Source organism: Ipomoea nil, unplaced genomic scaffold, assembly GCF_001879475.1.
Source record: "Ipomoea nil cultivar Tokyo-kokei standard unplaced genomic scaffold, Asagao_1.1 scaffold1303, whole genome shotgun sequence".
Lineage (NCBI taxonomy): Eukaryota > Viridiplantae > Streptophyta > Magnoliopsida > Solanales > Convolvulaceae > Ipomoea > Ipomoea nil.
Window position 1 is genome coordinate 573,538 of NW_017617731.1, and position 72,089 is coordinate 645,626.

Sequence of the window (72,089 nt, forward strand, 5' to 3'; positions counted from 1 at the left end):
AAAGAAGGAGGTTGGCTCAAGTCTTATTGGGCTAGGAAGACAAGCACGCATGGTGAGCCGGGGTGAAGAGCATAGACTGGAAGGGGGGAGGTAGGTTTGGCGTGGAGGGTGGGGAGGTAGGTACGGCGTAGGTGCAGGAAGTAGGTACGATGTGAGGGGGGAGGTAGGTACGACGTGAAGGGCGGAGGTAAGTGCGGTGTGCATGGTGGAGGATGTTAGTCAGCGTGCGCAGTGTGGAAGCGGGAGTCGCAGGGATAGCGACGACGTGACGTTCATGGCGACAAACAAGCGGAGTGGGGGAGTAACAACGTGGGACACGTAGACGCCAGAGGACGAGGGGGGCTTGCTATAAATAGGGCCCTTGGATCTTTGGCTAAGGCCAACTTAGACACGACAGGCACTACGGTCTAGTGGTCTTGATCTCATACTCAAAATTCAGTCACCTGGGTTCGATTCCTACCAGTAGCATAGTTAGCTATTGCCCATCCTTTGGGCCCTGTTTTTTATATTTGGGCCGCCATTCAGGGAATGTACCGCAGGCTTTTGTACGCATTGTTCTGGGCCTAGCGCCCTACCCCCGTCCTATGTTCCTATACCCGATTTATGGTGGACCCGGTCCCAATAAAACCATCATTGGCACCGTCTGTAGGGATCGGGATCACTACGATCAGCCCGTGTTTGTAGTCTCTACCGCCCAAGCAATATTCCGAGGTACGCCGAAATGGCTGGCTCGCAAGGAGAACATTTACCCGTTCAACCACGCATTGGGGGTGGACGAAACAACGGCCGCGGTGTGACGGAGGCTGGCTCGCAAGGAGAGCATTTACTCGTTCAACCACGCATTGGGGTTAGACGAAACACCGGCCGCGGTGTGACGGAGGCACCCGCCCCGCTTCGTGCCGGAGGAGGAAGACAGGAGGACGAACGAGCCAACGTTATCCACGCTGGGCAGCCCTCGATTGGCCCAAGGTCTGAACCCCTGGGAAACGGGAGGAGGGAACTCGTGATGCCACGTGGTCAAGGGTCGCGGAATGGTGACGCCCCAGATGGAAATCTGGAAGAAGCAAAAGGTGAGAGTGCATATCGCCCCCCGGTAGTGACAGTCCGGGTTAAGCCCCCGGCGGATTGGTTGGACGCGATGAAGGCCAATATAGATGAGTTGGTGCAGTGGAAAGAGTATGGCGCTAACGCCGTGGTACCCAATATTTCCCTCACCCCGCCTTTCACCCCCAATGTCATGAACGAACCCCTCCCCCTAACTTTAAAGCCCCCAACATTAGGAGATATGACGGGACGGATGATCTCCAAGGGCACAACTTGACATACCAGGCGGCCTTGATGCTCATGGGGTCGTCGGACGCCCTGACGTGTCGCGCATTTTTCTCCACGCTGTCGGGAGGGGCGCTGCGATGGTTCACAAGCTTGAAGGGCAGCTCGTTCAATTCATTCCAGGACCTGGCCACTAGGTTTATCAACCATTTCATGAGGGGAAAAAGGCGCAGGAAGCACTTCACGCACCTTGCCAGCGTCAAGAAGGGAAGAGATGAAACTCTTACTGAATTCGTCTTGCGGTGGAGGAAAGAAGGGGCCGAGGTCGAAGATATGGATGGCGGATCGGCGACGGCCAAGTTCGTTGCGGTGCTCAGCGTCGGAGACTTATACAAGAGCCTGCGGCGCAAAACCCCGAGGTCGTACTCGGCATTGATGATGAAAGCAGATCGGTATGCCGAGGTGGAGGAAGCTAATCGCCTAAAGTATCGAGAGGAGGGTGAGGGTGGTAAGAGGCCACGACTCGAAGGGCTGCCAAAAACCTAGGAAAGGGGCCAACCGCCCATCCGGAACCATAGATGGAAGAATAAGGTAGCTTGCATAACTTCACCACTTTACGTTAAATCATGCGAATAATAATATCAATACTCTTTTCACAAACATGTGCTCCTATGTGTTATACATGCGTGGCCTATGGTCACCTGAACTATGTGCTCATATGTGCTACGCATGCATGACCAACGTCCACCTCACTTATGTGCTCCTATTTGCTATGCATGCTGGCCCTACGGCCATTGCGGACGGGGCATGTTGGTTATCGCAACCCACATTCGCGGACTTGCCCTGGCAAGTCGCATAGTGTTGGCAGATGGGGCGTGTGGGTTATCGCAACCCACATGCGCGAACTTGGCCCTGGCAAGTCGCATGGTGTTGGCGAATGGGGCGTGTGGGTTATCGCTTCCCACATGCGCGGACTTGCCCTCGGCAAGCCGCATGGTGTTGGCGGATGGGGCGTGTGGGTTATCGCAACCCACATGCGCGGATTTGCCCCTAGCAAGCCGCATGGTTTTTGGGCGGATGGGGCGTGTGGGTTACTGCAACCTGCACTACCCCATCCTTCAACCATTAGTTATATTCAAATGCAGGTGCAGTATGGAGAAATTAACAAACGCAGACTAAATAAATGCAACAAAGGAGATGTCCGGTACACGAAGCATCCAAGAAGCGACAATAGAGGAGGCACCTTGGCCTCTCGATACTAAGTGATGAAGCAGGTCCTGCGACGTGCGGTGTACAATAGAGGCACGCGGTAATGATGTGGCGAGGCGGCGTGTGGCATGTGGCAGTAGCGCACGATGGTGGCAGGAACCGACAAATACCTTGAAAAGTTGGAACTGGAATTTGAGTTTGGGAAAAAGAGGAGATGGTGGTACCGAATTCTACTTCCTTTAGGCATCAAGATACCTAAAAGAAGTGGGGGACTTGTGATGGGGATATGGGACCATAGGGGGTCCATTTTATTGGGAAAGTATTGGCCCAAGTGGGGGTGGTGAAAGAAGGAGGTTGGCAAAAGTCTTGTTAGGCTAGGAAGACAAACACGCGTGGTGGACTGGGGTGAAGAACATGAACCAGAAGGTGGGAGGTAGGTATGGTGTGAAGGGGGTGGGGGGAGGTAGGTGCGGTAGGTAGGTACGGCGTGAGGGGGGAGGTAGGTGCGGGAGGTAGGTACGGCGTGAGGGGGGAGGTAGTTGCGGCGTGAGGGGGGTGGTAGGTGCGGCGTGAGGGGGTAGGTTGGCACGGCGTCCGCGGGGGAGGTAGGTACGACGTGAGGGGGGGAGGTAGGTGCGGCGTGCATGGTGGAGGATCTTAGTCAGCGTGCGCAGTGTGGAAGCGGGAGTCGTGGGGATAGCGGCGACGTGACGTGCATGGCAACAAACAAGCGGAGTGGGTGAGTAACAACATGGGACACGTGGACGCTAGAGGAGGAGGGGGGCTTGCTATAAATAGGGGCCCTAGATCTTTAGCCAAGGGCAACTTAAACACGACAGGCACTAAAGTCTAGTGGTCTTGATCTCATACTCTCAATTCAGTCACCTGGGTTCGATTCCTTCCAGTAGTATAGTTAGCTATAGCCCATCTTGTGGGCCATGTTCTTTGTATTTGGGCCGCCATTTTGGGCCTGTACCTTGGGCTTTTGTACGCATTGTTCTGGGCCTTGCGCCCTACCCCCGTCCTATGTTCCTATACCCGGTTTATGGTTGACCCGGTTCCAATAAAACCTTCATTGGCACCGTCTGTAGGGATCGCTACGATTAGGCCGTGTTTGTAGTCTCTACTGCCCAAGCAATAGTCTGAGGTACGCCGAAATGGCTGGCTCACAAGGAGAGCATTTACCCGTTCAACCACGCAGTGGGGGTGGACGAAACATCGGCCGCGGTGTGACGGAGTCACCCACCCCGCTTCATGCCGGAGGAGGGAGACAGGAGGACGAACGAGCCAACGTTATCCACGCTGGGTAGTCCCCGCTAGGCCCAAGGTCTGAACTCCTAGGAAACGGGAGGAGGGCACTCGTGATGCCACGTGGTCAAGGGTCGCAGAGGGGTGACACCCGCGAGGGAAGTCTGGAAGAAGCCGAAGGGGAGAGTGCATATTTCCCCTCGGTAGTGACAGCACGGGTCAAGCCATCGGCGGATTGGTTGGACGCGATGAAGGCCAAGATAGATGAGTTGGTGCGGTGGAAGGAGTATGGCGCTAACGCCGTGGTACCCAATATTTCCCGCATCCCGCCTTTCACCCCCAATATCATGAACGAACCCCTCCCCCGAACTTTAAAGCCCCCAACATTAGGAGAAATGACGGGACGGACGATCCCCAAGAGCACATCTTGACATACCAAGCGGCCATGATGCTCATGGGGTCGTCGGACGCCCTGATGTGTCACGCATTTTTCTCCACGCTGTCGGGAGGGGCGCTGCGATGGTTCACAAGCTTGAAGGGCAGCTCGTTAAATTCATTCCAGGACCTTGCCACTAAGTTTATCACCCATTTCATGAGGGGAAAAAGGCGCAGGAAGCACTTCACGCACCTTGCCAGCGTCAAGAAGGAAAGAGATGAAACTCTTACTGAATTCATCTCGCGGTGGAGGAAAGAAGAGACCGAGGTCGAAGATATAGATGGCGGATCGGCGATAGCCATGTTCGTTGCGGCGCTCTGCCCCGGAGACTTATACAAGAGCCTGCAGCGCAAAACCCCGAGGTCGTACTCGGCATTGATGATGAAAGCAGATCGGTATGCCAAGGCGGAGGAAGCTAATCGCCTAAAGTATCTAGAGGAGGGTGAGAGTGGCAAGAGGCCATGGCTCGAAGGGCCGCCTAAAACCTAGGAAAGGGGCTAACTGCCCGTCCGGAAGCTTAGATAGAAGAATAAGGTAGCTTGCATAGCTTTACCACTTTATGTTACATCATGCAAATAATAATATCAGTACTGTTTTCCCAAATATGTGCTCCTATGTGCTATGCATGAGTGGCCTATGGTCACCTCAAGTATGTGCTCCTATGTTGTACGCATGCATGGCCTACGGCCACCTCACTTATGTGCTCCTATGTGCAATGCATGATGGCCCTACGGCCATGGCGGATGGGGCGTGTGGGTTATCGCAACCCACATGCGCGGACTTGCCCCTGACAAGCCGCATAGTGTTGGCGGATGGGGCATGTGGGTTATCGCAACCCACATGTGCGGACTTGCCCCCGGCAAGCCGCATGGTGTTGGCGGATGGGGCATGTGGGTTATCGCAACCCACATGTGCGGACTTGCCCCCGGCAAGCCGCATGGTGTTGGCGGATGGGGCGTGTGGCTTATCGCAACCCACATGCGCGGACTTGCCCCCGGCAAGCCGCATGGTGTTGGTGGATGGGGCGTGTGGGTTATCACAACCCACATGCGCGGGCTTGCCCCCGGCAAGCCGCATGGTGTTGGCGGATGGGGCGTGTGGGTTATTGCAACCCACATGCGCGGACTTGCCCCCGGGGCCGCATGGTGTTGGCGGATGGGGCGTGTGGGTTATCGCAACCCACATCCGCGGACTTGCCCCCTGCAAGCCGCATGGTTTTGGGGCGGATGAGGCGTGTGGGTTATCGCAACCTGCACTATCCCACCCTACAACCATTAGTTATATTCAAATGCAGGTGCAGTATGGAGAAATCAACAAATACAGATTAAATAAATGCAATAAAGGAGATGTCCGATATACGAAGCATCCAAGAAGCGACAATAGAGGAGTCACCTTGGCCTCTCGACACTAGGTGATGAAGCAGGTCATGCGACGTGCGGTGTGCGGCAGAGGCACGGAGTAATGACGTGGCGCGTCGGCGTGTGGCATGTGGCAGTAGCGCACAATGGTGGCAGGAACCGACAAATATCTGGAAAAGTTGGAACTAGAATTTGAGTTTGGGAAAGAAAGGAGGTGGTGGTACCAAATTCTACTTCCTTTAGGCATCAAGATTCCTTAAAGAAGTGGGGGACTTCTGATAGGGATATGGGACCCTAGGTCGTCCATTTTATTAGGAAAGTATTGGCCCAAGTGGGTGTGGTGAAAGAAGGAGGTTGGCCCAAGTCTTGCTGGGCTAGGAAGAAAAGCACGCATGGTGGGCCGGGGTAAAGAGCATGGACCGGAAGGGGGGAGGTAGGTATGGTGTGAAAGTGAGGGGGGGGGGAGGTAGGTGCGGGAGGTATGTATGTCGTGAGGGGGTGAGGTAGGTGCGGGAGGTATGTACGTCGTGAGGGGGGGAGGTAGGTACGGTGTGAGGGGGGAGGTAGGTACAGCGTTAGGGGGGGTAGGTACAGCGTGTGGGGGGGGGGGGGGAGGTAGGTGCGGCGTGCATGGTGGAGGATGTTAGTCAGCGTGCGCGGTGTGGAAGCAGGAGTTGTGCGGATAGCGGCGACGTGACATGCATGGCGACAAACAAGCGGAGTGGGGGAGTAACAACATGGGACACGTGGACCCCAAAGGAGGAGGGGGACTTGCTATAAATAGGGGCGCTGGATCTTTGGCTAAGGGCAACTTAGACACGACAGGCACTAAGGTCTAGTGGTTTTGATCTCATACTCTCAATTCAGTCACCTGGGTTTGATTCCTACCAGTAGCATAGTTAGTTATAGCCCATCATGTGGGCTCTGTTCTTTGTATTTGGGCCTGTACCTCGGGCTTTTGTACGCGATGTTCTGGGCCTAGCGCCCTACCCCCGTCCTATGTTTCTATACCCGGTTTATGGTGGACCTGGTCCCAATAAAACCTTCAGGTATCAATACCACATTAGCATTGTTCAGGTCCGTGGGGAAACTCCTTTGACTGGGATCTTAGTTCTACTATGAACTTCTTATCTTGCAAGCGCTTGTTGATATTTGGCAATAGTGGTAGTTTATTCCCCTACATCTTTCATGTGTTGTGAGATGTGTGTCGTAGATTATCATGTAAAAGTATTGAACAAAATATTAATACTTATTATATTTTTATAAAATACTTGGTAAATAAATATATAACATATTTTGTATTATAATTTTGATATTTAATACACAAGATAGTGTAAAAAGAATACAATGGACAATGTAGTGATCAATATAATTAATTAATGAATTTGAAGGTAAGAAATCTTTCAATTGTAGAATATAAAGATAATATAACTAATAAAATTATATCTCTTTTCAATTTATTTTTATAGTGAATAATTTTTTTTAATAAAGGCATTATAGAGATCTAATTCTAAATTAATTAAATGCATATGTATTATTTGTTGTTGTAGTTACTAATTTATTTAATTAATTTAATAAGAGTAATAAAGTGGGGTACTTACTTTTCATCCACAACAATGAAGTCATTGATTTTTATTACATTCGTTGTCGAGACAAATTATTTTGGGAGTTTGTCAATGACAATTGCTACAATTGCTGTCAATAGAGAATGATAATAAATAATTCGAAATATATGGTTACAATAGATATTGTTATAATGATATAGTAAAAACTAACTTACAAATTTCTTTAGAAGTTTCATGCATTGATAAAATTCTGAGAATGATGTATAAACTTGTTCAATTGTAGTCAGTGGGATGTTAACATTGTCAATTCATTGGAAAATGCTCCTACCGTTTTAGAGTCCAAATGTAGTTGTATTTTTTTATCAACAACTTTGTAGTTTAGTCACTCAGGTCTGACAATGATGTAAAAATAATTTTGTACGATAAAAAAAAAATATTACAATATTTGTAAAGTAATGTACAATTGTACCATTATAGAAATACATATAAAAAAATATTAATACCATAATAACCTAATTCATTCAAATAATGCAAAAGCATAATTGAAATATTGAGTCTTGTTCTAAATAATCAAAAGAATATTAATTAAACGAAATAAAAAAGAAAAAAAAATTAACCTAAATTAGTTTTTAAAAAAATGCAAGAAAATGATTTTCAAGGTTCTTGATTTGTAATCTTTGATACTCAACTTTGAATGTCATATATTTAGTCAAGCTAATTATTTGACCAAAGTTTATGTTAAATTTTATATTGTATTTTTTAATACATTTTAACATATTCGTAGTATATGTTTAACAATTATGTCAGCTCTGCTGGGGTGGGGTTCAAACCTAAAACGTTTCTTATAGAAATTAATGAGTAAATTAAGAATAATAAATAGTTAACGGTATATTCCGTTACTAAAGTTTATACTAACAGAATGCAAGACTATTTAAGCGAAGAAAATAATATAATAGAGGGTAAATAAGAAAAATTATGAAAAAAAATACTAAAATTAAAATAATATGAACCATTCATTTCAACAAACAATTACACCAACTTTTTTTTTTTCCCATTAAGGCCTAACTTTATTGGCTCTTATTAAATCTTATTACGTGAAATATGATGATCTATATTTATCATATTTCACATTCCATATTCTATCGTTTGGAGAAATATAATTATAGATAAAATGTAAGATAAATGCTATGTACCCAAGATTATCAGAACATATGATTTTTACATACTGTGCTTAATTAGTGTTTAGTGAACATACATGGTTCCATGGTTTTCATGTGTTGCTTGAACTAGAAACTTGATTTCTTCCTCCATATTTTTAGCATTCCCTTAATCTAAGAACTCCAATGGAGAGAGAGTTTTAGTTTTCATTTTTAGAAGATCGGGGAGAGGACATAGTCTCGGAAGAAAAAAATTAGTCTTAGATTTCATTAACATGAGAAGTTCCCTGATGAACAGTTGAAACTGCTATCTAAATATCTTATCTCTCAATTGACCAATAATAAACTAGATCATTATTAAAGTTAAATAGATCCTTTCAAAAAAAAAAAAAAAGCAAAATAGATATTTATCATAATTGGGGAACATAAAATTATTAATTAATTAACCACATCAATAATAATTATTATTTTTAACAGAAAAGACCAATGGCCCGTTTGGTTCACGGAATAGGCCGGGAATGGCATAGCATTCCCAGTAATAGGCCTATTCCTTTGTTTGGTAACCATTTCCATTACCAGGAATTACCTCAAATAAGGTAATAGCTATTACTAGGGCCCCCCCTGGTATTAGCCTATTACTGAACGCTCAGGAATAGATTTTAGAATCTATTTTCTTTTTTACCCTTTTCTTTAACCTAATTTTTTTTATCCTATATATAAATTTATCCTATTTCACCACCGTCGTGGCCGCCACCACCACCATCGCCGCCGCCGCCACCACCACCACCATCGTCGCCCCCACCACCACCGCCGCCGCCCCAACCACTGCCACCACCACCGCCGCCCCAACCACTGCCACCACCGCCACCACCACCATTACCACCCAACAACACCACCGTCACCACCAAGCCGCCACCACCACCACTACCACCCCAGCACCACCACCGTCATCACCAGGCCACCATCACTACCACCGCCACCACCATCGCCGTCGCCGCCGCCACCACCGCCACAACCGTCGCCGCCCCACCACCACTGCCACAACTGTCACCGTCAACCTGCCACCGCCACCACCACCACCACCGCCACCACCACTATCACCACCACCGCCACCACCATCACCACCACCGCCACCACTACCACCACCACCATCGCCACCATCACATATTTTTATAAGGGTATTTATGTCTTTTAAAACATATTTCATTTGTATTCCTTAAATCAACCAAACACTGTAATATAATTCCTAAAGTCTATTCCTTCCGAACCAAACAATAGAATACAATTCCTATTCTGTTCCTTGCCTATTCCATTCCTTATGGAATAGCATTCCTATTACCTCAAAATTCATTCCGTGAACCAAACGTGCTGCAAAGGTATAATGAATTGATCGTTCTCCATCCATCATCAAAAATACGAGTTTTAAGTATACTTCTGATTAGGCCAAATTGCAAAAGGTACAATCATTATTGTGTGGCATCATAATCCACACTGCTATGTGAAATACGGTTCAAAAATACATAAAATATATTATTCTAATTCATAAAATAAATTAATTTAACATATAAAATACATTATTTAACTCATAAAATACATTATATATCTTACTCAAAAATTTTATTATTATGGATCAAAGTCATTTGTCTAAAGCCTCTGCTATGGTGTCTAGTTGTGCTTTCTGTGGGCAAGGTTCCTTCAACGTATTATGAACACATAAAATATATTATATATTATTCTAACTCATAAAATACATTATTCTAACAAATAAAATACATTATTCTAATTCATAAAATACATTATCTTACCTAAAAAATTTCATTATTCTAACTCATAATTTTTTTAAATATCAAACAATTTCCTTTGAACGGTGGTCCACATAGTTGTGTGGATCGCAATAATTGGCCCCAAGGTAATAGCAGTGTTGCACGGGGGCAATTTATATCGTGCACCATGGTGCGCATTGCATTGTGCGCCCTAGTGCAAAATGACGTCGTTTCGAATTGGTTTTTTTTTTTTTTTTGGAAATTTTCACTATCCTGTGTCGGCTGTTAATTTTCTTTTAAAAAAATCTCGTGTTAAAAAATTTACATACTTGAATACTAGAATGTAAATAATTGTATAAAAAAAATGTAATATAATTGTATAACAAAATACACATACTTTTTTTTGAAAAGATAATACACATAATCTAACAAAATACATAATACACATAAACTCTTAACATAATACACATAAATTTCCTGTTTTGGATGTACATAATTGTATTAAAAAAAATGTACATAATTGTATAAACAATGTACATAATTGTATAAAAAATTGTACATAATTGTATACCATAATATACATAATCGCGTCAACTCTTTACATAACTTACCAAAACGACGTCGTTTTGGGAGGCTGGTCCAATACCATAGTGCTATGTGCGTCGTGGTGCAGGGTATAACGATTGGCAAATTATATCGTGAACCAGGGTCCACAGTGCACTGGACCCTGGTCCAATACACAGAACTTGACTTCATAATGCACATAATTCATGTTGATAATATACATACATATAACACACGATATAATGAACATGAATTCTGTGTATTATGCCAAGTATTTATGTGTCCTCAGTTATATAATACACAGAATTCATGTTCATAATGCATAGAATTCATGTTCATTATATCATATTTATGTGTATGTATTATGAACATAAATTCTGTATATTATAAACATTAATTTTGTGCATTATGAAAATGAATTGTGTATTGGACCAGGATCTACCTGTAGACCCAGGTCCATAATATAACAATTGTGTTGCACGGTGTCTTTGGGCAAATTATTGTATGGACCATGGTCCACACAATGTTATGTGGACCATAATATAAAATACATTTTTAATATATTAAATGTACATTATTTTTGTACTGAATGTACATTATACAATATAATGTACACTCAGTACAAAAATAATGTACATCCCCTGAATATAATGTACATTATTTTTGTGCTGAATGTACATTATTTTTGTACTGAATGTACATTATTTTATAGTATACAAAATATGGTCCACACAACTTGTATGGACCATGGTCCACACAATAATGATTGGTGTCTTTGCTGTTGGGCCATTAAATTTTAGGGCTTTTAGGCCCTACTTTGGTTTCTACATCTTGGGGGGGTTTAAGTCCAGTTTTTAGGCTTTTTAAAGGCTAATTATTTGTTAATAAACTATTACTTTGGGCATCAAATTTTTGGTCTGTTTTGGATAAATTCAATCGTTATGCAGGGTGGATACGGATTCAAAAACGACGTCGTTTTGACATCTAACTTAAAAAAAAAAAAAAATCAGAATTGCATAACTATACACCTATAATTTCATTACATCCATATATAATTTCATAACTATACATTCAGAATTACATAACTACACATCCATAATTTCATAACTATAAATCCAGAATTGCATAACTACACATCCATAACTTCATAACTACACATCCAGAATTGCATAACTACACATCTAGAATTGCATAACTATACATCCAGAATTTCATAACTAAAAATCCAGAATGAATGAACTAAAAAATGAATAACATAATGTTGTTGCTGGGAATCGAAATTGATTTTTTTTAAGTAGGACGCGCGTTTTGATGCAAAACGACGTCGTTTTTGCATCTGTATGCACCATACATGGTGCATACGAATGCACAGCATAATTTGCCGGATAAATTCAATCCTTATACCATGAATCAGGATTTAAAGTGTATTGTGGACTCTAGTATATATGTATGCATTTTATGTTATGAGTTTTTGTATTTTGTGTTATGGAATTTTGTAACTTAAAAGTATGAATTCTTTACGTAAAACAAATTAGTAATTGTATATTATGTTATGAATTTCTGTGTCATGTATTGTGAAATTCTGTGTCTATGAAAACAAATTATATACCTAAATAAGATTTGAAAAATAAATATATGCATATATATATATATATATATATATATATATATATATATATATATATATATATATATATATATATATATATATATATATATATATATATATATATATATATATGGAAGGGTTCAGGTGCGGGTGATGCTTCCCGTGTGGGTGTGCGGTTGGACGCACCTTAAACATTAACATGGCGCACCTTAAGTATACAAATTACCACGCACCTTAAGCACACAAAAAAGCACCTTAAGAACACAAATCACTCACATTAAGTACATAAACCACGCACCTTAAGCACAGAACAAAGCGCATTAAGCATAAAACCCACGAACTTAATATTTTAAAATGGCTCACATTAAGCACAAATTAACGCACATTAACCATAAAACCCACGCACATTAAGCATTAAAATGACGCACTTTAAGTATTAACTCACACACAAAGTTTCAACAACTACTGACATTAATCACTAACATCACGCACCTTAAGCACAAACTCCACGCACATTAAGAACGAACCCCACGCACCTTAAGCACAAACCTCACGCACCTTAAGTTTCAACAACTACTGACATTAATCACTAACATCATGCACCTTATGCACAACCCTCACGCACCTCACTCTCTCTCTCTCTCAGAGAGAGAGAGAGAGAGAGAGAGAGAATTCAACAGAGATGTTGAGATACACTTTTCAAGATATTCAAGAAGCTCTCTCTATACATTCTAAAAGAAAATACTTAGAGATATCATATTCTCAAGACACTATTGATGATCTGAGTTTAAAAAGACTCTTGAGAAGAAGTTCTACAAAGCTTTACCATTGGACCGTATTCCATACAACTGTGATGTAGTGGTGGGTGAATTAGCAAGACGGACAGCGATAGCGTGAATCTCCAAGAAGTGATTTCTTTGACTGTTGATTGCACGGATCTCTGGCCTTGACAATCCTCTATAGCTTCATCAGATTGAATTGGGTCTTTACCTGTGAGGTATATCACACATTGGGTTGAGAATGCGTTTTCCTACCTTCTGTTTGATTTGCTATTGAGATAGTACAGTGGATTTGACTCACTGATGGTGGTCCCCCATACGTAGATACGATTGTATCAAAATGGGTAAACAATACTTTATGTACTTTACTTTCTATTTGATTTACATTTGGCACAAAAGTCGTAGCACTATTGCACTAACTGGTTAAACAAACACGATTAGGGTTAGCGATAAGACAAGATCTCAAACAGTTAAGTCTGAAAGATAACCAAGAATCCTTAATAATGAGAATACAGAAAATCACACTTGGTATTAGAGCTTTTAAGTATACATAGTGACCTGATCCATGAGGAAATTAAATTTTCTGTATTTTGTGATATCATTGGTTGAATTTAGGGTATTGTGGCAGTTTATTAAAAATCTGGAAATATAGGTTGCTACAGTATTCTACATATACTGTCGCGTTGGATTCTAATCTTGTTGGAAATAATGAGCCAAAAGTCGATTTAATATCCCAAAATAGTATTTATGTATACACACCAAAATATATAAAATACTATTCGATATATATCCGAAATATATATATACACACAAATATATATAAAACGGACTCAAAGGTTATATATACATATATATCTACGAAAAAGATATACCAATATTTATCAACCAAAAATTGGAACTTATAATCCTCAGATTATAATTCCAATCCCACGACAAAACCAAATATAGAGAAAGGATTTTTGCTTAGAAGCATAATCCAAACTGAAAAAAGAAGAAAAGATGGCTCGTGTTTGGGTATAGGGTTTTTAGCACGAGTCAAGAGATCACTCTTTCCTTACAAGATTATTTGCCACCTCCCAAAAGTGCTAGGAGCGTTGTGGCCTAGGCTTCCCAAGATAAAAAGTACTACGGTTCGACGTTTGTGCACCCAAACGAGCGGACCTGGCGAACTAGAGCAAAGCCTTGAACACAGTTAGGCAAAGAAAGGAGTAGAAGCAGAGTATTTTTGGAGCTAAAACCGTGCAAGTGTGTATGCTTGTTCTTCTTCTTGTGACAAAAAATCTGCTGTGCTACTCCCTTCTTATATAGGGATGATAGAATTGATAGCATTCAATTTGGCATTACCTCCACGTTGTGTAACATCTGAAACAACAACACCCATTACTAGAGAGTTAAATTCAAATTTAAAATTAGAATTAATTAACAATTAATTCCTTAACGGATGAATTTAATCTCACAGTAATCTATTGGCTTACAGCCTAGTTTCGGCCTCAAGGCCGAAACATATGTTGTTGTGTTCAGTTCGGCTTTGGCTAAGGCCGAGAGCAGAACTCTCGTACAGCTCTCTCTCGGCCAAGGCTGAAACCGAGAGCAAACTCTCGTGCTGCTTGACAGCGAGAGCAACTCTCGTGCAGTTGGATACTCTCGGCCAAGGCCTAGACCTGCTCTCTCGGTCAGGTCGAACCCAGCTTTCAAGTGGCTTAGTGTTTGAAAAAATGATACCGAAAGTGCGGCTGGGTACTCTCAGCCAAGGCCGAGACCTGCTCTCTCAGCCAAGTCGAACCCAACCTTCAAGTGGCTTAATATTTGGAAAAATGATACCGAAAGTTGGTCAAACCTAGCCTTCAAGTGGCTTAATGTTTGGAAAAATGATACCGAAAGTTGGCATAACTTAGCTCTCAAGGCCAGCCAATTTCCGGTTCTGGTGCTTGCGCACACGAGAACAAGCTTGAATCAAGCCTTTTCGATCTCAGTTTGGGCGCTAAAGAGAACCTCTATAATATACATTCAATGAACCTCTAAAAGACTCTTATATAAATAGTGGGGCAAATCCTCTTTCCAAACCAATGTGGGACAAAACTCACTTTTTCTCTTCATTTTTCCAACTCAATGGGTCTACTTTGAGAATCAATATCTCATTCACCCATTATCCGTTTTGAGCGTACAATATATCAATTTCTTCGTCTCACTACGAAGAACCCGAATCCACTTTGACCCGACCCGTTTCAGAAGTGGACCCCACTGATAATTGTACCACAAAATAGCTACTTAAAATTCCATTTTAATGCTATTTTTCCAACAAATCTTGGCAAGATGGAGAGCAACATGAAGCCACTAGAGATGGATGGTACCAATTACTCATTCTGAAAAATCAGGATGCGTACCTATCTTCATGCCTAGGGAGCTAGGGTTTGGCGTGCTATGATTACTAGTTGGACACTTCCGACAAAAGACAGACCAAGTGGTACAATAGTCTGTAAACTAGAAGAAGAATGGTCAAAAGCCGAATTAACTCTCTCTGATTATAATTATAAGGCTTTAAATTTTAATCGTGTGTTTGTTGCATGAGTTGGTTTTCACCTTAGTCACTAGTGTGTAAAAAGCCAAGAAGGCTTGGGAAATTTTACAAACAATGTTTGACGAGACAAACAATGTCAAACAATCAAAACTTCAACTGGTGCTGTCTGAATTTGAAGGGTTGAAGATGAATGAAGATGAGACAATCACCGATTCCCACAGCCAAGTACAAGACTTGATGAATAGAGCTTTAATTATTGATAAACCGTTCTCTGAAACACGAGTTGTAAAAAAAGTCATTCTCTCTTTACCAACACATGAATCAACAATTCATATTAGCATCGTATAAGATGAGTGATAATATGCAAAGTAATGTAATCTTAATGAACAATATTGTTATAATGAATCTACAATATTATAATATTGAATCATGATCAATAATAATTTTAATAACCCTATAGTGTTACAATAATCAATCATGCAAGGCGAATTATGATCCATAATATAATTTGTCTCCAATTTATGGTGAGTCGGGTCTTTAAAAAATCATCAGTTACAATTTTTTCGAAGACAATCATCAGTTATAATTACTCTTTCATATTTCATCAATTAAACCTAAAATAATTATATTTAATGCGATTATCTAGTATTGACCGATTTTAATTACAATATCAAATGGAATATTAAAAAAAAAAAAAAAAGAAGTAGAATAATAACCAACAATGAATTTAATTGGTCCCACTGTTCTCTAAACTTTCAAACACTAAACCAAAGAAGTCATGAGGACTGCGAGAAGATGCTCATCATGATTGTGACAACAAGTGCGTACCCATTGTACACTTGTTAGGGTTTCTCAAATGTCAGATATTTTATAAAAAAGCTAAACGTACTTAAAGAGAATGTTAATTAGCCAACTAACTTGATTTTGGATAGTAAATACAAGTTATCCATTTATTGATTTTGTGTTAATTGGATTTTTTTTAACCGGATTAATTTTTTTTTTTTTAATATATTCTTAAAATTTTTGGTCTATCGGATTTAATTTATTATTACATATTTTAACAAACTAATACATTTACATTAGTAAATATAAAATTAAAACAACATTTAATCATTTCAAATGCTAACTCAAAAATATAATGTAATAGTTATGAACATTATTGGTATAAAATATATAAATAAATTCTTTATATTATTAATTTTTTAATTCAAAATTGTAACAAATAAAAAAAATGTATTCACATTTGTAATATAAATAATCATGCTATATTTTTATTTGTCATTTTTTTATACAAATAAATTTTTGTGTAATAAATTTATTAATATGTTTATTAAAAGTTTACTCCTAATTTAAAAATGTAATAATTTAAAAAAAAAAAATTACTAAAGAGGAGTCTAGGTACATGCTCCGGTCCCCTATATATTTTGTTTCACGTAGTAATTTTGACTCTTGAGCGACTTGGCTAGCCACTAAGTTTGAGCTAGTCTACTCAAACTTTCAAGTTTATCAATTTTGAGCTATCCGGTTGATTTTCTTATTGTGTTTGATATATTTAATTTGACCTAACTCATTAACTTTTCAATATTATTGGAGCAAGCCACCAATTTCGATCTAAGATTGAAATCCTTATTTCTACAAGTATTATAATTTCATTATATGCTCTAATGTTAATAAAAGAAGATTAAAAATAAAAATAAAAAGAAAAAGAAAACTGTAGCTCAATAAAGTTACTAAAAACAATCAAAAGGACATTTTAGCAAGGAATAAAAAGTAATTAAAAAAGAGAAAGTGAATATAGTATATAGGGACGTTTGGTTCTAACATCGAAATCGTAATTAAAATTAAATAATTAGCAATTGAAAATTGAAATGGATTTTCGTAAGAACTAATCTATTTATTTGGTAGTATATATATAAATATATAATACATATGTGCTTGCCTTAAATTTTCACATCAAATTTATGGGAGATGACTCTTTATTTATTTTATTGTTTCTTCCTCGCTCTTTATTGTAATGTGTAAAAATAGGAGAGGAAAAGGGGTGACTTTTATAATTATTAAAATATTTAAATGTCATAGTGGAATCAATTTAATAGTATAATATAAACGTACTTAATCAGCAAATGCCACCTTAATTAATATTTTAATTTATCGGAAATGGTAAATTGGGATCAGAATAATTGAGGATAAGCATAAAAAACCCTCACCATCTTGAACTGTCCTGTCCACTTTAGGGATGGAAACATGCTGATAGAAGTTCCCACTTTCCAGAAATGGGAAGTTTTTATTGTTTGGTATAAAATAAAGTTAATACCATTTGGGTCGTCTGGATATAGTGATTCTGTCACATTTAATCTTAAATTTTTAAATAGATCACTCGTGGTTATTCAATTTTTAAATTGTTAACATCCGTGGTTAGAATCGGCCCTGGTCGTGTCTAATCAGGACGGCCACACATGGTCCCCAATTTTTAAAAAAATATTATATATATATATATATATATATATATATATATATATATATATATATATATATATATATATATATATATATATTTATATATAATTCATTATTTTTATACTTGATAAATATGTTTTTAGAATCAATAGATTAGTCTTAATTGTAATTTAAAATAAAATTATAAAAAAGAATTGACTTTGAAATTTTGATACATAATTTTTTTTTTATTTAAATATGCACTAAAAATGTCCTTTTTAAATAAAATTTTGTATTGTATTTCTCTTTGTTGAACTTTTATGCATTATATTTGTACAAAAAATTTTGTTATATTTTTATTTTTGTTATAGAATACAATAACATAAAATTCAAATAGATTTGGACTCAATAACATTAGTTACAGAGATCTTCTATTGTTATTTTTCAGAGGTCTTTTGAGACTATGGCTCTGTTTGGCAACGCTAAGCTAGGAGCTTATAGCTTATTTTAAGCTACTAATAAGCTATAAGCTCTGTTTGGTAATGTTCCCAAAATAAGCTCCTAGCTTAAAATAAGAGCTTATTTTGGAACGCTACTTTAGGTAGCGTTTCAAAATAAACTACTAGCTTCCTAACTTTTTTTCCATCTTTACCCGTATTATTTTAAAGTAATAACATATTTTAACCTTATGAATTAAAACCCTTTCTTTTCCCATATCCCAACTTTCACGTTAATCACTTCCTTAGTCTTGTTTCCTGCTAAACAATTATGTTGAAACTTTAGCTTATTATTATTATTATTATCATTATTATTATTATTATTATTATTATTATTATTATTATTATTATTATTATTATTATTATTATTATTAATGTTATTTTTAAATTAGCAATATGGCTTCAATCTCAATTTGAACAAGAGTCGCCAACTAATGCTCAAGAAGCATTCAATCGTGCGCATTCTTCTCTTCGAAGTTGTATTGAGAGATCGTTTGGAGTATTGAATAAGAGATGGAAGATACTTGCTAAAATGTCGCAGTTTAGTGACGAGACCCAAATTGATGTTATTATGGCCACATTTGCACTACATAATTATATTCGGAAGAATTCACAAGATGACATGATGTTTAATGTGCTTGAGCAGCATCCCGATTACATACCGCCCGATGAACTTCAAGATTCAAGTAGTAATATCTCCATCAACGAAAATTTAAGTCACACCTCTATGGAGATGAAGGAGATTCGCAACAATATTGCTACTTCATTATGGGATGCTAGATCATGATCATGCTAATAGTTTTATTTTAAAAAAGTGTTTACTTTTTTTGGAAGACGAAATGTTAAATTTTAATAGGTAAACAAACTAATTTAAATTTTATGAAGATGTCATTTTTAGTCTTTTTACATTTATCAGCTTATCAAAAAGCTAATTTTACCAAACACTTTCAATCATAACAGCTAGCTTAACAGCTCTTCAATTTTCAGCTCCGAGCTTATAGCTTTTCAGCTTTCAGCTCCTTTTCAGCTATCAGCTCCTAGCTTATAGCTTTTCAGCTAGGTTTGCCAAACAGAGCCTATAAATTGACAGGCCCTTATTTTTAATGGAACTGCCCTGTCCGTGGTCCAAGTTTACCATTCATGTTTCTTCAACTATCTAATTTTAACCACCCATCATGGTCCTTCCAGGAGGATGACGGCTGGTTAAATTTTGAAAGTTGAAGGATCATGAGTGGTTAACTTGGACCACAGAGGGTAACAATTTGAAAATCGAAGAACCACGAGTGATCAATTTGAAAGTTTAGAACTAAATGTGGCAAAACTAGTATGTTCGAAGAACCCCGGCCATATGGCATTAACTCTATAAAATAATACTACATGTATTTAAATAATTTAAAATAATATTTGAAAAACAGTAACTTGTTACTACATGCTAGATTGCTAGTTACCAAAAATAATTACGAGACAATTAGGCTTTGGTTACAATAATACTGTGATTTAATCAAGCACTTGAGCTAAGGTTGCACTTATTAGGTATTTAATTATCTTTCAAAAAAAAAAAAGGTATTTAATTTGGTCCTCATAATGCTCCCTTTCTTTCATGCAGCGCAGCCCTCACTGTTCAATTATTGGATACATTGCTCGATATGAATCCAAGAGTTCTTTACTTTTTTCCTTTTGACAGCCTTCTCGTGAAAAGATTATTGATTTTCTAATATTTTAATATAAAGGTCCTATTTGATAAATGGTTGTGAGCTGTTAGCTGATTGAGTTAATTAGATGAGTATAACTAGTTGATAACATTAGCTGATCGTAGAAAGGTGCTTGGTAAATTAGTTGTTATATTAGCTGTTTGATATAATTTCTTTTCTCAAAAAGCTAATTAAAAAAGTTATTTTGAGCAGGTTTTTGAATTTTAACATTTTGGAGTTACAAAAAGTTGATTAATCAAGTACTTATATTAATTTTTTTTAACCAAATCAAACATCTAATAATGATCAAATAAGTTAAAATTAGCTGATAAGCTAACTATTTAACCAAACAGGGCCACCGTCTATGCTAATTGAAAATAAATTTGAAATCGATTAATGATACATTTAAAAATATGAAAAATATTGTTTAGAAAATGATTATTTTTTTATAAATATTTTTATTTTATGATATTTGGTTGAAAGTCAAAAAATAGTTCTTTAATATTTGATAGAAATTTTAAAAAATTGTATTTTTTTTGTTCATTATTTAAAAATATAAAGTGATTCATTTCCATTTTTCCATTTCTCAAGTTTTTAATTGATTTTTTCAATTTACCATTCTCTCCAAGAAAAAAGGGGCTAGAAATGTTGTTGCAAGGGATTGAAGTTTATTCGTACAAATTCTAGAAAAACATAGAACAATTCTCCAAATTTCAATTTGAAAAAGTAATTTTAGTAACAAATTTCTTTTCAAATTTTCTATTTTCTAAAAAATGACTCATTTTTCCATTACCAGGCCAAAAATTTTATTGTTTGATTTGATCGGTTATTGATAAATATAATAAATCTAAACTAATAAAATACTTAAACTAAATTTGTCCATCGCGATAGAGTGTATTAGAGAGATTATACTATTTACAAAACCACTATAAATTTTCTTTGATCTCTCACACTTACATTACCTACTTTTTGTATTGTTTTACGTATAGTTGGTTAGATTGTTGACTTGGTAACAATTACTACAAGATTACAAATTTGAATCTCAACGAAAATGACTTATTGACCTTCTTGATTTATGCCGGTCAATTATGGACAACCGAGACGTACTCTTTGGTCTTTGCTATGTAGGATCACAAAGCTTTCTAACTAAAGAATTCAACATAACATTTACGTGTCTTGTTGAGAAATTAACTCCTTTAAAAGTTTTTTAAAAACAAATTCTATTCACTCCATCTAAATTAAATTTCTTTTAATTTACTTATTCGGGACCATTAGTAACATATGGATATATAAAAAAAATTGTAATTTGTTTGTTTGTTTGTTTGTTTGTTTTTTTTTTTTTTTTTTTTTTTTGACGACCATTGTAATTTGTTATTTTCTTTTCAAATCTATTGAAAGATACTAATTTATCATTTAGCCTACAAATTTACAAGGACAAGACGAAATATGATGAAATTTTACACCACTAAAATCGAGAATAAAATGCGAATGATCTTGTGGTCTAGTACCACGAAGTCAGGGACGGAGCCAAAAATTCGGTTAAGGGGGGGCAAAACAGTACAGACGGATTCAGAAATTTTTTTCAGAAAAGACGAAACATTAAAACAAAAGAGATAATTTAAAAATAAATAAATAAACTACCTAAGAAATATAATTGTAAATATTGTTGGATATGAACGAAAAATAAAACACATCGAAACTTTATAAAAATATTCATAACAAAATATGAAACATAATTAATAAAATAATTTGAATAGAAAACACATTAAAAATTACACATCTTATTATAGAGTGTGTGTGTAATATTAAAAAGCTATTAAAAAAGAATTGTAAAACTATATTGATGCTAAGATTGGAACCTTAACCTCATTATTACCAAAGATGTGCTCTACCACCTACTCTAACTCACTTCTTGTTAATATTTTACAGTTTTTTTATACTAATACTAAAACATGTACTATATATACATATATACATACAAATACTATATATGGGGTGGGGGTGGGGTAGGGGGGCAGCTGCCCCCCCTCTCCCTCCGTCCCTGCACGAAGTGACTCTCTCGAGTTCCAGTTTGACGGTATTGACTCTTTGTGAACGTAACAGAGTCAGTAGTACTAAAAAAAAAAAAATTAAGAGTAAAATTAACTCAAATTATTTTTTAAAATCCGTTATAATCAGTAATTGAATCGAGAATTAACTCAATAAATTTGTCACAATTGAAGTATTTAAACATTATGTTTCCTGTCAAAAGAACCTAGAATAACTTTTTCCTCAGTATAAAATTAATTCTGAGCGTTGAAATCCCAGGCTGAAGAATTTTATCTTTCGTCAATAATATTCTCTACTCTGTTTTGTATTATCAAATATTATTATTATTCTTTTGCTGGAAGTGGGGGTGCATAACTGCATACTTTCAGAATAACCTTTGAATTGGGAATACAATTTAGGATTAAGGATTAATAAGTAAAGTATTTTAAGTGGACGATGCTTAGTCTTTCCAACTAAGAACTTTAAACGGAGTTTAAATTTAATGATTCCCTTCAATAACTCCGAGGAATGATTACGTTATATCTGACGCACGATTGCATTTTTGCTGGTGCAAAAAATCTATGGAAAAAAATAATTATAGATCTATAGAAAATTTTGCATGCAATACTCTCCTCGTCTCAGATATACAGTGTATTTGGGTGAAGAAGAAATACTGGGTATTTAATTTGAGTGATATATTTTTATTTTTGTTTGTATTTGTAATATATAAATGCATTGCAAATGTATTTTATAATAAATGCAAAATATTTAAAAGGATGTTTTTGTTATAATTAAGGCATTTTCTCGCGTGAATTGTTGTATTGTTCTTCGATATATGTAAAGATAAATATTAAAACCATAAATAGTAAACGAAAAATACGTACAATAATGGGGAGAGAGGACTATAATAGAGAGAGAGAGAGTGAGAGAGAAAGAGAGAAATTTTATTGATATTTAGACAATCGGCTATCGCGATTCAAAGGAAGAAGCGGGAAAAGGGAGAGAGCTCGAAACAGAACGAAAAGAATGAGAAGTGTATTATTGTTGCATGAAGAAAAGATTGCCAACTAATATAGATGGCGGTTACAACAAATATCCAAGTCTTCTTGAATTACAAAACTATCCCTTTGTTATTTATCCTCTATTACCAGCATGTCCTTGAGTTCCTGTATTAAGATCATATTGCTACTTGCCACAATGATATCATCAACGTAAACAAGCAATATAATGAGACTGTCAGCACTGCCTTTTGTAAACAAGGATGGATCAGCACTTGATTGCTTAAAACCAGCACTTAAGATATATGGCAGTAGTCAGCTTGGCGTTCCATTGCCTGCTCGCTTGCTTCAAGCCATAAAGGGATCGTGTGAGTTTGCACACTTGATTTGGTTTATCTGTTTGGAAACCTGGGGGCAGGAGCATGTATACTTCTTCGTCAAAATCACCATGAAGAAATGCGTTATTGATGTCCATTTGATGGATATGCCAGCCCTTGGAAACAGCCACTGCTAGGAAGGATCGGATAGTGGTTAATCTAGCTACGGGGGAGAATGTCTCTGTGTAATCGACTCCCGATTTTTGTGTATATCCTTTAGCCACTAATCTGGCTTTGTAGCGTTCCACTGAACCGTCTGCCCTAAGCTTGACCTTGTATACCCACTTACAACCGATGGGTGTCTTGTCTGTAGGGAGGTCTGTAATCTGCCAAGTATTGTTTGCTTGTAGTTCCATGATTTTTGCTTGCATGGCATCCTTCCAACAATCCAGTTTGATGGCTTGATTGTATGTTCGAGGTTCGGTTATGGATGTGACAGCCATAGTGAGAGCTTTGTGTGAAGGCGACAGATTATCGTAGGAGATGACCTTGGATAGGATGTGGGGGGGGGGGGGGGGGGAAGCTCTCTGTCGTACTACCAAATCACAGTAGTAATCACGCAGCTTGGCGTAATTGTCTATTTCTGCTCGATCGTCGAGGAGAAGCATGATTTACTGTCTCTTCGATCACATTGTCTTCCTCAATGGATTGACTATCATATATATCTTCATGTGGCTGGACACCATTTTGCATGCCACTGGAAGAAGACATGGGATGTGACTGGCTGGTGGATATCTCATTTGAGATATATGTGTTCTGCTCATCATGTCTAGACAGTAGGTTGTCACCTTTGACTCCATCCTCATAATCCATTGTCATAGAAACAGGGATGTTAGGCAGAGGGGGATTAAACAACTCATCATGATTTGTAACATGCTCAGAAAGAGGAAATTGCAGCTCATAGAATACAACATCACGAGATATGAAAACTGAGTTATCAAGAAGATCATAGACGATATACCATTTGATGTTGGCAGGCATCCCTACAAAAATGCATTTCCGACCCCTGGCTCCATTTTGTTTCTTGTGTGAGGCAGTGTTGATGCAAAGCAAAGACATCCAAACACTTTGAGTATGGCAAGGTCTGGTTCTTGACCATGCAGTCTGTAATAGGGGCTGAATCCGTCGAGTACTTGTGAAGGAAGACGGTTGATCAAGTAGGCAGCATGCATGACGCAGTGACCCCAAAAATCTAGGGGTAAATTATCTTGAAACCGGAGAGATCTTGCCACGTTAAGAATATGTTGGTGCTTTCTCTCCACTACTGCATTTTGTTGGGGGGTATTAACACACAATCTTTGATGAATGATTCCCTTGTTTGCATAGAAATCCTTCATGTCAAATTCATGCCCATTATCACTTCGAATCACTTTGATTAATGCTCCAAATTGTGTGGAAACAAAGTTGTGAAACTTCTTTATCAACTCCTGTGTTTCTGATTTTCTTTTCATCAAATGCAACCAAGTATACCTTGAATGATCATCAACTAAGGTTAAGAAATACTTTTCTCCTTTCATAGATGCAACGGGAAAAGGCCGGGATATGTCAGCATGTATTAAATCAAAGCAAGCAATAGATGATGAAGTACTTAAAGGGAATGGAGATCGTTTGTGTTTAGCCAATTGACAAACATCACAAGCTTTGGTTGTAATGGAAAATTTTGGAACATCTTTGAGAAGATGTAGTTTATTCATGAGAAAATGTCCTAGGCGTTGATGCCAAACATCAACTCTATTACATTGTAAAATAATGTTTTTAGAGCTAATTTCATACTGCAAAGGTTTCTTCATCATCACATAAAGCCCATTTTCTTGTTTAGCCAAACCAACCATCATCCCACATGGTTTCTGTATCATGCACTGCTCAGGAGAAAAAAACCAAGTTATAATTTGCATCTTTAACCAATTTGCTTACTGAGATTAAATTGAAGTGAAAGGTTGGAATACACGTAACATCCTTTAGCCATAGATCTCGGCCAAGTCTCACATTTCCTCTATGTTTAACAGGAATTCTTTTTCCAGTAGGCAAACTAACATCATCTCCCTCAACAGCATAATATTCATCAAAAGAGTCAATAGAGCAAGCAATGTGATTTGTAGCACCAGAATCTAATATCCAAGAATAGTTGCATAATGAGAGGAAATTAATGTGAGAGATAGGAGACTTGCCTTCATGATTTTCATCAAATCTTGGAACCAAAGCCACAACAGCTGCAGTGCTTGAACTGGATTGTCCTTGCTGGTTTTGAATGGCCATCATGAGTTTTTGAAACTGATCAGTTGTGACTCTAAACTCAGAGGTACCACTTACAACAAATGTTGTATTTTTTTGCTTAGCCTTAGATTTATAGCCTTGCACCCACCCTGGGGGATAGCCATGCTTTTTGTAGCATTTGTCTATGGTGTGCCCAGTCATACCACAGAAAATGCACTTTGGCTTGTTATTATTTCCATTATTTGTAAACTTCCTAGCATTATATGTATTTACATCAACAACTAGATCATCTGTGGATATTTGAGGATTCTGAACTGCGTTTGCATGACTGAAATCCATTGCGTTCAGGCTTATTGCATTGATTTGCCTTTCCAATTTTTTAGCCATGACATAGATCTTGTATACCTCCGGTAAAGGATCCAAAACTAGGACATTAGATTTCAAGCTTCCATATTCATCGTTTAAGCCTTGCAAGAAGCGGATGACTTGATCAACATCACGTTCCTTCCTAATTTGTTCGACAAGATCGCAGGCACACCGTGGATCGCACTTGCAAATCGGAAGAGGTCTCAAGGTATTCATCTCTTCCCACATCGTTTGGCATTTCGTGTAGTATTCATTGATGACTGTCATGGAGTTCTGTTTCAAGCCGTAGATCTCATTCTGGAGGGCAGAGATTCTCTGAGCATCATACTGAGCAAACCTTCTCCTCAGATCCTCCCACACCTCGCCTGCTTTGTCTAGATGCACTACACTTTGAGCAATAGATGGATGTACTGCCTTGAAAATCCAGGAGCACACCATCAGATTGCAACGCCTCCATGCCTGGTACTGAACGTGCTCTCTGCTAGGTGTTGCGATGCTGCCTTCAACAATGCACCATTTGTTCTTCACCTCAAGGGCGATCCTCATAGATATATACCAGGAAGTATAATTCGAACTGCTTACAAGAGGAGGACTCACAAGCACAGCGTTTGGATTCTCAGTTGAGCTAAAATAAAAAGGATTGTTCAGATCCTCCATCGTCTGGCTTCTTTGTGTCTGCGAAGGAGGAACCTGTTGTGTATTTAAGGTAGGAGTTGTGAGAGCTGGCGATCCGATCACTAGAGCTCCCGTCTGACCTCCCTGACTAGCCTCACCGGAGGCGTAGGACCTCCACCGCTGCTCTGATACCATATCGCGATTCAAAGGAAGATGCGGGAAAAAGGGAGAGAGCTCGAAATAGAGTGAAAAGAATGAGAAGTGTATTATTGTTGCATGAAGAGAAGATTGACAACTAATATAGATGGCGGTTACAACAAATATCCAAGCCTTCTTGAATTACAAAACTATCCCTTTGTTATTTATCCTCTATTATCGGCTACAATTATACACGGAGATCTCTATTTATAGAGCTAAGAAACATATTTTAGAAGACTTCTGAAAGATAAAGATGGAAGTGTAGAAGATCTCTATAATTGAGGTAATTGAGTTTACATCCATTTGGGATCCAAGTCATTGTATTACATGCTCTAACACTCTCCTAGTCCCCTTGGAATAATTACCATATGGGTGACCCCTTATTTGCCTCATTAAAAAGTAAAACCTTGGTAGAGAAATATAACAATACCAAAGGGAATAAGAGTACATGCTCAAATTCTTAGTGGTTCAATGCTACCTTGTTAAAAATATCAACCTAAGGAAAACTCGGTGGAAAAATAAGAAATAGGAAAATTAACAAGAGTGTAGCGCACTGCAAATATATATACTCCCCTTGATTTGTAAACCTTTGGTCTTGTGTGTCAAGATTCCACATGCATATGCCATAAACAAGTTTTTCAAAAGTTTAGGTAGGCAATCTGTTTAAAATTAACGTGTCCAGTGTTTTATATCGAGTTCATGTGTATGGAATAACTTAGGTGAAATGTGCTTTGTTTTTTTCATCCTTAATGTAACCTCTCAATTGTTCAATGCATGCAGCTTTATCCTGAAAAATAATTGTTATCTAGATTTGTTTTTAATCCACACTTACAACTTCTATATATGCCCTCTTTGCTAACTTCATGTAAATCAATAATCTCATAGTTGTTGGAGGATGTTGCTACTAGCATTTGTTTAGTAAAATGCCATAATATGACAATTTTCTTTGTGTGGATCTTATCTAAATCCAGCATCAGCATACCTTATTAATCCCTAATAATCTACCTTTTTGAATATAGCAACCTACATTCATTGATGAAATTTTTGTTTAACTTTGTTCCAATGTCTCCGAGTAGGCTCAAAACTATTTCAAGCTAACAAATTTACTACAAATGATATGTTCGGTCTTGTACATTATGCAATGTACATCAAAGCGCCTATTACATTTGTGTATGACGACAAGCTTGGTGTTTCTAATAGATGAACAATCGTGGTGCTTCTAATAGATGAACAATAATCGTGTCCAAAGTTGTTATCCTTAAAATCTACTGTCATAATAATTTTTGGGTGCAAATCTTGCTTTTTGTAGAAAATGTGTTTTACATTTTGACCTTTTTGCTTTGTTGTCATGATATATACTAGGGTCTTCTCGTATAGCTTCAATACGAGAAGAGAAGACTGCACGGCCACTCACGCCAACCAAGCTAGTTTATAGATGTGTGTATTTGATAAAATCATTTTAAGAACTATTTAGAGAAAGAGATAGAGTGTGTGTGTCACGCACGGTAGGATCAATCATTATACCATGGTCCACCTTGTAAGATGGATTAATTGTATAAGGTTCATTTGTACTTTGTAGTATACTGAAAATTCATTTTCAGTGCATCGGGTTTTTATTTTTTTTTGAAGGTTTAGTTTTAATATGATGAAAGTTCATTTTTTAGTATGCTACTTAAAATGAACATTTAGTATACCAAAAATGAACATGTAAGTGTACAAAATAGTACACATTAGATTGGCTAATTTATTAGTTTATTTTATTAATATGGAATGTTAATTAAAATTGATTTGTAATTAGTATTATTGGACCAAGCTAAAATGTGTGGTGGAGATTTATTATTAATGAATTGGACAAAGAAGCAAGTCTGAAGATTTCAAATTAAAGAATGAGTGGTTGAGAAGAATTCAAGCCACATATGAAGCTACAATCAAGGCTTGGTGGAATGGAATTCACGTACAGTATATAAGGAAGGGAAATCGAAAGAGGAAGTTGCCAATTCTGAAATTCTGATCTCATATGCAAGCTTCCTACTTTATTGGTTTAATATTGATTATATTAATTGTGATTTAAACCTGTACTACAAGTTAGTACCTGTGACAGCTGAAGTGCTACACCAAAGATGTTTATGGCATGCACGGTTCAGTCCTGAGTAGGTGTTTTAGAAGAGTTGTAGTGGTAAAGGCTGTGAGCCATTTGTAGTTACCTCTTGTAATACTCTGTGGTGAACATCTAGTGGATTGGGCAGACGTGGGTTGCCCCGCAGACGTAGGAGAAGGAGCTCCGAACTGCGTAACAATTCTACTGTGTCTTTACTTTATTTACGCTTTCAATTTCGTTATTTATATGTTGATTGAATTGATTTAATTAACCAGCGAAATTGTCTAGTAATATAAAATCAAGTAGAATCCTTAGTGTTAAATTGATTTCAAGATACACGGGTTTTTTCAATTGGTATCAGAGCCTCCAGACTTAAGTTATTAGTCTGACGATCTGGCTACTCCGTGCCCCTTGATCTCAATCCTTCAGCGGTTAGTTTTATTATTTCTGATTCTGTTAAATTGTTGAATCTCACGAGTTATTGAGTGTTACAGAATGGAGCACACTAAAGCTCTTCCCCAGCTAGTCGGTGACAACTATGCATATTGGAAGGTGCGCACACGCACTCATCTCAAAGCACAAGGTGAAGCAGTATGGTGTATCATTGTAACAGGCTGGGAACATCCAACAAAAGCCAGTACCAGTGAGGATGAAACTCCAGTGACAAAACCTGAAAATGAATGGACCCAAGCTGAGAAAACAAGTGCTGGACACAACGATAAGGCACTAGATATTATTTATGGGCTAATTCATGAAAGTCAATTTCCTATTGTTGCAGACCATGATTCAGCTAAAGGCGCGTGGGAAGCACTAGAGGCTACCTACGAAGGCACATCGTCGGTAAAACAATCTAAACTGTAGCTGGTACAGTCAGACTTCGAGGAGCTCCGGATGAACGAAGATGAAACCATCGTGGCCTTTCACACTCGTGTGCAAGAGCTAGCAAATCGAGCTATGGTCCTCGGAGAACCGTTCACTCAAGAAAAGTTGGTGAAAAAAATACTACGATCACTGCCACCTCGGTTCCGGATGAAAGTTACAGCAATCCAGGAACATGACAACTAGGAGAAAAAGACAGTAACTCAACTAATGGGGAATCTAAGAACTTATGAGATGGAAATATTAACAGATCACACAAAAAAACAAAAAACAGTAGCCTTTACCGCTGAAGAAAATAATTGTGCACCTGACTTAGATGAAATATGTGATGATCCCATTGTATTTCTTACTAAACAATTTTCTAAACTTTTGAAACAGGTGTCAAAAGGTTCACGAAACAAGAATATGCAAAAGGGGGCGTCATCATCTAAAGCGAGTTCTAAATCCGGTTCATCAACCTTCAAGTCTTCTGGTTCACGTCCAGGACAGTCCAAAGAGAAATCCACCAGTAAAGGGATCAGATGCTATGAATGTGAGGGCTTCGGACATGTACAAGCAGAGTGCCCCACCTATCTTCGACGCAAGAAATCCATGTCAGCAGTTACTTGGAGTGATAATGACTCGGACGGTGAAACAGGAGGATCTGACTCAGACGAAATTTCTGGGAATTTTGTTGCCTTTACTGCACAGATGGCTGCTAAACCGTGTCATGAAGATGTTGCTGACTCAGAAGGAGGCGAGTATAATTCTGCAGAAGATTTAGATTCAAGTGAATCATCTTTTGAAATTGAGTTTAATAAATTGTATCCCAAATGGGCAGCACTAAGAAAAGAAAATCGTAGATTAACTAGTGAAATAGGGATTGTAACAAATGCAAAGAAAGTGTATCAAACTCAAATAGCTGACAGGGATCTACTTCTCAAAGAGGCATTGGCCCGAGAAGAAAGACTGAAACAAGAGGTACAGACTCTGAAGCAGGAGCTGAACACTTACAAACGTCAAATCAAAATGATGGATACCACGTCTACTCTTGATGAGATCCTTGAGTCTGGAAGAAACACATCTACAAAATTTGGTCTAGGATTCACAGGAAACAGCTCAAAGGATAAAACAGTGTTTGTCAAAGCGTCAGGTCCTGGTCGAGGAGATATTCCAGAATCTAGCACAGCGACACATCGTGTTGGTACAGTAAGATCACTCAAGCCATATTATAAATCCTATAACCCGGTATGTCATTATTGCAGGTTACGTGGTCATACCAGACCAGAATGCTACTTCTTCTACAAGGATCAAAGAATCGAGAAGTTCAAAAACAAGAACATTCAACCCTTTACAAGACAAATCTGGGTTAAAAAGACAGATTATATCTCATTCGTATCCTTTCACTCCAAAAGTACAGGCCGAGAAGAAAAATGGTACTTTGATAGCGGGTGTTCACGTCACATGACGGGAAATGCTAAATTTCTGAGTAACGTAAACACAAGCAAAGGTGAAGTTACCTTTGGCGACGGTATAAAAGGACAAGTCACTGGTATAGGCACGCTAAACGTATTTGGTCTGCCAAAACTGGAGAAAGTTCTACTAGTCAAAGGACTTCATGCAAATCTTATAAGTATAAGTCAACTGTGTGACCAGAACTGGAACGTGAGCTTCAACAAAAATAGTTGCAGTGTCCTAGACAAAGCAAATCAATGTGTTATGGAAGGTACAAGGTCAACTGATAATTGCTATATTCTTACTAACAATGTTTTGTGTTGCAGGATCAATGTAGATGAAACTGAGCTTTGGCACCAAAAGCTAGGACATCTAAGTTATAGACTTCTTGACAAACTTGTGAAAACCGAAGGTGTTCGGGGATTACCCAAGCTGAAAGTCAAACCAACCATATGTGGTGCATGTCAAGCAGGAAAGCAAACCAAATCCTCTCATCCAGCGCAGCACACTATAAACACAAGTCACTGCTTGGAACTGATCCACATGGATCTCATTGGTCCAACTCAAACAGAAAGTGTTGGAGGTAAGAAATACATACTAGTTTGCGTAGATGATTATTCTCGTTTTTCTTGGGTTACCTTTCTCAGGGACAAGTCCGAAACCCTCGAAGCCTTTAAAACTTTGGCATTAAAACTCCAAAAAGAAAGAAATGAGCCCATCATTCGAATCCGAAGTGATCACGGACGAGAATTCGACAACAACTTGTTCGATACCTTCTGCAACCAAACAGGAATCACACATGAATACTCAGCTCTGAAAACACCTCAACAAAACAGAGTTGTTGAACGAAAGAACCGCACAATTCAGGAAATGGGACGAGTTCTGCTCAATGCCAAAGGACTACCTCAAAAATTTTGGGCAGAAGCTGTGAATACTGCATGTCACATCATCAATCGGGTCTATCTACGTCCAGGCACGAATCAGACTCCGTATACATTATGGAAAGGTAAGAAACCAAACATTAAATATTTTCACATTTTCGGATCACGTTGTTTTATCTTGAAGGATCGAAACCCTGTCGCAAAGTTTGAAACAAAAAGCGATGAAGGCGTCTTCATCGGCTATTCAACGAACAGCAGGGCATATCGTGTATACAACAAAGTTACCAAAACCATTATGGAGTCCACAAACGTTGTAATCGATGATCAACCGAGTGACATTATCACAATGTCTCGTCCTGAACCAGTGACAGAACCTGACACAAGTTGTCCTGAACCTAATCCAGAGTCTCCTATGCCATCTCCCATCTCAACTCAACCAGAGCAAGAAACTGAGTCTGAGTCTGAATCTGATACCGATCATGGTAACGTTGATATCCCTACTCGCATCCAGAAAGCTCATCCAATACAAAACGTAATTGGAGATCCTAGTTCCGGCGTAAAAACCAGAGGTAAACCGAAACGTGATTATCTTCAATTAGCGGGATATTCTTGTTATACTTCACAGATCGAACCGAAGAATGTCAAAGAAGCTCTAACAGATGAACACTGGATCAAGGCCATGCAAGAAGAACTGGGACAGTTCGAACGAAATAAGGTATGGTCTCTAATTCCCAAACCTGACAATGTCAATGTTGTAGGTACCAAATGGATCTTTCGCAACAAAACCGATGCAGCTGGCAACATCGCTAGAAACAAAGCGCGACTTGTAGCCCAAGGCTACTCCCAAATTGAAGGAATTGACTACGACGAAACTTTTGCTCCTGTTGCAAGGCTAGAGTAAATACGACTACTCCTATCGATTGCATGTGCCCTAAAATTCAAGTTGTTTCAGATGGACGTTAAAACAGCCTTCTTAAATGGATATCTCTCAGAAGACATATACGTTGCTCAGCCAAAAGGGTTTGAAGATCCACATCATCCAGACTATGTCTACAAATTACAAAAAGCACTCTATGGCTTAAAACAGGCCCTAAGAGCCTGGTATGAAAGACTTACTCAATATCTTCTTCAGAACAACTACAAAAGAGGAGGATCGGACAAAACGTTATTTATAAAACGATCAGGTAAACACATAACAATTGCTCAAGTGTATGTAGATGATATCGTTTTTGGATCCACACAATCAGGAGAGACAGACCAGCTAGTCAAGGTAATGCAACAAGAGTTCGAAATGAGCATGATAGGCGAACTAACCTATTTTCTTAGACTACAAGTAAGTCAAACTAAAGAAGGGATTTTTATTTCGCAAGAAAAATATGCAAAAAATCTTCTATCCAAATTTGGGCTTGAATCTGCAAAAGATGCCCGTACTCCTATCTCTACGACTTCAAAATTGTTCAAAGATGAAAAAGGAAAATCTGTAGACTCTACTATGTACAGAAGTATGATAGGCAGCCTATTGTACTTAACAGCCAGTCGACCAGATATTATGGTAAGTGTTGGTATGTGTGCACGCTATCAAGCCGATCCAAAAGAGTCACACCTAAAGGCGGTAAAGCGTATTATAAAATACGTTAAAGGTACAATAAACTATGGTATTTGGTACTCGAACGATACTAATCTGAATCTTGCAGGATACAGTGACGCTGACTGGGCAGGAAATGCTGACGACAGAAAAAGTACATCAGGTGGATGTTTCTTCATCGGAAAAAATCTAGTCGCCTGGCTCAGTAAAAAGCAGAACTCGATTTCACTCAGCACAGCTGAAGCTGAGTATATAGCGGCGGGTAGTTGTTGTACACAATTACTCTGGATGCGCCAGATGTTAACTGACTATGGTATAGAACAACAAAATATGACATTGTTCTGTGACAACACCAGCGCAATCAACATCTCAAAAAATCCAGTTCAGCACTCGAGGACAAAACACATAGACATCCGACACCACTTTATTCGTGAGCTAGTCGAAGAGAAATAAATTATCTTGGAATATACTCCAACAGATAAAAATCTTGCAGATCTATTCACCAAACCGTTAGACAAATCGAGATTTGAACTGCTCAGAGCTGCCCTTGGTGTTTGCAATCCTACAACTTAATCATCAACAAAGGTACAACAAATAATCTTTAATTATTTTTTAACGTAGTTGTTGTTTTTCTTATGTTTGCAGGAAAATTCTAAATCTTTCCAACTTAGTTTTAATTCTTCTCGCCCATATACCTACTTTTTCCTTAATTCGGCTCGGCTACCTTATTTATCTATATATTAATTCCACCATTACATAATATGTATTGAAATATTAATTTCAAACAACTTCCACCACTCTCTCCTAATATGACTCTACTACTACCCCTACAAACTAGTCACATCACTCATCCCATCCATCACAACTTTTGAGAAGCTCATTAATTAAAGAGCCTTATTGTCTTTCTTGCACTTACACGCCAAACCCACATCATTCATCTTCAACTTTACCACTCTCAAACATTGAACCTTCAACAATGGAAGACGACAATCCCTTCGCCATTTTCACAACCAAATCCGAAAGATTGGAGCTTTTTCGACACATCATCAACGCTGAATCTCCGCTTACATCTGATGATACGGATCGAGTTCTTGCAACGGTCAAGCAACATGCAGGCCTTCTTGAAGGACTCTCGGACAGGGAAGTCAAACAGATCCAAGCACTGGCTAGGTTCATATCTGTGGAGCCGTGGACTTTTCCGGCCGAATCAACCAAACCGCCTCCGCCACAATCTGAGTTGAAGCTCTCATTCCCGGAAACCATGGTAGTCTCCTCCCTTAGATGAATCAGTTTCGGCTTCTAGAAAACTAGATTTTAACATCTCTTTGCCAAGTCAGTTTGTGTCCACCTCAAGTGAATTGTGTGCCCCTTCCATTCCTTTACAAGGTGATCCGTATGAGTCTTCTTCACATAAATTACCTGAAAATCTTGTGCCTTTATCTGATTTAATGCATGCTGTGTCATCTCCCTTCACCATTCGAAATATTAATCAATATGTGTCTCCCATGGCGTGTGCTACATTTTCTATTCCCATAACCATTCCAGTTTCGAAATCAGCAGAGGTCCCCATCCCTGTGCCCACCTCACATGATTCTGTTCCCATTATCTCTGTGCTCGTGGGCAAATCTTCCCGAAAAGGGAAAGAAAAAACTACTGTTTCAGGTACAGCCGAGAAAAGAAAAATTGGAGCATTGGAGGATGTTGTCTACTTGTCTGATTCCAAACAATCAAAAAGAGGGTCCACATTGCCACTCAGAATGACAAGATCCAGATCAGTTTCAGGCCCAGTACCAAGTCCAGCCCCTGCACCTGCAACTGCTACTGCCCGCTCTGGCTCAAAGATGAAACAACCCAAGAAGAAATATCATCCTATTTTGCTGTCTCCAGATTTGATGTCTGACTGGAATGTTTATGCTACTAGGGATTTTATTCTGGAGAAATCCATCAATGTAGAGGAATTGACAGAAAAATGCAACATTGTGCCTATTTTGCGAGATCAATACCTGCTTGCCTCACTTGTTCATATTGGTCCGTACTCCAGATGGCTCACTGCCGAGTTCTACACAAATTTAACATTGGATACATTTTCGGAGGGGTCACCGCGATTTCAACAAGTCTTTATTCGGGATAAATGGTATCCCTTAAGCCCGACAGCAATTAATTCCTATTTGGGTACTCCAAATCATCAAGCTGCTCCTGACCCGAGTCCTAATCTCCTAGCCGCTGCTTTAACTCACAACAAGATCGTCACTTGGCCAAACACCAGACTTGAAAGCTTAAAACTCACCACGGTCTACTCTGTTCTGTTACGGCTTGCTTCAACAAATTGGATGCCTGCTGTGCGTCATCATCTTGTGTCTGACCAGCTTGCTGCCCTTCTTTACAAGATCAGGAACAGGCTTCCACTCAATCTTGGAGAAATCATATTTGGCCATCTTGCTCAGTTTGTGCGACATAGGGAACCTAAGGTACACCTACCATTTCCTAGCCTCATTTTTGGACTTCTACAGGAACACGGGTTCAAGCCCTACACGGATGAGGAGGTGATCACTAATGCCTCAGTCTATAAATATGATGATCGGTTGACAAATAAGGATCACTATGATGATAGAGCTACGCTTTTGATCACTCCCGGCGCACCAACTGCCACGCCCTCTGTGTCTGCCCCTGCATCATCAGCTGACACTGCCTCTGCACCGAATCCCCGTCCTACGACAGCTATCAAGGAACCTCCGACGCTCATGGATCGGCGTCAAATTGTTCTCACTCTTCAAGCGTCAATTGCACAAGTCCGAACCTCGGTTGCTTCTCAACAAATAACCATTGATGGCTTAGAACAATTGTTGAGTGCTCAGTTGGAAGAAATCGCTAGAATGGAGGCTATCTATGCTCGGATTCGATCTAACCCTGGCACTGGCACTGGTTCTATTTCTGAGAAAGATGAATCTGAGTCGGGCACCCCGTCTGCAAGTTAATCCAATCCACTAGAATGATGTTCACCGGTTTGTTTGTCATTTATTTGGCATAAACAAAGGGGGAGTATTGGAGAAAAGGGGAGTATTTTGGAATGTTTGGATATTTGGTAAGTTTTTGGTTTTTGGAATATTTTGGTATGGATGTTAATCCTGGTTCGGATGGTATATTAATAATTTGGGACTATATAAATTATTTTTGGGATGACTATGAATGAATTAAATATGAAAGTATGAATGTATTGGTATATTTGGTATGTTGACTGCATGGTATGAATTGGGTTTATTTGGAACGCATTTGAAGAAAGGAAAGCACCAAGTTAGGGGGAGTAATTCATTGGAAAGCGTGACATATATGGTATGTTTGATACAACACTTTTTTCGTGCATGATTCACTATTTATTAATTGGATGATTGGATGAAGTTTGTGAGTCAACATCAACCAAGGTCAAAATAAAATTCCACCCACAAATAAGCTTTGGTCTGGTATTAAGAGAATTTAATTTCACATTTATATGTTCAGTACGTATACTATGGGATGTTAATAAAATATTTTCACCTTTTCCCAAAGTATAATGATACTATTGTTTTACCAAATAAATTGCCAAAGGGGGAGATTGTAAGTGTACAAAATAGTACACATTAGATTGGCTAATTTATTAGTTTATTTTATTAATATGGAATGTTAATTAAAATTGATTTGTAATTAGTATTATTGGACCAAGCTAAAATGTGTGGTGGAGATTTATTATTAATGAATTGGACAAAGAAGCAAGTCTGAAGATTTCAAATTAAAGAATGAGTGGTTGAGAAGAATTCAAGCCACATATGAAGCTACAATCAAGGCTTGGTGGAATGGAATTCACGTACAGTATATAAGGAAGGGAAATCGAAAGAGGAAGTTGCCAATTCTGAAATTCTGATCTCATATGCAAGCTTCCTACTTTATTGGTTTAATATTGATTATATTAATTGTGATTTAAACCTGTACTACAAGTTAGTACCTGTGACAGCTGAAGTGCTACACCAAAGATGTTTATGGCATGCACGGTTCAGTCCTGAGTAGGTGTTTTAGAAGAGTTGTAGTGGTAAAGGTTGTGAGCCGTTTGTAGTTACCTCTTGTAATACTCTGTGGTGAACATCTAGTGGATTGGGCAGACGTGGGTTGCCCCGCAGACGTAGGAGAAGGAGCTCCGAACTGCGTAACAATTCTATTGTGTCTTTACTTTATTTACGCTTTCAATTTCGTTATTTATATGTTGATTGAATTGATTTAATTAACCAGCGAAATTGTCTAGTAATATAAAATCAAGTAGAATCCTTAGTGTTAAATTGATTTCAAGATACACGGGCTTTTTCAGAACATTTATCAATGGTTCACATTGTAATGTGGACCATGACTCATAGTATAATTTGCCCATCAGGACATTCTTTAGCTGCAAATTATATCGTTCACCTTGGGACTCATCTTGCATTCTAGATTTTGATCTAAAAAGTAAAAACTGAACTTACAATATGTTAAAAATGAACTTGCAACCCTTAATCGAGCCGGAGAAGCTCAGTACACCTGGTGGTCTGAACAAAGCAAATGAATGGTAGACATTCAAGAACTTTGTCCCTTAGTTGAGCCGGCGAAGCATACACACATCTATAAGTAAATGAAGTGGGGTATTGATGATTCTTTGGGCTACAAGAGATAGAAAAAGTATAGAACATATATTAACTTGAAATAAAGTCAATAATACTCCAATAAAAAAAAAAAAAATCAAGCACACTATTAATTTAAAAAATTTATTTATTAATCAAACGCAAATTAAAAATCAATCAATAAAACATCACTCCATCAATTAAAAGCATGCATTTTGAAATGCCTTATCGCTATTGTTAAATTATTAATCTCCCTTTGGGACTTCCTCTAAGAACTATGACTGTTATAATAATAATATATCTTACAATGACACATGGAATTCTTATTCTACAATTTTCGTTTTTTCATTATTTAATTTTGTTCAAGTCGGCATTATTATCAGATATATACTAGTTTAATTTGAAGTAGAACAAATTCGTTTCATGCGGCGTACGTGTTCTCCACCTGCTGTTAGTGCTCTTCCTCCTACATGGGGGATTCTTCCTCTTTGATGGACTTTTGTCTCCACAATTCTTGGTGTTGGATTTGTTGTCTCTCATCCATTTGTTCTCCACCATTTTTGAATATTCTGTGGGCGTTTGCTGAATAGATGTTAGCTGATTGGGTTATTATGTTTGACTAGTTGATAACATTAGCTGATTGTAGAAAGATGCAATGTTTGGTAAATTAGTTGTTAGCTGATAGCTAATTACAAACAAAATGGCTTTCTCAAAAAGCTTATCGAAAAAGCTACTTTGAGCAGTTTTTTGAATTTTAGCGTTTTGAAGCAATAAACTGTTATAAAAAAACTAATTAATTAAACATTCATATTTATTGTTTAACCAAGTCAAACGACAAATAGTGATCAAACAAGTCAAAATTAGCTGATAAGCTAACTATGTTAACAATAGGGCCTTTTATCTTATTTATCCTAGAGTTTAAGCTCTTTGGTGCTTAATTATATTTCATAATGATAAAGGTGAGGATGTATGAATTATAGGAACCAATGCATGTTGCAAATGATTCTGCTTCATGGTTCAACCTGATTAGCTAGGTTTGTCAAATAAAACACTAATAGATTTAGAGCATAATTGGAGCATATAATAAATATTTCATCAAGATTATTAAGTTAGGGGTACTTTAAAGTTTCAAATTACACTTTCATCAACAATACTTTAAAGTTTCTTCATATATATTAGATTAATTTGTAACTTTAAAGTATTGTCCCACTGCCAAGAACTTTGAGAACAAAACATTGATTATGTATATATATTTTCTTTTGTAGATTAGAGTTACTGGTCCTGTTAATTTATAGATTTTGTATGTTAAAATGATGAGAAGTGAATTCTGGAATATTATTCACAATAAAATTGTATAGACTATAAATAAAAAACACCGATTAAGAGTCCTATTAAAATACATCATCAATAGGACGAAGGGGGAGCCGGTAACTCTAGCCAAATTGCTCAGGAATTTATTTGCACAATTAATTCGGTTGATCAGCGCTGCCCACAACACTGACCGTACGTCGTGGAGGACGATCCGGTGGTGGGGGTTCTGATCCGCCACAACGAGGAAGTCGTGGGCGTTGGAAGCGTGACGATATGATCCACGTTGTCAAATTTGCAATACCCAAGGGCATACGACCTAGGTTGCAGTAGGCGTTAGGCGTTAGTCGGGCGGTATAGTAGCGCCTAGGCGGCTAACTAAAAAAAAAAACGGCTAACTAAAAAAAAAACAGTGCAGATGTGTAGGTGTATATATGTCATATATATATATATATATATATATATATATATATATATATATATATATATATATATATATATACGAGTTCAGGTGCGGCAGTGTCTTACGGTGCGGCAACACCAATAGTTCAACAAATATGCACCATCAACGTTAGGAAAATACACAACACAAAACAGAGTAAACAGAGCTCCGCATCACCAAACACACACCATTAGGTGTGAGTAAAAACACCATACACTGTTCGGAAATACACCATTGGGGGTGGTGAGTTATATGGTGTATGTTTTTTAGTCTGTTGTGTATTTTGTGATGTTTTATTGCATTTCATTGTGGTGTGTTTTTATTACACTGTTGGTGCATATTGTTAACACTGTTGGTGTATTCTGGAATTCCGCCGCACCGTCGCACGGGAAGACCCTGCCGCATTTGAACTTTATTCTATATATATATATATATATATATATATATATATATATATATATATATATATATATATATATATATATATATATATATATATATATATATAATGAAAAAAAAAATTAGAAAGGCCAAGTCGGCCGGGTTAACTCGGCTAACTCGACCGAAATGGATGAGTTAACTCGGCTAATTCGACTGAAATGGACGAGTTAAGGTGGGCACCTAGATAGGTGGCCGGTCGCCTAGGCGGACGCCTAGGGGGAAAATCTCCACGGCCTTGGGGCGCCTAGACCGATTTTTGCAACAGTACATACGACTGTATCGTGTTATCCCATGTATTTTAATTTAAAAATTTCGGACCGCACGCTCATATGATGTATTCGGGTGGTGATAATATTGCTTCGGTGGGGTCTCACAATTGATTCTCGGATACTGATGCTATGAACCATGCCATGCCAAATATCTCTGCCATGTCGTCCATTATAGGTTACACGGACTCTGATACTAGATGAGAATTGAATTCTGAACTATCATTCACAATAAATTGTACAGAATATAAATACAAGACACCTAGTAAGAGTCTAATTACAAGTACATCAATAGATTTCTACTAAAAAAAATCTGTTGTTTAATTTAAAATTTGGTTAAATTAGTAGTTGTGCATTTATGTTGAAAATTTTACAAGTTCTTAGTTTACAATGTCATAGATTTTCAAAAAATACTATATATATATATATATATATATATATATATATATATATATATATATATATATATATATATATGCGAGTTCAGGTGCGGCAGTGTCTTACGGTGCGGCGATTTCTTACGGTGCGGCAACACCAATAGTTCAACAAATATGCACCATCAACGTTAGGAAAATACACAACACAAAACAGAGTAAACAAAGCTCCGCATCACCAAACACACACCATTAGGTGTGAGTAAAAACACCATACACTGTTCGGAAATACACCATTGGAGGTGGTGAGTTATATGGTGTATTTTTTTTAGTCTGTTGTGTATTTTGTGATGTTTTATTGCATTTCATTGTGGTGTGTTTTTATTACACTGTTAGTGCATATTGTTAACACTGTTGGTGTATTCTGGAATTCCGCCACACCGTCGCACGGGAAGACCCCGCCGCATTTGAACTTTATTATATATATATATATATATATATATATATATATATATATATATATATATATATATATATATATATGTATATATATATATATACATATGTATATATACACACACACACACACACACACACACACACACACACACACACACACACACACACACACACATATATATATATATATATATATATATATATATATATATATATATATATATATATATATATATATATATATAATGAAAAAAAAAATTAGAAAGGCCAAGTCGGCCGGGTTAACTCGGCTAACTCGACCGAAATGGATGAGTTAACTCGGCTAATTCGACCGAAATGGACGAGTTAAGGTGGGCACCTAGATAGGTGGCCGGTCGCCTAGGCGGACGCCTAGGGGGAAAATCTCCATGGTCTTGGGGCGCCTAGACCGATTTTTGCAACAGTACATACGACTGTATCGTGTTATCCCATGTATTTTAATTTAAAAATTTCGGACCGCACGCTCATATGATGTATTCGGGTGGTGATGATATTTCTTCGGTGGGGTCTCACAATTGATTCTCGGATACTGATGCTATGAACCATGCCATGCCAAATATCTCTGCCATGTCGTTCATTATAGGTTACACGTACTCTGATACTAGATGAGAATTGAATTCTGAACTATCATTCACAATAAATTGTACAGAATATAAATATAAGACACCTAGTAAGAGTCCAATTACAAGTACATCAATAGATTTCTACTAAAAAAAATCTGTTGTTTAATTTAAAATTTGGTTAAATTAGTACTTGTGCATTTATGTTGAAAATTTTACAAGTTCTTAGTTTACAATGTCATAGATTTTCAAAAAATAGTATATATATATATATATATATATATATATATATAATACTATGTAACTCGCAATAGTGTAAAATTTAACATTCATTGTATACATACTGTAAAATATAATAACTCTTAGAACTCCTTAACCCTTCCTTTCTCTACTTGGTTTATCATACTTTTGAGACTCCAATCATTATACCATAGACGATACATGATTTACCATGTAAGGTAGATCATTGACATAAGATATATTTATAATGTATTTAAAGTTTATTTTTAATAGGACCTTGTGGTCCATTGGTATCAAAACAAGGTTTATTTTTAATACATTACATAATATTTATTTTTTGAAATGCATTATTTATGTATGAATTGAAATTCATTATTTTATGTAATACCAAATAATGAATTTTCAGTAATCAAATAATGTATCTTTAATATATTAAAATTGAATATTTAATCTTGATTCATAATATAATTTGTCTATCTTTGGTCGTCCAATCTCTTCTCGGAACTTTGGCAGGAAATTAAGGAAAGAGTTTTGGTCTGTAATCAATCTTGCGAGGTTCCATTCAGATTACAAATACTACTACATGATTGCACCGTTCCGAATACAATTACACCGCAAGATCCTCCAGCCATATCTAGGAGTCATTGCAGTGCAATTATGTAGTAGTTGCGGTGTAATCCTTCAGGTTTACAGGTTAAGGTTGGCTCACTTCCAATGGTTTGTCGGTAAGTTGTCAAATTTTTTGAGGTAAGTTGTCAAAATTTTTGACCAATTCCAATTGTATGTCGGTAATAGTAATAAAGAATTTTTTTTGAGCTTAAAAATTGGTTAGTACAATCATTTTTGACTAAAAAATGTATTAATTTTTTGGGTGGTCGGAAAATTCAAGATTTTAGATGTGATTCGTGCATAGGATTATAGGAAAAATTAGAAGACATAATGGATAGAAAACAAGGCATTCTCAAAGAGATTGATTTGCTGCTTACAAATGACGCAATAGGAGTTATTTGGTCTAAATTTTATAGTCCCTTTGTTCTCATTCTGTTATTTGATATTTCAAAATAAATAAATACGAAAAAAAGAAATCATGGAAAGCACGCAATTGGACAAGATACTTGCGTTGTTTCTTAAACATTGTCAAACGTTGCTTCTTTATTTTCACTTTTCACTTTATATTTTATATTTATTAATAGTAATTTTCACATGATTAGGGTTTAATAATATAAAGCATATATACTTTAAGCTGCAGCTTTAGCGCCGTAGAATGTCTTTGGCGTGGGTTCACGTTAAGGAAGCTGTCGTTCTTTGAGTGGCAGAGAATAATTACATATAAAATATTTTTTTCCTACCTTTATTCATATTTAATTAATTTTTTATTAATTATTAAATATTTTCCTTTATCTTTTTATCAGAGGGAAATGGGAGCCTCCCATAGTCTTTGCGCTCCTTCAATAATGTGTTACAATAATGTACATTACGAGTTATAATAATTTATTTTATGTGTTAGAATAATGTACATTATGTGTTAGAATAATATATTTTATGTTAGAATAATATATATTATGTGTTAGAATAACAAAATTTCTGGAGTAATATAAGATAATGTACTTTATGAGTTAAAATAATATACATTATATTCTAGAATAATGTACAGTATTACTTATAAAATATATATTGCAGTCGGTCGCGTAAAAAAAAAAATTAAGTGAAATAATGTCTTTTTTGGACTGTGATACACACAACTGTGTGGATCACCGTGCACGCCATAATTATTGAGCTAGCTACTACCCCTTCAAGTGGATGGATGGTTGGGGAGGCGAATTGGAGTTCCAACATATTAAAATAATTTGGCAAGTTGGTTCTCACATCATCGTATTATTAAATTTATTTCTTATATGGTTCACAAATTATTAAAGTATCATAACCAGTACAAGAATTTTTTTTTTCTTTTTTGGCGGCATTTGATATAAATATGATAATCAAATGCATAATAATCAAAATAAATTTTAATAAAAGCAATATCTATTTTTTTTTTCTAGATGTAAAAGAATTAAGACTTAACTTGATTCCATACCTGAATATTAAAAATGAATAAACAAATGACAATCATTCTTTTGTCAAAGTAACTTTGGGATCCCTTGTGCTATTAGTTTTTTTAACTTTATTTTATTTAATTTAGTCCATGTATTGTAAAAAAGTTGTGCAATTAAGGACAATTGTTAAGGGTGTTAATAATATCGTTAACTTAATTTACGTGGCGCTGATGTCATCGTGGTCACATCATGATATTTATATTCCAACTCATATATTATTTTATAAATATTTTAAATTAATTATTTTAGCACCAATATATTATATTAATATGTCCAAAATAAATAATTACAAGCATGTTGACATCAATGTTTCAAATCTCATTGGGAGCATGGTTGTAATTATTTATTTTGGATTTTTGGACATATTAATTTAATACATTGGTGGTAAAAATAATTAATTCTAAATATTTATAAACACTGCTGGAAATTATGGAATTTACGACCACCTGAAAGTGATCTTAAATCAAGTCGAAAGTAAAAAGTGGTCGAAAATAGCAACAAAGTTTTTTCCAGATACCAAAAGTGGCCAGAACAAGGCTTTCGACTTGATTTAAGATCACTTTCAGGTGGTCGGAAATTTCATAATTTTCAGCAGTGGAAGTAATATGAGTTGAAATATAAATATTATGATGTAACAGTAATGATGTCAACGCAACATAAGCAAATTAATGATAATATTAACACCGTTAACTATTGTCTTTTTTTTAAGGGGTTAACTATTGTCTTTTTAATTGTACCACTTTGTAAAGTACATGGACTAAATTGAACAATATAAAGGTATAAGAACTAAATTGAACAAAACACTATAGTATAAGGACCTCATATGTATTTAACTTTTTTTTTTCTTTTATTTGATTTCCCACCACCTTACTCTCCTCAAAAGCGACGAACCAAACACCATATGATAGTTGACTTTAAAGGCACTATTTGTTGAATTTTAGTTTGATGTGCACTTTAATTTCAACGTATTGAATAATCGGATTTGACAATACCATACCCAATAGATCAAAATATTTGCATAATATTAATGTATGTGGTCATGATGTACCCTATAGTTGGACTCAATTGAGTGCATCATCACAACATGAGTATTTTTTTTTTTTCGGCAGGGAGAGAGAGAGAGAGGGGGTGGAGGGTGGAGGGTAAGGGAGGTACTGATTAGTGTATCAGCAATATATTGTGGCACTGATTTTAGAATGGCCTATATCATGAAATTAATCTGGTATTAGTAGAAGTCAAAACCGTACCCCTAGCTTATCCATTCTCCACAAAACTTTTTCCACTGTTGAATTATTAGTAGCAATCTTAGTATCTTACCATTAGAGGAATCATAGTCCTAGAAGCACTCAAATTGGTTCTTTCTAATCCTGATAAAAATTAAACAGTCACAAATATGGATGAAAATATGTTAGGTGGAGCTATAGGTATTAGGACTCTATGTGTCCTTCTCATATTGTAACTCTTATTTTGTATTTATTTGTTGTATTTTGTGACTCTATTGATTAATTTAGAATTTACAGTTCTTATCTGGTATCAGTAGTCTAGGTTTCGTTCATGGCTGCTCAGTCTTCGACCAATAACGGATCTGTTAGTTCTTCTGAACGGACCGTCTCAGATATGATTGATGTGTCTTTCAGGCCTGTAGCAACGAATTCGTTGTCTACATCTCATCACTTTGTTAGTATTAAACTAACTATGAGAAATTTTTTGTTCTGGAGGACACATCTGGTTCATTTTTTTACGAGGTCAAAATTTGATGGGATATATTGATGGTACGGCTCCTTGTCCTCTGTTCGTGATTGTTGCTGGTTCTACATTGTCGGGAGCTCCTCCGGCTGCTGCTGTGGCGATGGCTAATCTTGCCTATGCCGTGTGGGTGCAGTAGGATCAGGCCATCTTATCCATGCTTATGTCCTTGGTTGCTGTAATTTGGGGCAAACAAATAATACCCGGAGTATTCGGGTTGTCGAACCACAGAGAGGTGGGGTACTAATCACTAGCTACTAGGTTACTCATATGAAACTAGTCCGAACAAAACTTGAAGGTGGATTGATTGCATAAAATAACAAGCAGAATAAAATAAGTAGCAAAGTTTTGTAGACAATAGAGCAAAATAGGATTCTTGGGATCACAATGTTTAATCACCTAGTGCCAATTAACGTTTGTAATATTTGGTTTGGAATTAAGATTTGTATGGGAACGCAAAGTGGAATCGAATTACTCCCGTAATCTCTATTCCTAGTGAATTTCCACTCCCATGGCTTAAACACCCAATAAGATCAAAGATCAGCATTCAATTATTCCTAATTACTACCATCTCCCGATGAGCAATAATCTAGAATAAACTTCCCCTAATAAGTTCCCCTTTCCCAAGGACCAACCATTAGGTGCAATCGTGTGTGCCCTAATTTATGCCCCAACTCCCATTGGTGACACAAACATGACTGTGAGGCTAGTAATTTAGGCCTTTAACTACCAACAACAACAGATTAAAACAAGATTGCAACACAAATCATAAAACCAAACATAAATATATTAAGAAATTAACGAACTAGGCACATAGGTTTATAAACAAATTCACCCAAAAATCCTTAAGAATTTAGCCGAGCATGGCTAAATTATACTAGCAAATATGAATAAAGGATTACAAATCATCAAAAGAGTACAAGAATTAACCAAGCGATTCTCCCAAATCTCCTTGGCTTCCTCCTTGCTTCCAAAGACAACTTGAGCCTCTTGATTCCTCTCTTTCTTGTCTACAAAGAACTCTCAAAATCTCTCGGTCTGTTTAGGGTTAAGGAAGGAGGGATTTTATAGTGGGTACAAAGTTGAGATGAAATAGGAATCTTGTACAAAATTGGACTCAAATTATAATTCCTATATTTTAAATAAAGAATTGTCGTCCCACTTAATTGGAATTGAAGTTGGAAGTTGGACTTTGGAATTTGATATCTTGAAGTTTGGGCATTTCTTTAATTTGGAATTGAAGTTTGAATTTGAACATTGCAGTTTGAATTGGAGATTAACATCAACCCCGCCCCTTTTAATTCGTTTGATTTCAGCGCCTTCGCTCGACGCGTCGAGACCAGCAGGTCTCGATTTTCTGATGCTACTGGAAATTTTCGACGCGTCGAGTCCTCTAGGCCCCGAATTTGTCCAAAATTGCTCCAAACTCATCCTTGAACTCCCCTTGCTCATATCATTGACCTAAAATGATTTAAAAACACTAACAAACACCGTAAAACATTCAAAACAAGTGTGAACCATAATTAGATGATTTGAGCAAGGAAAGCATGTATTAAATAAGCAAAATTAAAGAACTTAAATGCTGAGATGATTCAAAATAACTATAATAACAAGCAAAGATGTGATAACATCACCCCCTCACACTTAAGCTTTTGCTTGTCCTTAAGCAAAACTAAGGAATAAAATCACAAGTCAAAACATACAAATTACTCATGCTCTCTCTTGCACAACCTTTCAAACCACCAACCAACTTGCTACAAAACAACAAGCTTCAAGAATCAAATTAGTTTGGCACATAAGAGACCCATTTCCAAGCCAATAACCAAGCACCAAGAATTTAAAGTATGTGAGGATCAAGTGTGGACAAATACTCAGTTGAGATTATGCAAGATACGGTTCATGAATGAGATCCCTTAGGCTTGCCTTTCATACTCCCCTAGATCAAATCTAAGAATGCATGCTAAGATCAAATAGGACTTTATTTAGCTTGTAATGGGGCTACGGGTGATAGCTAACAAAGAAGTGGTATGGAAAAATTAATCAAAAAGAGAGAATGTCACAATTTATCTAAACTTTTCAAAATTTGGAAGAGATGAGATAATTATAATTCCAAGGAACAAATTTCTTTTAAGAACTTAGCAACTCTTTGATAAAGTGGGGATCCAAACTCAAAAACTTTCAATCTTTTTTTTTTTTTTCTCATTCTTTTCTTTGTCTTTGGACTTCTTTTGGATATAGCAAGATAATTTTAATCCAAACTTTCATGACCCCCACACTTGAATATTTGTAACACTAGCTGCTTTTTATTTCGTAGCACAACTCCATAAAACTCTTCTTACAGAAAAGATAAAGATAAAAGTTTCATTCTCTCAAGGGTGGATGGGAAATATTTGGCCAAGGGCTAAGGGTTATAATAATGGGGTAAATCAAAGAAAAACAATCACAAAGAGGGGATAAGTGCTTAGCACTTATTTGAACAGACAAAAGGCACAATGGGGATACGAAGGATAAACATATATATAGGGACAGGTTAAAAGGCTATGGCTAAACAAAAATGGCCTAAATCACTTCAAAACATACAAAACTTAGACATCACTTAGGGAGTAATGAGGCAAGTTCTAGCAAAACACCCATGACCGGAATCTCACATAAACCTTCACTAGCAATGCAAAACACAAGATCAAGGATTAATCCAATTATTAAGTGGTTAACAAAGCTATTGGCAAGGGAATAGATCAAATATGTGTTACACCTCAAATCATCCATCACAAATTGAGATGCAGCAAGCACCACTAAAACAAACCACAAACCAACAAGAGAGAATAATTGTAACTGCATGCTAAGACAAGTAACTTATTCACCAAAAATGGCATATGAGTCATCCAAGCAAAAGCAAAAATTTTAAAAATTTAGAAATATCCCCAAATTAATGATTCATCCCCCTCACACTTAAAACTTTGCATCGTCCCTGATGCAAAATAAAAGAAAAGTAGAACAAGAGAAAAGAGAAAACTAATAATCACGAACTAGAAAGCAATAAATATGAAATAAATAAAAGATAACATGGGGTGCCTCCCATGAAGCGCTAAGTTTAACGTCGCTAGCTCGACCTAACCTGGTTATGGAGTGCTCATCCTGGTTGATCCGCGAGTTTGATCTCATCACCCCATAGACTCTTCAAATGCAAATACTCATCATGTGTCACCTTGAGAGTAGGGTCGATGTGCAAAATTGACTTGCATTCAATGATTTTTGGCTCATCAAGAACATTAAATTCCACTTTTTCCCCCCAAAGTCAAAAATCATGGACCCTTTCCTTGCATCAATCATTGCTCCAATAGTGGCTAGAAAGGGTCTCCCCAAAATGAGTGGAACGTCTAAGTTCCTTTGGACATCTATCACAATAAAATCACAAGGCACAAAATACTTGTCCACATGAACTGGGACATCTTCAAGAATTCCAATAGGCTTTACGATGGATCTATCCGCCATTTCTAAGGTGAATTGGATTGGTTTTGGTTCTCCCAACCCTAACCCTTGACAAAGAGTAAGAGGCATAACACTCACACTGGCTCCTAAATCACAAAGGGATCCCTTTAAAGGTCGGCCTCCAATCACACAAGGAATTGTGAACTTCCCCAGATCTCTATGCTTAGGTATATTCCTCCCAATTCCCGGGGTTAACGCTTGATACTCTTGTGCCACAGCTACCATCTCTCGTTCCCCATATTTCTTTTTCTTAGCTAGAATCTCTTTCAAAAATTTTCCATAAGAGGGAACTTGTGAAAGCAAATCAAGTAAGGGAACTGAAACTTTCAAACTCTCAACAATCTCCAAAAACTTTTTCCACCTACTTTCTTTTGTTGTTTCACGATTTTGAGGAAAAGGCAATGGGGGTACATACCTTCTCACAGGTTTCTCTACTTCCTTTTGAACTTGTGGATTATTTTGCACAGCAATTGGCTCATCTTCCATACCACCAAGTATCTCTTCAATCTTCTCCTCAACTGTCTTTTTAGGAATTGATGCTTTGATTGGAAGAGGTGGCTCTTCAAGTATTTTGCCACTCCTTGTAACAATTGCATTTACATGCTCCCTTGGATTTTTAGGCATAGCTGGCAACTTCCCTGTGACTTTAGTACTTGATATAGAAGGTTGATTTGCTAATTGCCTTTCAACCATATTTTGGCGAGCTTCCATTTTATCCATCCTTTCTGTAATCTCTAACTGACCTTTAATCAATTTTTCCAACAAAACTTCCGTATTCGATTGTGGTGGGGCCTCTGAAACGGGAAATTTAGATTGAACTTGAGTACCTTGATAACCCAGAGGACCTCTATTAACAAAGTGTTGAGGGTTGGCAGCTCCCACTGGGTTGCTCCATGAAAAACCGGGATGGTTCCTTGAATTATTAGGATGGTAGGTCCCTTGAGGTTGGTAAGACTGTTGATGAGGCCTATTATATCCCAACATATTAACTTGCTCCATAGAGGTTTGGGAGTTTAACTCGTCGATACAATCCCCTGAATTGTGATTTTGGCTGGTGATTTGGGCAAGTTTTTGAACCAAGGAGACCACATTATCCAACTTTGTTGACAAATCAGCTAATTGCCCCGCATCATGAATTCCTCCTACAAGCTTTTGTGGAGACCTCTCCGTGTACCAAGTAGATCCATTCATAGCAATTTTCTCCAATAGTTCCTCGGCTTGTGTTGGCTCTAGAATCGTGAACGAACCACCCGAAGAAGCATCCACCAAAATCCTAGAATTATCCAGCAATCCTTCATAGAAAGACATCATCAAATCCCAACTCTAAAATCCATAGTGTGGACATTGCCTCTTCAATTCCTTAAATCTCTCCCAAGACTCAGTGAGGGACTCAGTTGCCAGTTGCTTAAAGTTTTGAATTGCCCTTCTCATCCGTTGAGTTTTGGAGATAGGATAGAACTTCTTCAAAAATTCTCCATGTAATTTGTCCCAAGTGTCAAAATGGTTATCTAGATATGAGGATAACCAATCTTCAGCCCTGTCCTTCAGTGTAAAGGGAAAAAGCCTAAGTCTGACAGCATCTTGAGTGACTCCATTTATCTTGAAAGTGCCACAAAGTCGTAGGAACTTGGTGGCGTGAGCATTGGGATCTTCCGTGGGCATCCCTCCAAATCGATCTGCCGCAGCCATGCTAAGTATGGCCGGATTGATCGCAAAGTTATTGGCCTCCACATTTGGAATATTGATGCTACCATGCTCCTCAACATCCGGAGCAAGGTAGTCAGACATAGATCTCCCTCCAGCTTGGTTTTCTTGTACCTGTGCCATCCTAGTCTGTTTCCTAAGAAACTTGGCTCTTTTCTCAATCTTAAGATTCAAAGGTAACAATCCTTCTTTCCCACGAGATCGTGTATGCATAAAAAGCCAAGTTCTTAGATTCAAAGCAAAATCACACTCAAGAACAAGGAACTCGTTATGGATTAGCAAATAAAATAAATAAATAAATAAATAAATAATGGGCTAGACTCCTAAAGTAAGACTTTCACTAATGTCAGTACGTAACGCCACATCCCCGGCAACGGCGCCAATTTGGTTGCTGTAATTTGGGGCAAACAAATAATACCCGGAGTATTCGGGTTGTCGAACCACAGAGAGGTGGGGTACTAATCACTAGCTACTAGGTTACTCATATGAAACTAGTCCGAACAAAACTTGAAGGTGGATTGATTGCATAAAATAACAAGCAGAATAAAATAAGTAGCAAAGTTTTGTAGACAATAGAGCAAAATAGGATTATTAGGATCACAATGTTTAATCACCTAATGCCAATTAACGTTTGTAATATTTGGTTTGGAATTAAGATTTGTATGGGAACGCAAAGTGGAATCGAATTACTCCCGTAATCTCTATTCCTAGTGAATTTCCACTCCCATGGCTTAAACACCCAATAAGATCAAAGATCAGCATTCAATTATTCCTAATTACTACCATCTCCCGATGAGCAATAATCTAGAATAAACTTCCCCTAATAAGTTCCCCTTTCCCAAGGACCAACCATTAGGTGCAATCGTGTGTGCCCTAATTTATGCCCCAACTCCCATTGGTGACACAAACATGACTGTGAGGCTAGTAATTTAGGCCTTTAACTACCAACAACAACAGATTAAAACAAGATTGCAACACAAATCATAAAACCAAACATAAATATATTAAGAAATTAACGAACTAGGCACATAGGTTTATAAACAAATTCACCCAAAAATCCTTAAAGAATTTTGCCGAGCATGGCTAAATTATACATAGCAAATATGAATAAAGGATTACAAATCATCAAAAGAGTACAAGAATTAACCAAGCGATTCTCCCAAATCTCCTTGGCTTCCTCCTTGCTTCCAAAGACAACTTGAGCCTCTTGATTCCTCTCTTTCTTGTCTACAAAGAACTCTCAAAATCTCTCGGTCTGTTTAGGGTTAAGGAAGGAGGGATTTTATAGTGGGTACAAAGTTGAGATGAAATAGGAATCTTGTACAAAATTGGACTCAAATTATAATTCCTATATTTTAAATAAAGAATTGCCGCCCCACTTAATTGGAATTGAAGTTGGAAGTTGGACTTTGGAATTTGATATCTTGAAGTTTGCGCCTTTCTTTAATTTGGAATTGAAGTTTGAATTTGAACATTGCAGTTTGAATTGGAGATTAACATCAACGCCGCCCCTTTTAATTCGTTTGATTTCAGCGCCTTCGCTCGACGCGTCGAGCTGAGTCTCGACGCGTCGAGACCAGCAGGTCTCGATTTTCTGATGCTACTGGAAATTTTCGACGCGTCGAGTCCTCTGGGCCCCGAATTTGTCCAAAATTGCTCCAAACTCATCCTTGAACTCCCCTTGCTCATATCATTGACCTAAAATGATTCAAAAACACTAACAAACACCGTAAAACATTCAAAACAAGTGTGAACCATAATTAGATGATTTGAGCAAGGAAAACATGTATTAAATAAGCAAAATTAAAGAACTTAAATGCTGAGATGATTCAAAATAACTATAATAACAAACAAAGATGTGATAACATCAGTCCTCTCTATCTGAAGAAGTTCTTTATCTGAAGAAGTTATGCATCTTGTGGTTGGTTGTCATACTTCCCGAGTAGTTTGGGAGTCCATTGAGTGTGCGTTGGAATCCTCTTCGCGAGATTGTGCTTTAAATCTGCTTGGACAGCTTCAAACACTGCGTTAAGGAGACTCCTCAATCAATGACTTTCTCGGGCGTGCTCAGGTTTTGGTGGAGGATCTCGCTCTTGCCGGTCACCCCGTTTCTCTTGATGAACAAAATTTGTACATGTTCAGGGGTGTCCAGCAGAGTTCCGTTCTTTGACAGCTTCCTTATCCGTCCGTGGCGAGCCTGTGACCTTGCAAGAGTTGGTGGATTACCTTAGTGCTCATGAATTTATTTCTACCACTGACTTTGACGTACATTGCAATTCTGGAAACACTCCATCAGTGCCAACTACTTTTAGTATAAATAGAGGAGGTGGGCAGCGTGCAAGTAATTTCCATGGAAATTCCCGTAGAGGTGGACAGTAGCGAGGCGGTGGCAATTTCCGTGGCTGCTGGCAACGTGGCGGTGCACAAAATCGCAGACGTGGCCGGTCTCAGCTTGGATGGGTTTTAATCCTCGTTGTCATATTTGTGATGGGCAGAGCCACACAGTTGTTAATTGTTATCAACGATACTCAGGTGCTTCGGGTCCTCAAGCTCATCTCTCTTTTCAGGATGGTACTAGTTCAGATGTCTCGTTGGGCTTTCACACTTGGTTCCCAGATACTAGAGCTACTAATCACGCTACCCCGAATATAGCTGCTCTTTCTGTCTTGAAGGAGTATACTTGTAATGACACGTTACATGTCGGTGATGGTATATACTTGTCTATTAGTCATGTTGGTCATGCTTCTAATGATACCCCTTCTATGTCTTTTAGGATGTCTAATATTTTGCATGTTCCTGGATTGTCAGCATCTTTACTTTCTATGCAAAGATTTCCTTCTGACAATAAAGTATTTTTTGAATTTCACCCTTTATTTTATTTTATTTTTATTTTTTATGTTGTTGTGAAGGATATCGCCACCTAGGCGGTGCTACTTCAAGACAATTGTTCAGGAGGTCTCTACTCCTTGTCAGTCTCTCGTTCATCTCCTTATTCGTTTTTGTCTGCACGAGCTTCTGCTTCAATCTGGAAAAGTAGCTTGGGTCATCGACATTAGCGTGTTCTTAGTCGTATCTTGTAGTCATGTCCGGTTAGTGGGTCTAGTCATATTATTTGTAGTAATTCTTCTTTGTGTTCTGCGTGTCAACTGGGAAAATCTGCGCGGTTTCCTTTGCCACATGTTGAGTCTACTAGTTCTGATATTCTTGATTTGATTTATACTGATATTTGGGGCCCAGCTCCTCTTTTGTCATCTAGTGGAAATTGATACTTTGTTATTTTTGTGGATGACTATTCTTGTTATACCTGGTTTTTCTCAATGCGCTTGAAATATGATTTATATGCTATTTTTGAGCGTTTTCGTGTTTTGGTTGAACGCTCACTTTTCCCGTAAAATTAAGTCTATACAGTCTTATCATAGTGCTGAATACAAAAAATTGCATTCTTTATTTCCACAATTGGGTATTAATCATAGACAATCTTGTGCCTACACTCAAGAATAGAATGGCCGTGTTGAACGATGGCATAGGCATATTGCTGAAACTAGGCTTACTCTTATGCCCCATGCTTCTATTCCATCTCGTTTCTGGGACTTTGCTTTTAAGTCTTCTGTTTATCTGATTAATAAAACGTCTTCTCTTGTCCTGGAGAATTCTAGTCCTCACTATATGTTGCACAAAGTCTCAGCCTTCTTATTCTTTCTCGCGAGTGTTTGGTTGTTTGACTTATCCTCATTTGCATCCCAATAATCGTCACAAAATGAGTTATAGATCATCACCATGTGATTTCCAAGGTTATCCAGAGTTGTTTCGGGGGTATAGATGCATGTGCCTTCACACTAATACAATTTATATTTGTAGGCATGCGCGATTTGATGAAACTGTTTTTCCTTATTCCACTAAGATGGTTTTGCAGGCACCCTCGATTCTCAGTCCAATCCATGGGCGGTGTCCTCTTTGCACTCTCACTTTGTTCCGTCTGCTACTAGGGTGCATGTTTCATCTACCACTGAGAGGTATGTTCCATCAACTAGTGTTGGTCCTGCCTCACGACAGCCTATGTCACGGCTTATTGCACGGGCGCATGCAATGGTTACTCGGAGCATGTGACATGCTGCCCCAACAGTTTTAACTGCACAGATTTGCTCATCTGAGCCCACTTGTTACACACAGGCTGTTAGATATCCGGAGTGGCGTGTAGCTATGGATCAAGAGTTTAATGTTCTTCTTCAGAATCAGACGTGGGGTCTGGTTCCTTATCATACTAGCATGAATGACATTGGCTGCAAATGGGTTTCCAGCACGAAAAGGAAGGTTGATGGTTCAATTGAGCGTCACAAGGCTCGTTTGGCGGCAAAGGAACCGGTTTAATCGGGTTCCTAGTCAAGATTCTTTTGATACTTTCGGCCCAGTGTTTAAGCCCACTACTGTCAGGTTACTTCTTTCCTTAGCTTTGTCATCTGGTTGGGTTATTCGTCAATTGGATGTTCATAATGTTTTTTTAAATGGTAACTTGGTTGAGATTGTGTATATGCGTCAACTACCAGGATATACTGATAACTTGATAAGCAATTTCCAAGTCGTGTTTGTTTGTTGCAACGTTCTTTGTATGATCTTAAACAGGCTCAAAGAGCTTGGTTTCATCGTTTGCACACTTTTCTACTATCGGTTGGTTTCCTGGCTTCGAAGACGGATGCTTCTTTGTCCTATTACTCACAGGGCTCTACTTGTGTTTATTTATTGGTGTATGTAGATGACATTCTTGTTATGGGTATTGACCAGGATTTGGTGAATGTTTTGTTATCTAAGTTGTTTGCAACATTTAAAATTCGTGATTTCGGAGCACCAGGTTTCTTCCTTGGCATTGAGACCATACGAGACTCTGATGGGTTGCTGCTTTCTTAGCGTCACTATATGACTGATATACTAAAGCGTGCTAGTATGACAGACTATAAACCACTGGCTACTTCTGTTTTAGTTTCATGTTTGGCGCCTGACTCCACTTAGTTTTACGATGATCCCACTCAGTATCGGAACTTAGCTGGGGAATTCTAGTATTTGACTATTACTCGCCCTGACTTCTCATTTGCTGTAAACCAGCTCTGTTAGCACATGCATGCTCCCACGGTCACGCATTGGGCTCAACTCAAACGTGTGCTGAGGTATGTTAAAGGCACTATTAATTTTGGTTTGCGTATAGTATACGTAAGTCTGTGACAAATGATCTTCATGCCTTCTCGGACTCTGACTGGTCTGGGTGTCCGGAAGATCGTAAATCCACAAGTGGTTTTGATGTGTTTCTTGGTTCAAATTTGGTGTCTTGGGTTTGTAAGAAACAAAGAACTGTGGCTTGGTCTTTAACTGAAGTTGAATATAAGGCTCTAGTTGATGATGTGTGTGCTGAAGTAATTTGGATTATATCCTTGTTGCGTGAGATTGATGTTGCTAATATTCATGTTCCCAAGTTGTGGTGTGATAATCTTGGTGCTACCTACATGTGTGCAAATCCTATATTTCATACTCGTACCAAACATGTGAAAATTGATTATCATTTTGTTCGAGATAGAGTGAATGTTGGTAATATTCAAGTAAATTTTATATCTACTAAAGACCAGCTTGCAGATATTTTCATTAAAGCTCTTCTAGGACCTCGTTTTTCATTTCTTAGAGACAAGCTACAAGTTACTAGTTTACCCTGTGTTTGAGTGGGAGTATTAAGACTCTATGTGTCCTGGTCATATTGTAACTCTTTGTATTTATATGTTGTATTCTGTAACTCTATTGATGAATCTAGAATTTACAGTTCTCATCATAGGCAATTTATATCGTGGACCAGGGTCCACATAACATTGTGGACCCTAGATTAAAACGACGTTGTTTTGATCTTTAAATTTTAACATACTCTTCGTTTCTCGGTTCTCATGTTTATACACAGTTAATAATATATATTCCAGGTACAAAATTCATATTCTTAAGGTACAAAATTACGTAACATAAGATACAAAAACTGACAACGCAGGACACATACATATGTTATATGTTTACTTATTTTGAAATATGATTTTGGTAGATAATTTATGTTCTATAGGCATTAGAATTTCACAACACAATACATATATTCATAACATAAAAACACATAAGATGTTGTGTGTTATGAAACAACTAATCTATTCTAGGTATAGAATTAATACTCTTAAGGTACAAAAATTTATAACACAAGACACAAAAACTTACAACGCAAGGCACATACACATTATACATTTACGTATTTTACACAACTACTAATTTCTTTTAGGTACAAAATTGATTGGCATGAATTGCATTGGCATTGAATTGCAATTCAATTCAATTCCCTTCAATTCATTGAATTGCAATTCATAAGTACCCCCCCCCCCCCCCCCCCCCCCCCCTATGAATTGCAATTCAATCTATTCATCCATACAATGAAAAGGGAAAAGGAAGGAAATGACATATTTGTCCTTGAATGTTATTATTAATATTATTACACAAGGGTATTTTAGTCTTTATATCACTTCTCCCACTTCCATTATTCTTCCCTACCAAAAATGTAATTGTAATTCCTACTTTATTCTCACCTTATTCTTTTATCACCGAATTACAATTCCATTCCCCCTTAATTTATTCCTTCCAACCAAACGCCCTCTTATAGTACAAAAGGTTATAAAACAAGATACAAAAACGAGAAACACAAGACACATACACATACACATACACATACACATGTTATATATTCACTTATCTTCAAATATGATTTAGGTAGAGAATTTATGTTTTATACACACGTAATTTCACAACACAAGGCATAAATTCATAAATAAGACACGCAATATGTTGTGTGTTACATAACTACTAATTTGTTCCACATACAGAATTTGTATTCTTAAGGTACAAAATTACGTAACATAAGACACAAAAATGGACAACGCATGAAACATACACATGTTGTATAGTTTAAAAAAAAAAAGAAAAAAACTTGTAACGTGAATTGAATAACAATAATACTTTAGTAGTGGTGTAATGGAACTACATTGTGTGTAAATGCAACTAAATAGCATGTCTCACATATTGAGTGTATATTGTCGAATAAAATTGTAGTTGAATTAGAATGATTCTATAGTGTTGTTGTAAAGAAACTACAGTGTGGATAAAATGAGATTGAATAATTAGAGGTTGCTACATAGACCATAATTGAATTTTTTGTATAAAATTCTTAATGTGAAAACTTCAAATGACATTGTCCACAGTATAATTTGCCAATAAGGTTTTTTTTTTTTTTTTTTTTTTTTTTGTGAATGCTACTGGCTCTATTGCAATGTAGTATCTATCTATTCATATACTTTCTCAACCTACTGAAACACAAGGAACCAATAACGCCTCCACTAGGGCTCGAACTCACAACCTTCCAAATGAAAGTCCAACCGGAGTACCATTAGACCACATAGTCTTGGAAAAATAACATTAAAATGATATTTTAAGTAGCTATTTTGTGGTGCAATTATTAATGGGGTTCACTTCCGATTTGGGTCGGGCCAAAGTGGATTCGGGTTCTTCGTAGTGACACGAAGAGATTGATATATTGTACGCTCAAAACGGATAATGGGTGAATGAGATATTGATTCTCAAAGTAGACCCATTGAGTTGGAAAAATAAAGGGAAAAAGAATGAGCTTTTGTCTCACATTGATTTGGGAAGTGGATTTGCACCACTATTTATACAAGAGTCTTTCAAAGGCTTATTGAATTGTATAGCATAGAGGCTCTCTCTTGCGTGCAGGGGGGGTGCAAATCAAATCCCTAATTGAGCTTGATAAGCTTTGAACTTGTGTACGGATGGCTGAGACTTTGTACTGTACGATTCGGGCTTTCATGGAACAGCACAACGAGCCAGCAGGGTTCGGCCTTTGCCGAGTCTGGTAACCAGATTTGTTCTCGGTTTTGGGATCAAATTCATCAGTTACGGAATTAATTTTCAATTAATTCCAATTTTAATTTTGAATTTAAACCCCAAGTAATGGCTTGCTGTTTCAAGAGTTACAAAGGTGTTTTGAATGCCACCATTGAATGCTATTAAGTATTCCATCTCCTATATAAGAGTATTGTAGGCGCAACAGGTTTTTACGAACAAGAGACACAACACACATAACCGATTTTCTTCTTTCTTCTCTCAAAACTCTACTCCTACTTCATTCTTGTCTTCTATGTTCTGTCCGTGTCTAGTTCGCAGGGTTCACTCGTTTGGGTGCTCAAACGTTGAACCGTAGTACGTTTTATCCTGGGAAACCTGCTACAACGCTCCTAGCACTTTTGGGAGGTAGCAAATACGGTTTTAAGGAAAGAGTGTTTCACCCGACTCGTACTAACCACTCTTCTTCATCTTCTATCTTTTCGATTTTTGGGATTATGCTCTAAAGCAATAAATCATTGTTCTATACATTTTATATATATAGTTGTTGGATTGAAATTATAATCTGGTGGATTATAGGTTCCTTTTTGGTTTTATATATATATATATATATATATATATATATATATATATATATATATATATATATATATATTCGTGTGGATATATATAAATATTATTTTGTGACTAAATAAACTTGGTTCATTATATTTCCTACATTTAAAGCCCACACGTTATATGATTTTGGCCTTTTTAAGATGTACATATGTGTAAAAAAAAATATTTAAAAATTATACATAATATAAATATATAATAATAAAATTATACAAAGATAATACATAAGTATATCATCACAAATCTATGATTATAAATCACATGACAATAAATCAATAACTACAAAATCAAGTTCATATATAATAAAAAGCCAACAATTCAAGTTGAATAACCAGAAAACTACAAGTCCATAATAATAAAATTCAACACAAGTTTAATACAAATAAATTGAGAATGAATAACTAGTCTAATTCAAGTTCAAGTACTCATAAATCATAAGAGTTAATACCTCTGATGGTCCTCCGAGTATTAGTGATTTACCAACTGCGGCCATCCGAGTTTTAAACGACCATGAAATGTCCTTCATGTTTTAAAAAATAACTACCTGTGATCCTCCCTTAGATTTGGTGTCAAACAAACGTTAACTGTGAGGACAAACATGTCATTTTTCATTTCAGAGTTTTTTTTTTAATTAAAAAACAAAACTAAGATTTCTTGAAAATGAATTACGTGAGACTAACATGAAGGGGGCATGAGATGCAAGGCTAAGTCATACTTGAGCCTTGTGCGTCATCGCCGCTGCCTCCATGGATGACAACGGAGAGTATTGATCTGGGTGGAGCCTTTTCTTTGACTAGAGTGGGAAACCGAACAGTTTTGTCGACGAGAGTGACGCTGCTCTGTGAAGTTTTGGTTGGGGAGCTGAGATTGAAAATGGCATTATTGCAGGGTTGGTGTCTTGTGGTTGTCTGGGGATGGGGATAAGTAACGAGTTGACTCAGTGGCTTCTAGGTTAATGGCGACGGGTACGAGTTGCTGGGAGTGACGGGTTTGACGTGGTTTTGAACGAAGTATATAATGTTGTTGTAAAGCTTCCGCATGTGAGCCAACTCTGACATGGGCATATTTTTGCTTCTTCTCAGCCGCACGTTGTCCTTCGACAGCGCCGCCACGGACCCGTTCTTGTAGCTGGCGCCGCCGAAATGACTGTGGAGGAAGAGAAAGACGACGAGTCGCACCAGGCGTTGTTATTCGGCGTCAACTGATCGTCGAAGTCCGGCGGTGAGACGTTGAGCCGGCCCGGGTGGTTATTTTTTAAAATATTGAGGATGTCCCGTGGTCATTTAAAACTCGGATGACCACAACTGGGAAATCCCTAATACTAGGAGGACCATTGGAGGTATTAACTCTAAATCATAACTATAAAGTAATTAGTAAATATAAAATAAGATTATTACAAAATGTTTTTTCTTCATCCCATATTTGTTACGAAGTCAATCCCCACTACAAATAACAACTTCAATTGATTGTGCATTTAATCTAGCATGATATTCATCGATCACCCTTCCCCAGCACTAAATATGGATTCAGATGCCATACTTGATATATGAACATCTAATATATCAACAACCATATTTGATAAAACTTTAAACTTTGCACTATTAGCTTTCCATCACTCCAAGGCACAAAAAGATGAAGAAGAAGGAATACAAGGATCACCCTTCAAGATAAGTCATCAACTCTGATTTTGTAGAAGGAATTGATTGGGTTTGACGAACCATATTGAATAAGTCTTGCATCCCTTTATCCTTTTGTTGTACAACATCAACCACGGTAGTGTCATCAACATCCAACTCACCACTATGTCCACCGGTAGAGGAAACATTTTGACTATACAAGTTTACATGATTTATATATAATTCTTCTAATGCCATTTTCACATTTTCCAAATTCCATTCAGCATCACTTTGTGTTTTATACAATAAGGAAAAACTTATCTTAATAGCGTTTAATTTCATTATTGGATCTAAAAACACATGCAATAACCACTAACAAATTGCATTCCCCCCAATATTTATCAAAATTTTCTTTCATGGGTATTACCATCTCACTCACAAACATGTCAAAAGACCCATATGCACAATCATAACCTTTTTCACCCTTTGAACTTCACCAAGATACAAGTTAGAAGTAGGATAATCGATGCTTGAGATGACATGAGTGACATCATTAATAATATATAAAGATGACAAACCTTCTCAATCTTGTCCCACGACTATGGTGTCACTAATAAATTTGATCCACGAATTTCAAAACTTGCAGAATTGGTCCACGACTATTACTTTCTTAGAGAATTTGGTTCCTCCGGTGCATTCTCCGTTCAATTTTAGCCAAAAAATTCTTTTACCTTTTTAACTTGGGTAATATTATCTTTTTCCATCTCACCATCAGTAAAAGTGTATTTTACCCTTTCATCTTTTTTTTTAAAAAAAAATTAAGAAATAAATAAAAAATTCTTCTTATATTTAACAATATTTCAAAACTGATTACTTAAGATGCATTTGGCAATTTATTTATTTTTCGTAGCGGTCATAATTGAATAAACAACGTGCAATGTTCATTTTCGCATCTCTATCGCCCGTACTTAAACACATAATACACAAATTACGTATACAATTTAACTATCACCCCTTGTGCTTGAAGGTAAATCCACATTCTCGCCTTCCAGAATGAGTAGTTCGTGCCATCTATCTCTGGTGGTTTCATATTGCTATCCATCCTGTCAAATCATATACCAAGACAGTAGTATATGCGGAATAGAGATGCAATACAGATTCAAAAAATGTTTCAAGAAACTAATCACAATACCTAAATTCAACCAAGAATATCACAAGATACAGAAATTAGACTCACTGAGGATCAAGTCACTATGTAGACTTAAAAGCTCTGATACCAAATGTGAGTTTGTGTATACTTGATATTCTGTATTACCGGTGTAAACGCGAAGAACTTGAATTGTATATATTCAAAATTCAAAAGTATGTCGGTTACAAGTAGTATCAAGTATATATCAAACGGGAAGGGATACAATCTCTGTATAGGAGAAGTCCTCTGATTCTCTACTGGAAGTATGCCTATTAGAAGTGTGCCGAATTCGGAATATGCCGAATTGGAAGTGTGTCGAGTCCAGAGTATGCTGAACTTGAAGTAGTTCCTTGTCGGAAGTATGCCGAGTTCAGAGTATACTGAACTGGAAGTATGCCGAGTTCGGGAGTGTGCCGAACTAGAAGTAGTTCCTTGCTGAAGGGCCTCCGGAGTTAGTAGCTTGTTCCTCAATGAAGGGCTAACATGCAGCTTGATCTTCAAAAAGGGATTCCTATGTTCAAACGGCGTGTTCCTCATCGCAGTATACGCAGTACAACTGCAGGCATGTTCCAGACGATATCCTGGTGAGATTTCGGCAGAGCTTCGGTATGTAGATTTCCAGAGCTGTAATTCTTAAAAATGAAACCACTATCTATAGTGGTGAGTGTATAGAAGAAATCTCTAACCAACTATATCCATTATAATTCCTAATTTAATTTAATTATTTTAATTAAATTAAGGAATGTATCGGGACACCATTGCATCTAGGTTCATGATTTCATCAAATTTTCAAATAATATCAAATATTCAAATTTCTTTAAAATTATATAATCCACATATAATTTCTTGATGGGCCGAAGCCAAGTCAAACGCGCTAATGAGGCAACCCAATTACTCCAAGCGGCCTGGTCCGACTCAATTAAATATTTCATATCTTGGGCCGAACAATCCAATGTTCAATTACACTTAATTAAGTAATTAAACCAATTAATTATTCAATGGGTCATTTAATTAACCCAATTAAATAAATATTAGTCCAATTAACTTAATTAAAGTAATTAATTTAAGAATTAAATATCCACCACGGTCCAACAATATATTCAAATTTTCAATGCTTACAACCGGTTCACTTTCTAACTTAACAATTTAACAGTTCATTCTTATCGCAAAACCCTAAATGTATGTTCTAACAGTTATTGCAACAATATACGATAAAGTGCAAAAATTAAACATGCAAAAAGTAAATGACACAATGTATTGTTTACCCAGTTCGATACAATCCGTATCTACATCTGGGGGACACCATCAGTGCGTCCAATCCACTATCTCAATAGTAATTCATACAGAAGGTAGGAGAAAACAAATCTCACCCAATGTGTGCCACAAATGGTAGTAACCCAATCTGTAGAAGCTAAGTAGATTTCCGAGGGCGGAGGTCTGTGCAATTAGTAGTCCAAGAATTCCTTTCTTGGAGAGCCACACTGATGTTGTCCGTCTCACTGACTCACTCTTCACTGTACCACAGTTGCATGGAATACGGTCCACTGATCCAAAAAGTCTTGAGACGAAGATATGTCAGAGTAAACTGTTTAGAGCGTAGAGAGGGTTTCTCTTGATTCAAATGTTGAAGATTATCTCTTGTGTGTTGTTCCTTGAATCATCTCTCTATATATATAAACTCTGACTCTTGAAAGACAAGTAATCTCAAAGATATTTCATGTAGAAGATTATTGTCTTACCCTTTGAGGTATATCAGGAGATAAGGACTTTCTTGTAAAATAAGCTCAAGTGTTGTAACTACTCTGCCAGGTAAACTCGGTTAAGTTGGTGAAGTCCAACAGCTAGTTTCCAAGGCTCTGTTATAGTGTAGTCTATTCCATCAGGTCTTCACTTAGCACACTAACTGACACTAAACCTAACCTATCTAATTTTCCATAATAATAAAGTCAATTAAAAGTTGTAGTTTACAACATTTAAACACTAACAGAGGGAAATAGTCAATTGACAAGATGATAGATGTCATATAACCGGGAGGAAGTCTTTCTCAGGTTATTCCACACTCTTAGAACACTTAAGGACATTCTCATGACTCATAAGTATCTAAGAGGCATTTCATCAAACACTTGGTGTCCTTGACATCTCGTACTTCCCTTTTTCTCAAAGCCAAAGCATGATTGATCAACCCCTTGAGCCTATCTTAGGTAATCATTTCCTAATCGGAACTCAATCACGTTGATCAACATCATCAAAGCCAAGTCTTGTCTCTCCTACTCAACCAATTCAAGATCACATCTCTAAAATCCTAACCTACATCCCTATTTCCCCCCTAAGAGATCTACTCACATATGATCAAGGTAGAAGTAGTAATAGATTCATCATCAAAAGCACAATCCATAGCAATCACAAGTAATAGATCAAGATAATCAAAGCAAATAAGTAAAAGTGCAAAGAAATGAAATAGGGAAGGACTTATCTAATTGAGATTAAATTGGTAATCAAGATCTTCAATCCTTGCTCAAATATAGTAATTGAATTAGAATCTAAGTAATGCTTGTAATGGAATATGCAGTTGACAAGATATTTTGTATAAAAAATGGCTGGAAAATTAAATAGGTAAAAGATATGTAAAAGTAGTCTCAAAAGTCTCTAAAAATATCTCTCATAAAATTTGATCTTCTCCCATTTATACCAATAGTTATGTTGTGCAACCGAATGCACCATGTGCATGGTCGACGTCGTTTTGATTAAAAACGCGCGTCCCACTTAAAAAAATAATAATTCAGGTTCGATTCTCGGCAATAGCATTATCGTGAATATATAGTTATGAATTTGTGGATATATAGTTATGAATTTATGGATATTTAGTTCATTCATTGTGGATATTTAGTTCATTCATCGTAGATATTTACTTCATTCATTCACTTTGGATATATAGTTATGAATTTCTGGATATATAGTTATGAATTTATGGATATTTAGTTCATTCATTATGGATATTTAGTTCATTCATTGTAGATATTTACTTCATTCATTCACTGTGGATATTTAGTTCATTCATTGTGGATTTTTACTTCATTCATTCACTGTGGATATATAGTTATGAATTTGTTGATATATAGTTATGAATTTATGGATATATAGTTATGAATTTATGAATATATAAAAATGCTATTGCCGGGAATCGAACCTGATTTTTTCTTTAAGTGGGACGCGCGTTTTTTAACCAAAACAACGTCGTTTTGCATCGAATGCACCATGCGCATGGTGCATTCGGTTGCACAGCATAATTTGCGCATTTATACTTCCCAGATCAGCGATATATTACAAGGCCCGTTATGAGTGTAATGTGCCTCATAACAGTAAAGCTCTCCATGAAGAAGGCCTTTTCAAGAAACTAGGTTACAAGCATAACACTCTTTTGTAGCAGCAAAGATGCCTTGTAGATGCCTCCATTATGAACCATTGTTACGCGCATGATGCTTACTCGTGGTAGCAGAACAATCTTTCAGGTGCTTCACATTACGAACCTTGTCACGAGCGTAGCGAGGCTCGTGACAATAGATCTTAACTTTCTGAACATGAGCATCACGAGCCCTATTACAAGCATAACACTCCTTGTACCAGCAAAGGATTGGCTTCCATCCTATTTTTGCTCTATTTTCTCAAAATTACCCTTGAATTCTACCTTTTTACCTTCAAAACACAAAAATGACAAAAAGTAGTTCTCCAACACACTTTGTGGATCTCAGCGCTACACTACGCTTACTTCCAGTAGGTCACTCATCTTGTAAGTCAAGCACGCTTAACAACGAAGTTCTTTTGTAATTTGGTTGTCTATCATTCTTAAAATCAATTAGTGATAAATAGGTGGAAATTAATCATTTAACCACATCCCTCTATGGTAAGCCACAGTTCTACGTCTCAAGCAGGGGGCGGAACTTGTCCCTCCTGGTTGATGCCCAACAATTTTCCTCCCAGCATCTGCCGCAACCTTTGATCACAAAGCTCAGTTGCGCAGCATGCATGAATCAGTCCTTAGGCTCCGTGCTCATTAATCCCCCTCCCAAGACTAGACTTGGTTCAACCTATGCCCATTCTATCCGGGACTGGACTCGGCAATTGCCTCGGCATTGATTCGAACCCATGACCTCAGCTCTTATACCAATTGTGGATCTCAGCATTGCACTATGCTTACTTCCCAATAGGTCACCTATCTTGTAAGTCAAGCATGTTTAACCACAAAATTCTTTGGTTATCTAGTTGCCATATAATTCTTAAAACCAATTGGCGATAAGTAGGTGAACATTAACCATTTAACCACATCTCACCATGGTAAGTCATAGGGCCACGTCTCAAATCAAGCAGGGGCTGAACTCTACCGATCCGATCGACGTTCAACACCCTTTATCACATATTTGGACATTTTAAGCACAAATAAAGCACTTCTAATCCCAATTTGGCCAATAAATGCACGCGAAAAGTAGTATAATTGAGAACTCATCAACTTCAAAAAGAGAGAGATGAGAGGTTGCAAATGCAACAAATTGGTGCTAATTTCCAAAGGCATATTGACACAACCTTAACACAATCTAACATCTTACTTTTGGCTCAAATTTTAGAGTTTGCAAGTATGGATAATGATAAGGAGTTTTGAGGTGGAAAGAGCTACATTGAGTGTATTACTTGGTATAGGGCCAGTGTTATTATATTCCTACCAAGGATATAGTTGAAGCATTCTTAGATGAGCTGACTCCTAAGTTTGAAAGGCGCTAGGTACATGGGAACTCTATTGCTACAAGATGTCAGCTCAATGAAGCCTTGGATAGCATCAAAGAAGCTGAGGAGATGAGAAGGTAAAATGAAGATATGTTTATATCAAGTTTTTTGGTTATTTTTGTTAAGTTATTTTTGTAATTTAATTTGATCAGTTGAACTTGTGCTTAAATATGTTTTTCTAGCTACTTGTAATAATGTATTTTGTGAACTTATTATCATTGATAATGATTGAACGTTTTACTTTTGGTTGTTGAATTAATTGTATGGTATTCTTTGATTTTAAGAATTTTTTCAAACTCATCCAAGTGCGTTGAATATGTAAATAAAATCATGATTTAAAAATCATTTTATCAAAGTTTTAATTAAAATAAGTCACTGACTGAGTATAAGTTTTGACATGATAAAAAAAAAAAAAAAGAAAATTATTAGGAATAAAATGTAAATTAGATTTTGATGATGCAATATCAGTGTTGCAAAAATTCCGCTTAGGCATCAGCTGGCTGCCAAGCGTATTACCATAATTAGTGGTCTATGCAGGCCGACCAGCTAGGTCGGCTAAGCCGCTTAGGCGCTGATCGCCTAGGCGCCGACTATGCCTCCTAGGCACCGACTAGGTCGCCTAGTTGATTGATTAGCCATTGCCTTTTAAAAAAAAAAAAAAATGAGTTATTTCACTCAAAACAATATCGTTTTGAACGAAATAATCCTAAATTGTTCAAACTCTAGATGTTTTTTAGGTTAATATTTAATATTTTTGTATTTACTATTAAAGTATTAAATAGTTTATAATCATTAGTCTTAAAAAATTACACAAGTTTTTAAAAAATAAAAAATACACGGACACCTAGACACTAATTAATCGAACGCCTAACAATTTTTTCAACCCTAAATATATATGTAATTAAGTTAGTAATTTCATATACCCAAAATTTCCTTTTAGAACGCATTATCAATTATCCACAAGCAGCTTAGGTTCAAAAGCAGTACGTAATGAATCATACACAACAATCGATCAAAAATAAATAAATAAAAAATCAACGACACTAACAGATGAGCAGCTAAGGATGTGCACAAGGGTGATAGTAATTAGACAAGTCTAAAATTATATTACTAGTAAAATGTCCTTAAAATAAGAATCTCTCAATGACATTAAGACATCCTCACAAAAAAACCTTAAGCAACAAGGGATATTTCAAGTCTACACAAGTTGTAAGGAGCAAAGCATTAAAACTTAAGAATGATGTAACTATTACGTTAGTAATTAAGCAGAGGATGTCATAATATTAAGTAGTAAATAAAACTAGTTAAGCAGTAGACCAAGCCAACAGCAAGGCTGATGATATAACAGTATTGCCTAATAAACAGTAATTCTTTTATAGCAATAATGCTTATCCGACATTAAAGCTAAGCTTTCGTAGCAGCAGCACTTTTCCAAAAGCAAAGCTTATCTAATAATCAGGGTCCGTTCCAATAAAAATGGCAAATTATGATGTAATCGTGCACACGTATGCAAAAACGACGTCATTTTGATTAAAAATGCGCGTTCCACTTAAAAAAAAAAAAAAAAAAATCAGTTTCGATTCCCAGCAACAGCATTATGTTGTTCACTCATTCTAGATTTTTAGTTCATTCATTCTGGATTTTTAGTTATGAAATTATGGATGTGTAGTTATGCAATTCTGAATTTATAGTTATGAAGTTATGGATGTGTAATTATGCATGGCGTAGTTATGCAATTCTGGATCTATAGTTATGAAATTGTGGATGTATAGTTATGCAATTCTGGATGTATAGTTATGCAGTTATGGATGTTTAGTTATGAAGTTATGGATGTGTAGTTATGCAATTCTGGATTTATAATTATAAAGTTATAGATGTGTAGTTATGCAATTCTGGAGGTATAGTCATGAAGTTATAGATGAGTTATGCATGCAATTCTGGATGTATAGTTATGAAGTTATGGATGTATAGTTATGCAATTATGGAGGTATAGTTATGAAGTTATAGATGAGTTATGCATGCAATTCTGGATTTATAGTTATAAAGTTATGGATGTATAGTTATGCAATTCTGGATGTATAGTTATGAAGTTATGGATGTGTAATGCAATTCTGGATTTATAGTTATGAAGTTATAGATTTATTTTTAAGTCGACGTCAAAACGACTTCGTTTTTGCATCATGGTGCACACGGATGCACAGCATAACGCTCCAATAAAAATTGGACTCCTGTGCAATATCTTAATTTGGGGCATTTTTTCAAGTAATTTCTATATATAAATAATAGGGTTGTTCAAAAAGTTGTATCAAAATATATCTAAAATTTCATTTAAAAAGTGATATCGGCACATTTAGACGCAAAATCATCTATATGAAAATTAGCATCGATATCTAACAATTATTCCTTGGCATCATCTTTTTGCGCATCTATTTGAGTTTCTTTCGTAATGAATTTTTCAAGATCTCCATTTTTTAGATTGAATTAGTTGCTCAATTCTTCTTTTCTTTTTACGCTTTTCAAACCCAGATGAATAATTTGTAGAGGACATAATTATAAAATGCTAAGAAAAAAATGAATTTATTTTGAAACTCTATGAATAAATAATTAATCAAGAAACAAATTTTTGAATATATTATTCTGAAATCATAATTATTAAGTAATGTCAATAAAACAACAAACAAAAATTGTGTAAAATATGTAATTTTAATTACTTGTTAAGAGAATTGAAGAACTTGAGAGTTTGTGTCATCAAGAAGAATTGAAGAATCAGTTGAGCTGTTGTCTGCGATTTGTCAAGCTGCGTCTGCTGTTTGCCGTTTGAGTGCTGCAGTGGAGATATGGGAATTGCGTTATCACAATTGCTAATTGGGCTCAATTTCGCCCTATCACAAATTTGCCCAATCTCCATGCACATAGCCTGAAATCATGTGTACTATATATATAATACACACACACACACACACACACACACACACACACACACACACACACACACACACACATATATATATATATATATATATATATATATATATATATATATATATTGAAACGCCCAAAAATTGGTGGCCCATATATATATAATGAAACGCCCAAAAATTGGTGGCCCTATGCGATCGCCCATGTTAGACATTCTTAGGACCGGCTATGCTAATAGTAAGACTTACAAGTAGTAAAGGAGGTAAGTAATAAGGCATATTTTCAAGAAATACCTAAGAAACTCTTGTAATAAGTCAAATAGTATATGAGGTATATCTCTGCTAACTTTAGGTGTTGGAATGTTGATCAAGAATGATATTTTAGCCTAAACGTGTAAGTTTCATAAAGAGGTGCAATAAGCCATAATTTAAGGATAAGTTGCAAGCAATGGTTATTTAGGAGTCAATAAATATCAGTTCAAGATTAAATATAAAATTGTAAAAATTGTTTAATTATTTCAAATTTATCTCTAGCTTTCTATCGAGAAAATTTAAATCCAAATATAAAAAACAGTAACATGCTGAAGGGGAACACACCCGCAACAACACGAAGAACATGATCTAAAGCTCAAAGCAAGCTTTTCAAACTCAATCCAGTTTACTCAAAAACTCTCGAAAGCTTCAAGAGTATTATCTAGAATTTGCTAGTCTTTTCAATTTGATGACTTATCAACTATGGTTGATTAGCTGTTGTAAGTTTCTACATGTTGTAGAAAGTGGAAGTGTAGTAGACTTGGTGAAGTCGTGTGAAACACCTAACAAAACTTGGTGTTAGCATGGCGATTAAAGCACAAGTTTGGTAGTTAAAAGATTACTAGCTAGTGAATTTCAATTCCCTCATAATGAAAAAAAAAAAAATGTAAAATAAAGAAATACACCGCATCTGAACCACTATTCTCCCTCACTTTACAATACTACACTTTACTCATTGCACTTCAAATTCATACTTAGTTTTATTCTAGCCTAAAAAGATTTAAATAGTGTGCCTAAAAAGATTCCAACTCGTCAATGACCTTGTGATTTAATGGCACCAAGTTGTTCCTCTATGTGGGAGCTGATCGAAATTGTAATTCGAGCCTCAGTAGAGGTGACATTGACTCATTGTACGTCAATAAATTGAGAACGTAATTATGTTATGAACAGATAGTGTAGTATAAGTTGTAACAGAGTCAAGACTACTAAAAAAAAAAGTTTCGACTCAATTTTATCTTAAAAACAAAAATATACCAAATATGGAAGAGAGTAAAAATAAAAATCTATATTGTAGCTGCGTGGGTAGCCGGGTAGGCATGTCAGCGAAGAATTAACTGATAAACTTGGGATATGGAGACTTTATGAATTGACTGCCTAGGGATTTGAACTGACCAATTTATAAAATTAACAATGGGAGAGCTCTAACCCTAACTCAATATTGAAATATATTATAATATAAAATAAAAAATA

The 72,089-nt window shown here is 36.9% G+C and overlaps 1 protein-coding gene and 1 long non-coding RNA gene across 2 annotated transcripts in view; one reads left to right on the forward strand and one right to left on the reverse strand.

Annotated features, from left to right (window-relative positions):
* The window catches only part of LOC109185012, a 16,949-nt gene extending 10,246 nt beyond the window's left edge, over nt 1-6,703 (reverse strand). The window contains exon 1 of the long non-coding RNA XR_002054918.1: nt 6,621-6,703. This is a non-coding gene — a long non-coding RNA (uncharacterized LOC109185012). The remainder of the gene's footprint in view (nt 1-6,620) is intronic.
* Nucleotides 6,704-35,277: 28,574 nt separating this feature from the next.
* LOC109185001 lies at nt 35,278-36,747 on the forward strand. The gene has a single exon (XM_019334997.1). The coding sequence runs from the start codon at nt 35,278-35,280 to the stop codon at nt 36,745-36,747; it is 1,470 nt and encodes a 489-aa protein (XP_019190542.1).
* Nucleotides 36,748-72,089: the final 35,342 nt, after the last annotated feature.

Coding starts and splice junctions, on each gene's coding strand:
- LOC109185001 (XM_019334997.1), top strand. CDS start 35,278: ATGGCGTGTGCTACATTTTCTATTCCCATAACCATTCCAGTTTCGAAA.